The 60,654-nt window shown below is 41.6% G+C and overlaps 2 protein-coding genes across 5 annotated transcripts; both read left to right on the top strand.

The window, feature by feature from the left end:
* Positions 1 to 2,410: 2,410 nt before the first annotated feature.
* sall3b (spalt-like transcription factor 3b) lies at positions 2,411 to 11,499 on the top strand. Of its 2 annotated transcripts, none has more exons than XM_047606072.1 (4): positions 2,411 to 3,370; positions 6,488 to 9,415; positions 9,508 to 9,821; positions 10,516 to 11,499. In XM_047606072.1, the coding sequence occupies exons 1-4, from the start codon at positions 3,289 to 3,291 to the stop codon at positions 10,906 to 10,908; spliced, it is 3,717 nt and encodes a 1,238-aa protein (XP_047462028.1). In that variant the 5' UTR covers positions 2,411 to 3,288; the 3' UTR covers positions 10,909 to 11,499. The 2 variants fall into 2 exon arrangements, with proteins under 2 accessions (XP_047462028.1, XP_047462027.1); XM_047606071.1 differs by having other exon boundaries at positions 2,416 to 3,370; positions 9,502 to 9,821.
* A 645-nt stretch (positions 11,500 to 12,144) lies between these two features.
* On the top strand, positions 12,145 to 59,324 carry atp9b (ATPase phospholipid transporting 9B). 3 transcript variants are annotated; one of them, XM_047605450.1, is made up of 31 exons: positions 12,176 to 12,261; positions 12,712 to 12,782; positions 17,232 to 17,405; positions 19,585 to 19,735; positions 20,718 to 20,831; positions 22,203 to 22,311; positions 23,006 to 23,064; positions 24,102 to 24,153; positions 25,561 to 25,655; positions 28,543 to 28,623; positions 30,172 to 30,247; positions 32,214 to 32,290; positions 36,689 to 36,849; positions 36,942 to 37,084; positions 38,920 to 39,032; positions 43,278 to 43,532; positions 47,863 to 48,024; positions 48,119 to 48,211; positions 50,303 to 50,386; positions 51,473 to 51,643; positions 51,728 to 51,826; positions 51,933 to 52,022; positions 52,233 to 52,377; positions 52,843 to 52,907; positions 54,392 to 54,547; positions 55,092 to 55,156; positions 55,258 to 55,366; positions 55,464 to 55,521; positions 56,844 to 57,047; positions 57,451 to 57,483; positions 57,749 to 59,324. In XM_047605450.1, exons 2-31 carry the CDS (start codon positions 12,775 to 12,777, stop codon positions 57,883 to 57,885), a joined length of 3,339 nt encoding a protein of 1,112 aa, XP_047461406.1. In that variant the 5' UTR covers positions 12,176 to 12,261; positions 12,712 to 12,774; the 3' UTR covers positions 57,886 to 59,324. The 3 variants fall into 3 exon arrangements, with proteins under 3 accessions (XP_047461404.1, XP_047461405.1, XP_047461406.1); XM_047605448.1 differs by lacking the exon at positions 12,712 to 12,782 and having other exon boundaries at positions 12,145 to 12,261; XM_047605449.1 differs by lacking the exons at positions 12,712 to 12,782; positions 57,451 to 57,483 and having other exon boundaries at positions 12,145 to 12,261.
* Positions 59,325 to 60,654: the final 1,330 nt, after the last annotated feature.

Here is a 60,654-nt window from a genome sequence, read left to right on the forward strand (position 1 = left end):
ATTTTCTCCTCCATTATAGTTGTATGGTTAGTAAGTTTGTATACAATTAGCTTGTTTGAATTAGCTGGTAGTCAGGTGGAGTTGGGCCCTGCCAAGATGGTGACAGCCAGAGACACCACACTGAGCTTCAAAAAGTTTAACACCTGTGCTTGTACTTATTAATCCGTGCAGATACTGCTTGAAAGGTTTTTCCTGTCACTCAGTAACTACCTCAGTATGAATGGCACAGTCTCAAAGTCTTGTCGCGTCTTGCACCCTGATACACCTCTGCAGACTGTTACATTTTTCTCGGGGCTGATCAGTGTCTTCTTTGAGCGCTGGGTCAGGGGCCATTACCTTGTCATATCTCCATCTGAGGCTCTGTGCACGATGCGCTCTCACATTCCTCAGCTGGCTCGGGCTGATGGGGCGCCGCCGTATCGCCCCCCGCCCCCCCCCCTCCGTTCAGCTGCCACTAAATCAATCCCTACTGTAATCTTCATATTGGCACAAAGTGGTGGCGGGGAATCTTCTCAACTCCGCAGACTCAATTTTCAGTTTTATGTGGACAGTACATCATCCTCTTGCCCAGAAATGATGCTTCACTTTAAACATTACAAATTAAAGCTTTAACTTTCAGGAAGTTAGTAGAAAACTGGATATTACAACGTGTCCGAGCTGGATTTTCACCAGTTTTGCATGCACAGGCTTTAAATTTATACATTAAAAAGAGGTAACAGGTTTTTAAACACATCTGAAAATTCAGATTTTTATAGATTTAAGAGGGTTTAAGGGGAGTTTGCATTGTTTAGTCAACCTCCTGGATAAATGGAAAGAGAAACCTTTTACCGCTGAGGTCACTGGGGTCTTTTCATCTTTAGTTTGGAAGATATGAGAGATTTAACTGTGCAGGAACAAATTTGCCAGGATGATTGTTACAGACTGGGGTCACCTTTTGTAATTTAAGCATCCAATATACTGTATTAGGCTAAAAAGTTGGTTTCAAACTGAATTAAATGCCAAAGAGTAAACATTAGGTTTAATGTGCGATTTAAGAACAACACGCAGAAGTGAACTGTCCCAAAATTTAGGGGCTGCAACTATAGCAACACACTCTCTCCTGTGCTTCAGCCTTGATCTTGGAACAACCAGGATTTGAATGACCAGCGGACCTGAGTGACCTTAATGGGACTTGTGCTTGTGTACGAGATCAAGGAGATAAGCTGGGGCCTGTTTCATTCAGCGGTTTGAATGCAGACACTAAAATTTAAAAGCAATCCCAAAAGATCCTGGGAGCCAGCTTAGGTAGAAATGGCCTCTTCCAGTTTGCGTGTTCTTATTAAAAAAACGACACATGAAGACATTTGATCCCGTGATGTGTAAGTATTTCTCACATATTTGTACATCAGACTTTTGAGGGATTTATCATGTAATTTTTCCAAAATCTCATTTCAATCATACGTATGCAGTCTCCTGTAATTTTGTTTATATTGGAATCTAATCCGATAACTCAACTTCTCCTCCAAAGGGGTTGAACTCTGCGTCTCTTGCTGCAGCTCCTGTGTGTCTTCTATTCAGACTCCCCCTTAATACAAAACTAAACAACGCAAATTGATGTATTTATGTCCCTAACAGATAATAAACAATAATTAGAATCAAGTGGGGCATCAGGGCCGAGGGGGGGACTCTGCGCTGGTGGAGGCCGAGTGAGAATCTGGAAGCGATCACGGTCAAGTAGTAGCTAGTTTGATTCTGTGTGCTGACGCTGGTTACAAAGAATCAATATCGAATCAAGGAGGGTTGAGTTTCCAGATAAGCGCTCTCAGCCACTCTGGCTATTCATCATAAGTCTGTAGAAACCTGATAGGTCAGAAGAAATTATATTCCGGCAAGAAGGGGCCTCCTTATCTCTCCATAGCAGGGGAATAGGAGACATGCCGATCAATACCAGGCTGTTGTGTAGTACTTGCAATTATCAACAGCTGATTCTGTCCTCCCCCAGCTGCATCTTTTAATACCACATAATTACAAGTTTTGGGACAATGCCTGGTGAAAGGGGATTACAGCTTTGGTGAAGTATGCTTCATTCTTCCCTCAGCTTTGAAATAGCTACAGGAAGGGGAGGTTCAAGCAACGGTGTCAAAAAACAGGTTTTGTTGTGCACTTTACACTCGGATATTTGGCTCTGTTTCCACATTTTTATTTTATTTATTGGTTTTAGTGCAGAGTTTTATGTCAAAACTATGTGAATATCATGTCACCAAACCATAAAAAAACATAAAGAAAACTTAAGTTCCGGTGAATCTAGTTTTGTCTTTAAACTGAATAAATAATCGCGACTCAGTGGACAATTTCTTCACCAGCATTGAGATATTTTTCACTCTATTATGGCGCCAAATTGTGGGAGGTCGTAACAAATGAAGCAAGGGCTCCAACACCTCCTGTGGTATCCTGGCAGTAGCCTATCGCAGCCGGCTGAAGGGCATCTAATGATGGACCGGAGGCGGAGGCAACAAGGAGAGCGCCGGTGCTTCGGACAAACCAGAGGAGTCTCACTTCCGACAGCCACCAGCCTCAGATGGGATCTAAGCGCGAGTGAGCGAGATTATTTTACGCGCAAAGTTTGACTTTACGCACGCGTGTAACGTGATCTGTTAGGGAATTACCTCTCCTAACGTGTCGACTTTGGGCTTTACGCAGTTTTAAGAGACGTTCAAGGTTGTTGTTTTTTTTTGTTTGTTTTTTTTTTTGTCCTGTGGAAGCTCCGTGTTTTGCGCTGCCGTCTGAAGTGTGTGCGAGATCCAACCGGACATCCACCACAGCCTGAGGAACAAATTCAAACTGAAGCGTCTTCGAGACATCCAGGAGTCCAGAGAGGAAATACATACACTACACGAAGATGCAGCATTTGGCCTCGTAGTTAAAACCTAAGACTGCTCCAAAAACGCACGAGACTCTCTGAGGAGTTCAGCTCGGACTAAACCATGTTGGCGCTGCTCGGAGTTGTGCGTAAAAGCAGCCGCGCACCGGGCAGGAAGTGAACTAATTATTATTAAACACCATCCCTCATTTCCATATCTAGCGTGAGTTGGCTGGACCGCAGCCAATCACCCATCGAAAGGCAGCTAGAGTCGCAAAAGCATTATCCTTCCTCCATCATAATTACACTGACATGCGCAATCTGCACACGGACATCAACACCAGCCACCGATCGCTTATTTCACCGACCCCGCTCCCTCCGAGGGGTCCCATTCGCTGCTCGTAGATGGTTCGGGAAAAGGCAGCGGGGAGACGCGCAAACGGTTCAACATGTCCCGCCGCAAGCAAGCCAAGCCGCAGCACCTCAAGTCGGACGAAGAGGCGACGCAGAGCGGACTCCTGTGCAGAAACGGTAGGTGTCCGGGAGGCAGCTTCACACAACTTTAACTGGGTTTAGTCCAGCTGCCACTGACGGAACAAACGAGAACCGTAGCGAAGGGGACAATTTAATTTAACCAGGTTTTATTGCAGAGAAGTAATTGAAGTTGCTTAGACAGAAATCTGTTTGAGAATTTAGTTTTCAAATCTGCAAAAGGAAACTGAGAATTAGTATAAAAAAGTCTAAAAGGGTTCAAGATCTGACAACGAGGAGGCAAATTTTAATTATTTTTTAATGTTTTTATTGAGAAGCTACACGTACTACAAAACGATTGCACATTTTTATAAATTACTCTTACTATTAGAGATTAATTAATATGATTTGCTTCTAAATGGGCCTGCAACAAACCAAATACTCTGCAGTAGCCTTTTACTTCACATTTCATTTCAGCTTATTTTATAGTATTTATTAGTTTTGTCTCAAGGCCTCTCATCCTACTATTCCACTTTTAATGCCACACTTTTATCTTGTTAAGCATCATTTCAAAATAAGATATTTGTAATTTTGTCGTGACAGTTCTGTCTGTTAATGTTAAGCTTGATTAACGCGCCGTAGACATTCAGTAAATTTTAATAAGCATAAATCTGATATTTCTTAATGTTTTGCCTGGAGTGGGTGAAATAATTAATACACCATTATCAGCATGTGATTTGTAACCAGATCCCAGCTGTTAAATCATATTTCTTGCCTATACGTTGCGACACACCAGCAGCTTTAATATTTTCATATTTAATTAAGCCACTTTCTTAAGCCTGCATGTTATTTGAACCTCCTAATCAACACGTCAGCTGAGCACTAACTCACGTCGGCACGTATGTTTTCAAACCTTTCAAGCTGCTTTATCAGATTAAAATGTTTATTCCAAATTGAAACGGAGGCTGAAGTTTGTGCACAATCTCAAATGTGAACCTGTAAAATACCGTTATAACGTCACTCTTTTTTATTGCACCGTCCCCTGTTTGTGCTCAAATATTCAGCTGGAATTTTAACCGTTATTCTAGCTTCGTGTTTCCCCATAAATTTAAACGTGTCTCTATTATTATTATTATGATTATTATCTGTGGCTGTGAAAAGGTGTCGAGTGTGGAAGAGGCCCTCCTGAATCGGGGCCCTCCCACCGCCCTGCAGCCACTCTGAGACGCGCTTTGATCGAGGCTGCTGACTTAACCTTTGTCAGGCTCACCCTGCGAGGGCCAAGTGGTCCGTGTCTGCATCATAATACAATTAGTACATCTGAACCGGTGACCTCTGAAGCCCGGGGGTCGCACGCAGAGAGGCGTCAGCGCTGAGTCCCGCTCGTTCCCCCCCCACCCCTCCCGACTTTTTCTTCTCCCTCCTCTCGTCGTCCAGACCCCCACAAGAAAACAGACGTAAATGTGTTTTCTGTTCCCGACATCGTGCACTGAGTGAGGGTGACATTTTTAAATAAATCCCTGTCGGTGTTATTGTATTTGGAAATATACTTAAAGGTTTAAATCAAATCTGATCTCCTCTTTGTTATGACTGGAAGTAAATCTTTTGAAGCGCGGACAAAATCCCGAGCTAAAACAGGGGAAAGTGTTTTCACTCCCGTGTTTGCTGAATCGCCCTGGTGATCTTCAGACCACCCACCCGGTGAGCCAAGCGCTCTGATTATTTACCTCTGACCAGTTTGACTTTCAAATAGATTTCACTGCTCGACTTCTGGCTGCGGCTTCACTCGGTTTTCGAAGTGGTTCAGATTCGGGTTTTTACTGCCTCACATGTGCGACAGTTGTTGGTTGACTAATTTCCTCGTTAACACAGACGTTGCGCCGGGTGTTTGCGCGAGGATTTGTTGTGTCGTGTGAATTGTAAATATACCAGACGTCTGCGTTTAGCCTGAGCTGCACGCTGAGGCTAATTCTTCAAGGTGGTGATAATTGGAGAGTTGGAAACATATGGAGGCACGTACGCACACACACACACACACACGTCCACTTTAATTCACTTTAAATCTACATTTACTGTGTGTGAGGACTAAATCCATGACTAATGTGGCGGAAATTAAATGTTTGCAAAAATGCTGAATTAAAGAAAATCTAATTCAAAATCCTCATCTTTCTATTTTTGGTCCGTTTTTATTTTATTTTTTTTAAATTGTTATTCTTGAACTGGTTTGGGGGGAAAAACCCTACATGTGTGTGGCATTAGTTTACTAGTGATTTCCCCCTCAAAAAATCTGTCCATCTGGTCTTACTGTCTGTTTCCTAATGGGGCAAAACCTGCACATATGCAAGAGTGATGATAAAGTGAGTCACAAGCAATTTCAAATATCCACTAGCGAAACAGGACAAAAAGAGACTGAGATGTTTGTTACGTTTATTTTCTTATTACGCGACGTGTAATTACTGGTGAAGCTGTCGACGACTCTTTAATAAAGCTGTGATGTTGTGGATTACGGTTTATAATTATCAGTAACACATCACAATTGTTGCTGGTGCAGAATCTTGGTAATCTGCGCTGTAATAATAATAATAATAATACACTAAAATGTAATATGTGTGTTTCAAACTGATGCGGACAGACACACTGAATTATATAAATGCTCAGGAGATCAATATACTCTATGGAGTTTCATTATCTCTCTGATTCAGATCAGAGGTCAAATGATTTTATTGAGCTGAATTGATTTTTTTCCCCTCTGTAAGATTATTAACGTCTAAAATCAGGGAGCACGAGATAAAAACCCTTGTTGACACTTTTTTCTTTAGCTATTTTTAATTAAGACCTGTTGAGTTCCTCTTAAAAATGAAAACAGCTGCTGTGTGGCTGGGAAAATGAGTTTAATCCTTTGACTGAAACAATTATTGTTTTAATGTCACACACCTACATGTGCTGTGTTTTCTATGTGATTGTGTTAAAACTCTATAAGTTCGGTCCGTTTATTGTGTTTGGACACCGTGGCTTTTAAAGTCCAGTGGGTTTGAACAATGCTTGTCCACACATGGGATTCTCAGCTGAGCGTTCACACAGCGTAATGAAGGAAAACCCGTCCTTCTGGTGAGACGCGGGGACGTCACGTGATCCATTTCACTTTCTGACTTCTTGTGTGTTTTCTTCCCTCCTCAGGCCTCGTTAAGGTGGAAAGAGAGGAGGCCGACGGAGGCTGCCACGGCAGCGAGGAAACTCGCATCTGCGACAAGTGCTGCGCTCAGTTCTTCTCTTGGGCCGAGCTGAACGAGCATCAGAAAGTCTGCACCGAGGACCCCTTGGTGCTGATAGTTAAGGACAACGAGCGGCTGCCCGCCCCCGAGGAGTCTCCCGTCGAGGCCTCTCCGGTTCCCAGCGTGGCCTCCAGCGACCTGTCCGCAGCCGAGTCCACGGACGCTGGCTTCGAGCTGGCGGAGGCTCTGGTTAACGACACTGACAGTCTGGATAATTTAGAGGAGGCGGGGGAGAGGGATGAAGTCATGGAGCTCGAGACTTGCCCACAGGACAATACCAGCCCTCAGCTTGTGGATTCAGCTGAGTCCTCCCAGATGTCAGCAGCTGACAGCTACAGCATGCCGAGCACGAACGTGACGCTGGAGATCCTCCACAGCACCAGGGTGGCCGTGGCGCAGTTCTCCCAGGGGATCGGCAGCGGCCCGGGAGGGAAGGCGGCTACCGCGGCCATCCCCGTCATCCTGGAGCACCTGCTGGCTCTGCAGCAACAACAGGTCCACCAGCTGCAGCTCATCGAGCAGATCTGCAACCAGGTCGCCGTCATGAACAGGCAACCAACGCAGGCGGCGTTAAACCCAGCCTCCAGGCCCCTACCTCTGGCCCCCAACCCTTTCCCCTCTCAAGGCGTCGTCCCTCCTCCCATCCTGCCTCTGTCGGGGACGATGCCCTCGGCCGTCAACGGACAGGCCGCGGTTTCGTTGTCGTCTGTGCTTGAAAAGTCGCAGAGCATCCCCCCACAAACTATATGCGGTCAGCCCACGTTAAGAGACGTCACATGCACCTCGGCCTCCCCAGAAATCTCCACCCACTCCCTGTCCAGCAGCGGCAGCAGCATCTCCACGTTGCTGCCTCCTTACACAGGCTCACATACCAGCAGCATTAGCAGCGCTCAGACGCTGAGCTCCTCCAGCCCGCTCTCCCTGGCGCAGGGCGGCCTCCTCAGCTCTTCCTCCAGCCTGCCGTTCCTACCTCAGAGCCCCCCCAGCAGCGTCATTTTCCCCAATCCCTTGGCTAGCATCGCCGCCACAGCTAATGCACTTGACCCCCTCGCAGCCTTGATGAAGCACAGGAAGGGGAAGATGCCCAACGTGTCCTTGTTCGAGACCAAGCCCAGCCCGGAGGAGCCCTTCTTCAAGCATAAATGCAGGTTCTGTGCCAAAGTGTTTGGCAGCGACAGCGCTCTGCAGATCCACCTGCGCTCCCATACAGGAGAGCGGCCCTTCAAATGCAACATCTGCGGCAATCGCTTTTCCACAAAAGGGAACTTAAAGGTGCACTTTCAGAGGCATAAAGAGAAGTATCCTCACGTTCAGATGAACCCCTTCCCCGTGCCAGAATATCTAGACAATATGCCAACAAGTTCTGGGATTCCCTACGGTATGTCTATCCCCCCAGAAAAACCTGTCTCCTCATGGCTGGATAACAAGCCCGTTGTAGCGACTCTGCCAGCCACTCTGGGTCTTCCGCTTTCCTCCACTATTACCAGTATCGGAGGCTCAAATGACCCTGTAAGTGTAACACCATCTGTTAAATCTCCCTATCAGCCAGCTCCTGGTGAATGTGTATCTGTGTCACCTAACCACAGAGGCAGTGAGGCTCATTTCTCTCCTGTTTCAGAGTCTCCACAGCCTAACCGTCACACAGAAGGGCCCAATGTGTTGAAAACAGAGGGGGTCCACCTGCCCCAAAGCTGCACCTTGAGGCTGAGGGCCAACCCGGTCACCGAAGCGACCAGCACCACGGCCTCGTCCGTGGCCACCACACCTGAACCCGTCGCCTCCGCATCTCCCGCCTCCAACTCCCCTCCCCACTCATTAATCTTGGAGGAGACTAGATTCCCGCCAGGCGGCTTCCTGGACTCTATGCACACGTCGGAAACCTCAAAGCTCCAGCAGCTGGTGGAGAACATTGACAAAAAGATCACGGACCCGAACCAGTGCGTGCTCTGCCACCGCGTCCTCAGCTGCCAGAGCGCGCTGAAGATGCACTACCGCATCCACACGGGCGAGAGGCCCTTCAAATGCAAAGTGTGCGGCAGGGCCTTCACCACCAAAGGGAACCTGAAGACCCACGTGGGCGTTCACAGGGAAAACCCCCCGGTCCTGGTGCAGCACTCCTGCCCCATTTGCCAGAAGAAGTTCACCAACGCCGTCGTCCTCCAGCAGCACATCCGCATGCACATGGTCGGCCAGATTTCAGACTCGACCCTGGTGGACGGGCTGAAGGAGGTGGACGGTGACCTGTCCCTCAGCGAGAACAACTTCGACAGCCTCAGCAGCAACGGCAACGACCTCGCTGACGACATGTCCATGGAGGACGACAACGAGGAAGAGGAAGAGGAGGTAGTAGAGAATATGGAGGAGGGTGTGAATTCATCTAAACCTTACATCTCTGATTGTCACTCGCCCCCTAAGCCGCTCGCTATCGTTTCAAGTATAGCAGCTCTGGAGAACCAAACCAGGATGCTTGACTCGACTGTGAGCCTACACCACTCCTTTGGCATAAATATAAAAACGACCCAAACAAACGGCTGTAAAGACAGCAGCCACGTCAACACCGAATCAGAGAAAAAGCTGGAGAATCACAGCCCACACGCGTCCGAATCCTCCTGCTCGCCTTGCGTGTCGGCGTCTCCCTTTCAAAGCAACTCTGAGGGCGTGACGATCAAATCACCGGCAGCGGGCAACAGCAGGCCGGAGTCCCAGGAACCGTTGGCAGCTTCGGTGAAGAGAGAGGAATCTGAGTCTCCTACCTCTGCATCACAGCCCGGCAAGCTCACCGTGAAAGAGGAGACTCCTTACAGCATGTCGTTCGAGCTGAGCCGAGACAGAGGTAAAGACGAAACGTGTCCTTTTAACGAACGAGCTGAAAACTGTCAGTAGATGGCGTTTGACGTGTTTGTCCACCTTTTGTTCCAGCTGCAGGTCAAAGCGTGCACGGCCTGTGCTCTTCGTCGGGCTCGGTAAAGGCCGAGGTGAACGGCCACTCTCACCCAAACAACCCCCTGTTCAGCGTCCACATCGGCCCAGCCTGCCCGTCCGTCTGCAGCCCGGGGGTGACCTCCCTGCTCGGCCCCGCGCCGCCGCGCCGGACGCCCAAGCAGCACAACTGCAACGTCTGCGGGAAGAACTTCTCGTCGGCCAGCGCCCTTCAGATCCACGAGCGCACGCACACCGGAGAGAAGCCGTTCGTCTGCTCCATCTGCGGCAGAGCCTTCACTACGAAGGGCAACCTGAAGGTAGACGGAGGAACTATTTTTTCCCGTTGTGCTGCCTGGATTCGAGTGGTTTGTTGATGTGTTTAATGGTGAAAATGGGCCTTTTCTGAAGTGTTGGCTACAGATAAACAGTATCTACACTGCAAGTAAATTAGGTTTAGCACGATTCTTAGGAGTGGTTTGCAGTGATTTATTGCAAGACCGTGTGTTTCTATCTCACAATAAAGTTGTAACACTTAAAGAAAAGGGAGAAAATAGGAAAATAAAACACTGGCAGCATTAAGGTGAAACCTTCAACATTCTACCTGCCTTGTTCATAATTTGGTGCAACAACATCCTCACTAATACAAACTCGCTCAATCCCTAAAAGTGATGGTTTTATCGCCTATGTAAGTTTTCTTTTGTAAATAAGTAAACAGCTGTAACTAGAAATATTAAAAGAAAAGTCCATCACAGTTTCCTGGAGGCCGCCATGACACTTTCAAATGCTTGTTTTGTCCAATTTAATGCCCCAAAATGCAAAACTATCAAGTTGACTATCACATAAGACAAATAAAATTCCCATTTGTCACATTAGAGAATTGAGAAAACTAGATATTAATAATAAATCATGAAATTATTATGTTAAAAAGGTATATTTGAAACGTCATTAAGGTTTCGTGTGGATGAAGTGAGCTCATACATCGTATCTAAAGTCTCAAAACGTCATTTTCAGGTTCATATGGGAACCCACATGTGGAACAACACACCGGCGCGGAGAGGCCGGCGGCTCTCTGTGGAGAACCCCATGGCCCTCCTGGGCGGAGAGGCCATGAAGTTCGGAGAGATGTTTCAGAAGGACCTGGCGGCTCGGGCCATGAATGTAGACGCCGGATTTTGGAACCGTTACGCGACAGCTATCACCAACAGCCTGGCCATGAAGAACAACGAGATCTCAGTGATTCAGAACAGAGGCATCTCTCAGCTCCACCCTCTGACTGCAGGCATGGACAGAGTGAGCGGCGCAGCAGGTCCTATAACCGGCCTCACCAAGGCGGGCATGGACCTGGGGGGCAACAGACACTTTTCTATGCTGATCGACGACAGCAAAGAAATCGGAATCAATTGAGAAAAAAAGATGAATGTTGGAAATCTTATGCAAATTATTATGGACATTAAAATATTTGTAAAACATCTTGTTTGTTCTTATGTACGATATATAGACTTTTTATCGATCGACAGAGAATAGTGAGGTGTTCACATTCTGCTACTTTACTTTGCAGTCATTTGTGAATGTTTCTTTTTTTTCTATCCAGTAAAGACGTTGTTCAACCTCGTACCTGAGAATTCCTTCGGTGCTTCGATGTGTGGTTGCTCAGAGTGAGGGACCATGTGTTCAAATCAATAATGCAAAGAGTCTGCTCTCTCCTCCGGACAGCTGCCCACTGCTGCTAGCTGGCGCAAAGCACAGAACATGCTCATAAATACCCACAGTTATGAACCGCAGAGCTCTGTTGTCAGTGTTATGGTGAGAAACTGTCGTGAAACAACGGTTGGACCGAATAAAAGCCACAACACAACCAGTCTGTATGTTCAGTTCTATACCTCATAATGTTATTTTACAGAAATTACAGGAAAAAAGTTCTACATGAACTGTTTTTTTTTTTCTTTCTTCCATTTAGTTTAATTTAAATAAACACCTACAGCACTCCTTACCTTTCTTGGATGTTTTGCAGGAAGTTATTTCTGTACCTTCTTTATGTTTCATGCTTTCGTCGTCCACCTGCAGTAAAATAGTATATTTAGCTTAATTCCCGTTAATTGGTCATTTTAGGCGCACACCTATATATAAAAAATAAATAAATCACAAAGCTGACTCGTGGAATAATATCTGTTAGTGATTAAAAATTTGGTTAGACAAAAGCCACTTTTAAGCATCACAATTAACCAATTAAATTATATGCGAAAATGTGGTAAATAGTTATATTCTTTTAAATACGATTTTTGTTAATATAAATCTTACAAAATATTTGTACGATTTTATATTCATTATTATTACTAATTATTTCAAAGCACATTCACCACAATGAACCTGGTCAAAACTGCTGCGTTCGCGTCACCAGGAAAGCGCAAACTCCGTATTTATACACATTACTTTAGGCGAGATGAACAATTCTTTATTTATTTTGCTGGTTTTACAAAACAGCTGCGCAAAAAACAATGATGTTATTTAAATGACAAATATCCATTACATGTTAATTAATCTTAAATTACGCTTAATAGTAGGCTAATTCTTCTTTCGCAGTGAGTTTCATAGTTACAGTATTTCTACACAGCAAGTGAATGCGACGGAAGCCCTTTACGTTAGTGTGTGACGTCAGGTTGCGTACTGCCCAGCCAAGATGGCTGACAGCATCCCGTTAAATCCGGTGCGGAAGAACTCGAAGAGGAACCCGTATTACAACTCAGCCAGGGTTTCAAGGTACGGAGGGGCTAACGGGGTCGGTTCCGCGGCCGTGTACTTAAGAAGCGGCCTTCTGTCTGAAATATTTAGCGCATGGCTGCCTCGCTTGCTCCTTGGCTCTGTTTACGGGTCGTGATTGTTAGCTTGTATTGCTAGCCCTGGTGCTTTTGACAGCTCCTTCGCATTTTTTTTTGTTTTGCCTTGACAGCTGCTTTGCTTCCTCGCGTCACCGTTAAAAAAAAGAAGCTGAAAATCTGCTTATTATTTACCCTGTATCTACAAATCCCGTACACCCACTTCTACAAGCTCTTAGTGTACTTTTGCGGCAGATATCTGCTTGGTAGTCCCCTCCTGGACCTAATTTAAAGTCACATGATGGTTTTCTCTGCCTTTAACCAAGTTCGTCACATGTTTTTTGGAGAGTGGCAGCATACTGTAGCCGTAATTCACCAGCTTGTTTATTTTCAGACTGGTCGAAGATGAGCTAACAATGTCCTCAGGTGGGGATTGGACTGGAAGCGAAATAGGCACATGACCAGGTACTTGCAGTCCAAGCAGCAGCAGACTGTTATTGTCCATAGAAACCATACAGTTCATTGGGTATACTAGTAAAAAAATCAGTGCTTTCTAATGTAACAGTGACTGCACTTAATCTCCCTTCATGTCTGGTATAATGTTCAGTTTATGTTGAGGTTAATTTAGGGTTAAAAACAACACATAATTGTGCAGTTTTTCTCATACTTGGGCTACTAAGTAAGACAACATGTCCCTTTTATGTCTAGAGAATGGTTATAGACACCTAGAAATGTATAAGTATTAGGTATTTGATTAAAAACAAATACATTCTAATAAAACAAACCTGCTCTAACTATGCCTTTATGAGTGTTTATTAAGTTAAGTTTAGGTTGAAACGGCGTCAGAAAGGAAGCGATACAAGATAAATTTAGAGGATGTGGTTTTGCTGTCATTTAGCCTATTAACTAGCTAGTGTTGTCAGAATAATAATAGAAACTGCTACACTTACTCTGAAAACCACAAGCTTCAGTGCATGACTGCTATATATTATAATGCATTCGAATTCCCTCGTGTTAGTACAGTTAGTACAGACTTACTACAAATGGCTTTGCACATAATCAGCATGTTTACCTGCTTCACCACTTTTTTTTCTCCACCACTTTTATGGGAAACCCTTCTACCATTCTGAGTATCCTTTCGTGCTTTGAGCAATAACATCTAAGTGGAACTTTATTGAGCTCTATGAGAAGTGATCTGATCTCATTCAGGGTTCCTGAAGCTTTTAGATAAAGCTTTTTAACTGATACCGAGAGTAACTGCTGGCAACAATGCCGGCGCTGCAGCGGAGAGTCGGAAAACCTTTTTACAAAACCAGCCCACGTTCCTGTAGGATGGAGAGAGTTGAATCATTATGTAATCAGATGGGGGTGTTTCATGGCGACAAACACTGCGGATGATAATAATATACGCGGTAGTTTGTTGGCACATGTTAACATTGCGGTGCAAACCACACATCTTTAGCAGGCTTCATCGAGTTGTTGAGTTCTAATACCAAATGAAACAAGTTAAATTTGATTAAATATTTATGATCTGATTTGAGAACGTGGTCAAACTGAAGCTTCGTGTTGCCAGAATCATGATAAAGATGAATTAACACCTCGCTACAACTGAAAACTGAACATTACAGATATCATAGTTGGCGGGTTTATTGTTGCAGGGGCGTTGAAGTAGACAACATTAGTTCTGGCATCTGAGAGTAGATGTAAAAAGTTTAACTTTTAAATTAAATCTGGCTTTAGGATCACTTTTTCTTTGCTTTTTCCATAATCTTATTTTACTTTGATAAACGTTATTGTCCCTGAGCTGCTAACACTGTTGCAGTGCATCGTGTTGGTGGAGATGAACCGGACATTTTTAAACATTTTTACTCCTTTAGGTTGACTTTGTAAAATCAGACCTGCATGGTGAGAGCTGGTACAGTAAATTTATTAACATTTCATGTGTTAGTATTCTTTATGCATGAATGCACTGTACGGGTTGTTCTGGTTTCATCAGTATGTGTTGTGTTTTTACAAAGTAAACAACATTATCAATTGCAAATGGAAACTCAAAGGAATAATTACATTTTCATCCTCTGGGTCGTCTCTAGACGAAGGCTTATTCCGCCACAAGAGATGTATTTATATGGAGAAACAATTGTTAATCTAATTCGTAATATAGTCATCTCCCTTTTTCTGAGAAGCTCTTATCTGCAACAGTATCTGCATGTTTTGCATTAGTATGATGACTTGCTCTTGGAGGGTGTTATCAGTGTGGATGCTCGGTCTTAAGCTCATAATCCCACCGATGCTCGTTTTATGCTTGTTCACAAGTCCTTGGTGTAGTAGGTACCAGATAGTCAGTCTTGTACAGTGGAGTGACCTTTGAGGCTGCTCGTTCTGTTGTCAACTGGACACGTAGTCTTTCAGTGTTGTTCACTGAATAACATTAAAACCACCAAGCTGTGAAGTGAATAACGTTGATGATATCAGAGTGATGTTTATTTTCTTGCATCCATGACACATCAGTAGGCAAAATAAGCTTGGTGCTGCCTATCCTAGGGCAAAAATGTATCTCATGGTATTTTTCAAAAATCTGGCAGTATCAAGGTATTTTATTTTCATGCAAAATAAGTAAAAAAGTAAATAGTGTAGAATAATCCCACACTAGTAGTAAACCAGGTCTGCATGGCCCCGGGTTAGCGCTGCCTGATGTGGAAATCCAGGGACATTAACAGCTCTGAGATAAAAATAAATGAATAAATAAAAATTAAATGTTTTCAAGATAACAGGGACAATTTTGGTTTCATTTTCATTTATTTAAACTGCTATGTCTGTAATGTCAGTAGCAGTGCGACCGGCTACCGTAATAATTGTAGTCGGCGTGCAGCATTTTTTTATTTATTTATTTTTTACTCATTCATAAAAAGCTAAAATTGGAGACATTTTCGGGAAGCAACCTCGTTCAGCCTCATTCTACTGCTTCATTTTTCAGACCTTTCTTCATTCACCACACCTCACAGTGACGCAGTCGCACCACGTGTGTTTAGAAGCGCTACACTGAAAATGGTCCGGTCTGAAACAGAATACACCGGCTGCCCTCTAGTCTGGTTCAGCCTGGTTGAAGCAGTGTACCCGGGTGTGGCTGCAGAAACTCTTGGAGCCATAGATAAGAGCTGGACGTTGGTGAGGAGACCAGTTAGGGATCGACCACCTGAGCAGCACAGCTGTACATTGTTGCAGAACAAGCATCTTAGTACCACGTGTTACCCAGATAAATGACACAAAGGCGTCAGACCACCGTCTTCTGCAGCTACACAGCCCCATTCAAAACATACGTCTATCTTCAACAGTTTGAGATACAGCAGCTCCTATTATGGATCTTCTCTTGCCACGTGCATCAATGAACTCATCTCCAGTTAGACTCTGTTCCTTCCTTGTGCCTCTTTTGATAGATACTGACCACTGCAGCTGTCACAGTTTATCCCTAGTCAGAATCAAGGGAATTGGTTTCCTACATATCCCAGAACCTGACATCATAACCATCAGTGGTCATAATGTTATGGTGCCTTTTTGTCTCATTCAGCAGTTAGTCTTATATCTGTCACTTTGTAGCTTTGTGTTTCTTCATATATTTTAAATCTGTGATAGGAACGTGGCGTCGTGATCAAGCAAAAATAATATTCAAGGTTTAAACTTGGTTGCTGTTTTTTGTTTTTTTCTTTGTGATGTTGACATTGATGACAAACACTCGCTGCATTCGAGCAGAAACAGCAAATGGCCTTGACTTCGTGGTAACCAAGGGAGCAGCTCTTCTTGTAGTGAACCTGATATCCTCTCCGGTACACAGTGTTCAGTGTGATCTCCAGCAGGTCACGTCTGCTCATCACATTCAGATGGGTTTCAGTGGAGGACACTTGATTTTTTTTTAGTTTTTTACATAGTGTTTACTTCAGTGTCAAACGTATTAGACACACAACGCTGTTTATTGTTTTGTTTGTGGGGGTTTGGTTGAGCACGTAGCCTGGGTTTACAGCGGCCTTTTTCTGTTTCCGTGTGTCCAGACTTTCTCAGTTCGTCAGAGTGGCCTCATGAATAAGACAATATGTGTTCTCTCAAGAGTGTTTCCACTCTGCTTTATTATGTGAATGGGAAACGTACTGGGCAGTCAATGATAGAGGAACGGAGCCAACTCCTCTAACAAGCTTTTTATCTTGGCCTGAGGCACATCTGGTGCTCTGAAAAGTTAGATTAGGAGTAGAAGCAGGATTTAATGTAATATGAGAGTCTGAATATAAGTGTTAGGGGTGGAGCTGAACCCGAATATGGTATTCGTAAAGGCACAAATAACGTGTTTCATACAAATGCTTAGGTCGAACAAATAGTTTTAAAATCATTTGTATTCGAGAACAAGACAAAATCCTGTCAAAAACCTGCTTTTTGCTCCTGTGACGTTCAGGAGTCAGGGTGAAAACTCTCGACTCCGTAACAGAGGAGGATCTGACTGGACGAACACGACTTAACTGCATCTATACTTTTTTCGAATAGACAAACCCTTAACTGGGTTGCAGAGGCAGCATATAACTTTTAGTTTGACCGGGAGATTATTTTATTCTGTTATTATATACATATGCAGTCAGGTTCTCTCACGTTAGCATTCATCTGTTAGCTCGGTGTACATCAACCAGTATTGTATATACATCCATAATTATTATAATGGCTATTTAAAGAATACATATTTTTACACATACATTTCCTAAATTAGAAATGTAAGTCAAAAAGCTGGATTTTTACACCTATTTTAAATTTTATCCGAATACAAATACTGGATGGTTTGCACACCACTAATAAAAAATGCACCTTAAAACAAAATGTTGTGCTGCAGACCACGGTGTACAACTACTACAAGTCTGTTTGTCTTTATCTCACTTTCAGATACTCCGCAGAAGATGAGTCCTCTAACTTGGATGAGATGCCTCTGATGATGTCGGAGGAAGCCTTTGAGAACGATGAGAGCGACTACCAGACGCTGCCTCGGGCCAGAGTCAGCCAGAGACACAGAGGCCTCGGCTGGTTCCTCCTGGGAGGCTGGAAAGTACTCTGCGGCAAGTATGTCTCAGCGAGTAATGGCAGTGATCTCTTCCTGATGCCGTAAAATAAACGACGAATGGTTCACATGCTCTAAGTTGTGTAGCTGGATCTTTTTTTGTTCGTTCTCCTTGTTTTCCGGGAAGAAAAATTGGAATTGAGTTCTGCTTTTCTTTGCTTCCCCGTCCACATCATACTGTGCAGAATTCTTGTGTGTTTTGAAAATAACATTTTAACACACTGAGTTCATGAAGTTTTGTGGTATTCAACTGTGTTTATATTTTGGAGGCTGTGGATTGTAAAACTGATGAATTATGTTGTGTTGCACCGACGCATGCGCCTACTGAGCATTATAACATTCATGAAGGAGGATAAAGTGCAGGAGTGTTACATTTGTAATCAATTTTATTTTACTAGTGTACCCAATGAACTGGCGAGTGAGTGTTTTACTGTACTTGCGTATTATTTGTGCGTTGCTGCCTGTGTATAACCTGTCTCTTAACATGAATTTTAATTCAAATTTAACCAAAAACATTATGTTATAGTTAAAGAATGGTTGCCACGTCAGATATCTATTGATTGACTTATACATTGCCTTTAACCCTAAACATATTCTGCACTTAATTCACTATTAATATTTAGAAACACTGCGCTTCCATTTGCTCCTTTAACCACTCTGAGAGTTGTTTGGTTTTTCTGTAAATGCCTGTGTAGTGAATAATGTCAGTACCCGCGATGATCAGGTTGGATTTTGAATGCACTGGTAGTTGTGCATGAAGTGCAAAGAGAGGATAAGGGCGTGTTTTTGGTCGAGTTCCTCGATGCGCACCATCAGTCCAAAAAGATTTTCAGGTCAAACAGATCCTGTCGGTTTATCTGACTAATGATTAATTTGACAGGTTTTGTCCTCTAAAGACGCTCCTCTCTGGCCTAGAGGGGTGTTTGTTTGTGCCACAACAACAGACTGGAGCATTTCTAAACAAATGTTTGTGCAGTAATTCGGCGCCACAACAAGTAACATTCACCGGGGTATGAATTTAATGCCGTATTCAGTTTTTTTTTTTTTTTTTAGAGAGGGTTTTTGTTGTCAGCGGTGCATCTCCAAATGAAGCCGCGTATTGATCCCCCTCCCCATCCCCCCGCTAATGAACAAATCGGATTTTTCACAGCTGACCAGTTTGATGCTTTCCAGTAATTTTATGTGTGCATAGTGTGGGATTATAAAACACAAATAATTCACGCTGAATAAGCCCCGACTGTTCAAATGACTTATTATTTGAATAGCATTCATTTGCTCAAATAATCGCTCTTATGAATCTGGACTCAGAGTGCACAGAGACACAGAACACAGAGGCCAATACAAACACCACTTTGTATTTTTTTTTCCACCAAAGTTGATTTATTTAGTTTCATGTTTTGCCAACTTGCTTAAAAAGTGGAAAAGCCAAGTCGTTCAGCATGACGGTATACACTGACACTCTTTCCCCCCAGGTGCCAGTTTAGGTCACGCTCGCATCAAGCTGCTCTCATTGAAATTTACCCGCACGCTATCACCACTGTTTGCATTTGATATCAGATGTGGGAGATAAGCTCCCGCTGATACCAGGTTGATAGAAAGTCACATACTTTTCAAAAAGTCAACGGGAATCCATCTAATTTCAAAACTCCTCTTAAATATCACAGTAATAATACACAACAATAATATTGGTACGTTGGTTAGCAGCGGCAATACGCGGCTAAAAATTATAAAACAAATATTACTGCTCGTTTATATAAGTGGAAGTGTTGGACTTGCAAAGAATTAGCAAGAAATTAGCATTTAAAAGTGCGTAAAAGTACAGAAATGGTCAAAAAGTTGATACTTCCTGCGTGACAAGCTGTCACCAACAAAAAAAAAAGTAATACCTTCTAGATGCCATTTACTTCTTCTTCTGTTGAAGGAGGCTGTAATATACTAATACTTTTTCAGGCTACTTTTGTCGCCTAGTCAGTATATTTCTCTATTCAAGTAGAAATCCTATGGTTTAAATTAGTGTTTCTCAGAAATGGTCTCTAGAAAATGTGCAATTTGCGTATGAAATGTTGTTTTTTTTTCTCTTTGTGACCTCTTTAAGGCATTTCCAACCCCTAAGCCAGGAACCATTGTTGCTGCAGAAAGCAAACTAATCATAAAAATAACATTTAAATCTTCCTTTCCAAGCTGCTGCGACTGCCTCACTCACATATGCCGGAGGAAGAAGGAGCTGAAGGCCAGGACGGTTTGGCTCGGCTGCCCGGAGAAATGTGAAGAGAAGTACCCCAAAAACGCCATCAAAAACCAGAAGTACAATGTCGTCACCTTTGTGCCTGGGGTGAGTCACTTCAACGCCCTGTTCCACTTCACGTTTTATGCTCCAAGTGCCGTAGTCATGGCTTTTGTTGTTCCCCACTCTTTTTAAAAGCAGCACAGTTGCAGTTTATCCTGTTCCCCAACACATTAGCAGTATATAAAACGCAGCAGCGCTCAGCGGATCTAATTGTTAACTACTCCGTCTTTAAGTCAAGGGTTTACACTGTAGGGGACATTAAAGATCCATCAGAGTTACTTATTAAAAAGCAACTGGTTCCATGATTAAGAGCGCCGCCTTTGGCTCGGGCCATTAAATGTCAACCGTCTATTAGAGACGTAGATATTCCCGTCGATGCCGAACCAAACGGCTCTGTTTTTCCTCCCTCCTCTTTGAATTATTAAATACACACAAATTGAGTTTAGCAGTATGCATTTTTCCCTAAAGGTCGGCGGGGTTCATTAAGTGTAGAGCATCGTCCATTGATCCCATTGTCTCTGATAATCTGTGACTAGACACTAGACTCTCATTATTGCAAACATTATTCAAATCTTGACCTTACATGAGTAGAATACTAAGGCCTTCCCATTGATGGATGGCCTATTAGCAAAGTCGGTAAGTCACAGGTGCTGCACTGGTTTTCTTAATGGCAGAAAGTGTCTGACTTCGCAAGCTGTGGATTTTGTCTTTCTGTTTTCTTGCGTTGTTTGTCTACGTTGGGTTATTCTGCAGCACTAACCGACGGTGTACCAGGTTACCCCCGGGCCTCGTGACATCCGTACCCTTGAAACGCCATTTGAAACAAACAAAGTGTCAGAGTTTCCATTAGGTTAATGTAAACTTAACAGCATTAACGTGTATCTCGTTTCCCTGCTGGCACATGTACAGTCTGCCCATCCTGTCTGATTCGTCGAGGCCGACGCATCCTCCTTTGTCTTGTCTGCGGCGTGTCGTCATCTTTGCTGACATGTCCATTCAACGCTGTGTATCTTCTGTCCCCTCTCAGGTTCTCTACCAGCAGTTCAAGTTCTTCCTCAATCTCTACTTTCTGGTGGTGGCCTGTTCCCAGTTTGTGCCATCGCTGAAAATTGGATATTTGTACACGTACTGGGCGCCTCTGGTAAATGCAGTTCTGTTTTTAGTTGTGTGTTTTTTAGCTATTTTTACACTATTTTTCCCATGATTAAAGCCACTTACTAGTGAAGTGAGTAATATTAAAGAGCTCTTTGTGGTCTAATGTGAAATTTGGATCCTGGCATTTTTGTGGATTTTACTTTGATACATAGCACCAACTCGTTCCTTGTCTCCTGGTGCCATGTGTGCACCAGATAAGCGAAGCATGGACACCTGGTCATCCACATGCTGCAATTATCAGACCAAGCCACCTTCTTAAATTGCTCCATCGTCCAGTCCTGATGCTCACGTGTCCGTTATAGTCCATTTCTTTAACATACAAGGGTCAACATGGACTCTCTGATTGATCTACAGCTGCATGTTCAACACATAGTGTTCTGACTCCTAAATATCACAGCCACCATCAACTTTTTAAGAAATCAGAGTTACGGTAGCTTGTCTGTTAGACTGGACCCCATGGGTCAGAGAGAGTTCCCCCCATTCATCAATAAGATTTAATCCGCTCATGAGTCTTCCATCACCATCACTTTACAGCTGCAGTGAAAACCAGGTAGTCAGTGATAGTTGCTTCTAGAGGTGGACGAATATATCGGCCAATGCTCGGGTGCATTCGCCGAAACATATGCAGCCCATACATTGACCCTCCCCCACTAGCAGAGTACGTGCAGCTCGTAGTTGTTTATTTTGTATGCGTAACAACGTTAAACATTCTTAAATAAATGTTTATGTTTTTGGTTAAATTGAGACTTGTAACACGTGTTATCATTAAAATCAGTATCGGCTCCAAATATCGCTTGCATGTATTGGCCGTCAGTCAAGGCTGGTGTTAAAAAAAAAAGGTATCGGCCCTAAAAAATCCATATCGGTCAGTCTCTTGTCACTTCGCCTTTGTGTGGTCACAATGTTATGGCTGATGGGTGTATATAATATTTTTTTTGTTAATGTGTATACAAGAACAAAGGCACTTTGGGCACATTGGTGTCAGAATTAAACATGTTTGTGTACGTCATTAAATTAAGATTTGCATACAAGAATAAATCAAATAAAATTAAGAGGAAAAGAGAAGAAAAAAAAACGTGACATGTATTGTAGAATTTATTCATGTTTCCACTTTTTGAATATCTAATTTTCTCTACTTTTAAAAAGGACATGACCTCATTCATTCATCCATTGTGTGTTGAGCTGTTGTGGATTTCCAGTTTAGAAGGAGATGACGTTTAACTGTTTCGATCTTGTGCCCTATCAGTTATTAACCAACATTTAGTAATTAACATTTTTTCCTCCTAATGTTTGTTCTTTTTAAGCCTCGTTTACATTAATCGATTCTTGATAAACCCGACGTTTGAAACTCTCTCAGGGTTTCGTGTTGGCCGTTACGATGGTGCGTGAGGCCGTGGACGAAGTGCGACGCTACCAGCGCGACAAAGAGATGAACTCTCAACTCTACAGCAAGCTGACAGTGAGAGGTCGGTGAGAGGAAGCTCCCCCCCCCCCTCCGTCCTCCTCGTTCCTGTAATGTTTGCTGACATTATGATAATGGATATTACAGCGTATATAATCAAGCTCTCCCCGTGCAGTTTAGTAACAGCACTCCACTGGATCTACGCTTTCAACGGAAGCTGTAATTGCATCGATTTTTTCCTCCAGATTTCTGAACGGAGTATAATCTAAGATCTGTCCCTTCGTTGAATGGTTTTAAAATCCCCTTGTGTGATATCCATGACCGTCACCAGGATCGTAGCGTTTCACACCCTCTTCGCTCCCCTTATGCACGTGTGCGCACTTATACGTGTTGTCGTGAGCACAGTAAAAGAAAAAGGAAGGGTCGTGGCGGGATAATTGAGCGTGACCCTTTGTGCCATTGTTTTTGTCTGTGCCTCAGACCAGAGATGAAAACAGACGGGTATTACATTATCACACTGGAGGTAATCAATCTGTTAGAAGGTGAGGAGGGAAAGAGAAGAACAATTGCAAAAAGTGGGTTGTGGTTTTAAGAGTCGGTGTCGTTTTCAAGGCCCCAGAAATCAATGGCTGCATTTTATTACATAGCACTTTAAAGAGTTTCATTTTAATTTGGAGTTATTTTAGGCCTGCTGTGTGTTGTCTTTCACTTTTTTCTTCATCTTTTTCTATTGTTTCATTCATTTTTTTTTTCCTCAGGTAAAATTCAAGTGAAAAGTTCAGACATACAAGTTGGAGACCTGATCATTGTTGAGAAGGTAAATCTCTCCTCTCCTGTAGATGTCTGTGCACTCAAGGATGATTTCTTTTGTTTTAGCTGCTTATTTGACTCAAGGATACACATTTTATCATCTTACAAAAATGTTTTTTAACTTAAACTTATATTTTATATAGACTTTATTGATCCACAAGGGAAAGGGCTGCACATACAGGGACTCACTGGTGTCATTAGGCCTATTATTGGGGGGCCTGAAGCTGAAGCTCCCCTAAAATATTCTTAAGCCCCCTAAATAATTTGGTGTTTATTTGACCAAAAATTTGGTGTTGTTTTATCTATTTCTTTTACAACAAAGTGCCATCAAATTAAATGTAAACTGGCCACAATATGAGTTTAAATAAATAATTATATAAAATATGTGATAACTTAACTATGATCATAAATCAACCCATTTCCCTTCACGTCAAAGTGTCATTTAGAGTTTGCGTCCACATCACTGAACGCACACCTGGTCTCCCCAGTGGTTTTATAATAAATAAATTCTCAGTCTTTGTTTGCTGTGAATCTCCTGGGGGGCTAAGCCTCCGCTGTCCTTAAAACCTAGTGACGCCCCTGGTTGCACATACAAAAGAAAAACACGAGTAAAAAGAAAAAAACAAAAGAAATACATAAAAATGCAATATATAAGCAAAAATATGCACAATTTGCAGAAGTACGTATGTAATATATGTATAAATAGGAAGGATAAATGATGAGGTGCATTAATATGAATGGAAAATCCTGTGTGACTATACTTGATATAAATAGCCTTAGCACTTATTTCATTTAGTTGTTGCTATTTTCTTCTTATACCATTCGTTTGTTGCATTTGGATAAAGCTGAACAGATTAAATATTTGCTTCTGTGCAAAGAAACAAAACAAAACGGCTTCTCCTTTACTCTCTGGTCAAGGTATTGACCTTGTTTAATTATTCAGGAAGATTCCAGAGGCTTTCGTCTCTGTGCTCAATAACTCGCCACCGTTTGCATTTCTAAATGTTTTCTTCTTCTTCTTCTTCTTCTTTTTTTTGTGTGTAGAACCAGAGGATTCCTGCAGACATGATATTCCTGAGGACATCTGAGAAAACTGGTGAGCAGCTCAAACCGTTGGCCTCTGTATTAATGTGAATCAAGGAAACGCATCTTCAACATACAACGACTTACAGCTGAACTTCGAGTGGCCCGAGGGTCTCTAACAAAGTGGTCGTTTGTGTGGGAAATACGACTTTTTTTTTTCCCCTCCCCACACTTCCTGTCCTTTTGACATCATCCGATCGAGTCACCCTGTGATTCATATGATTTATCCTACATTGTTCAAGTGACTGATGATGCAAAGTCCAATTAATCAATGAGCCACGTCAGATCCTGGCTCTTTTCTGGGGGGCATCAGGAAGGAAATGTTCTGAGGACATCATTTCCATCAATCTTTCGTATGTCAATACGCTTGGCAGGGATTTGTTGACGTCTTTGTCTCAAACGCGCGCAAATGCATAAAACGCATCTTTCTCCTTGCGCGCGCAGGCTCGTATATTTTTCCCACTCGCATTCTCGTGCACCCACCCTGCTCTCGAGGAGCCGTGCTGCCGTTTCAGCAGGAGGGAAGCATGAATCATCCTCCTTGTGTTAATGTTTTCCATCATACTTAACCCTCCGGGGATGGTTTATAGTTGCCCTTTACCCTCCCTGTCAGATAGTTGCTCTCATCCATCAGTTTCATATGTAATATTATCTTCCGATCAATACGGGTCACCACTGCTCAAATTTTATCAGGCCCCGTGGTGTTGAAAGCAGCTACAGATGATTTGCGCTGTGCTACAGGCACTTTATTAATTCATTGCTGGCACTGGTTTAGTTGATTTATTATATTAAAACAATTACTTGATATGCAGAAAGCAAGATTTTGTTCTTTAATACACGTAAAACATGCGTTTTAGAGATTGATTGGTATTTCTAACCTCTTTATGTGCTCGATATGTCACATAAACTGACAGGATTTGCTTAAATCTTTATGTAAATATATGAAATTGTCCAAAAATGCACATATGTGCATGTTTGAAATACAGCCTAACCATTTCTGTTGACAAACTGATGGAGAGATTAACTAGGGACCCCCAACCTACTGTAAGTGTTCTATATTAAACTAGTGCTATTTATAAATATACATCATTATTATGATTTTGCATTCAGTATTAATCTATTTAAATAATGCACAGGTTCAAATATATTTTGTTTTTAGTTCAAACATGTGCAGAAGTAGGGTGGCTGTGCAACTGCCTCAAACATAAACCAAACTGACACAAATATACCTACATATAAGTATAGAACAGGCTTTCTTTAAATTTGTGAGGAAAAATTAAAAGAATGTATAAAAAATGTCTAATCAACCAAAGATTTTGCGATCCCTCTGTTGAAAACCTATGATCTACATAAAGAATTAGCCGTATAAAGCAGTAACACATGTAACACAACACGTGCATATTTTGTTTTTTCCCTCCAGGTGCGTGTTTCATCAGAACAGATCAGCTGGACGGAGAGACGGACTGGAAACTGAAAGTTGCCGTCGGCTGCACGCAACGACTACCGGCGGTGGGGGTATGGATGCATTTAGTCAATCTCTGGTAACACGACAAGCCGTCTGTGAATAAGTGAAGGAGTGTTGTGTGTTATCTCTTAAGAGCGTTGCTCATCAGATGTCCTTGCTGTGATGGAAACCTAATCACTGATGACAGACAGAAGGAACAATCTGAACCTGACGACAGCTTCCTTTAACTGGAGGCGATACTCAACACTTAAGATTTACGTTGACTTGCTTTCTTTTCTTTTTTCTTTTTTTTTTTTTTTGCTGCTGCTTAATGTGATCAGAGAATTAAAGTTTCAGCATGTCATTTGATGAATGAGCCGTGGAGCCTGTATTAGATTTCAAGAGAGCGGAAGGTTGTAAAAGTTGTCTTCGTTTTTCGGTTCGCAGCTTGTGACTTTTGAGTCAGGACGAAGCAGCTTGATCCTGTTTTGCAACAACCAATGATCTAGATTATTAGTTAGAGTCTGCTGATTGTGAATAGAAAAAAGCCAGGTCAGATGTATTGGATTTATTGGCTAACGATTGATTTTAATACACAAAACTGAAAGTCCTTTATTCACGTGTTTCTCATTGACTAAAACGTGCAGTTTACTCTTTGTTCAAATCCCCACCAATTCCAGTGGAAACAAAAACTTAGCTTGCCCCCCCTTTCACCAGGGTTATATCTGCACGATTCCTCCGAGTCTCCACGCCTTTGTCTCTAAAAAGCTGGAGCAACATTACTCTCCATCGGGGGTTCAGTAAAATAATCTTCCCTGCTCCTCTTTAACCGCTCTGCCCATGTTCTCACCAGGAGAACACTATCTGAGCACGACTGAGGGCCGTCCGGCCGCTGCAGAGGCTGCATGCATGCATGCCTGCCTGAATAATTTAATATTTACAATCAATTTTGTTCCACTGCAGGGGGAGACGGGTAAGGGGGTGGGGGTGGGTGCTTGACAGGCCATAGTCTGCTGGCTTATACGTTAGGATGACCGAGTGGAACATGACGGACGGTTCAGTGTTTATTATCACGGCTTCTTGAGGGTTGTGTTTTGTTTCTGTAAATCCTCCAAGTTTATATAAGTTGTGTTTTGTCAGTAGGCAGGATTTATTTTAAAGAACAGGTCTGTCGGTGCCCTATCTGTATTTATGTCAGCGAGTCTCAAGAAAAAGAGAAAAACCAACAATCGATCACCAGCGCTGCCTGTGCACCGTGAAGTTGCGTTCTTCTGTGCCCTAATGTGACGTCACTGTCAAAAACAGATATTGCTTAATTGAAATGGAACTTAAGACACAAAATGCTTCAATTGGCAACTCCAAACTTAAGCTAAAAGGAAACCACTTCTTGCCAACTTTTGACGCCTAGAAGCCGCTGAAGCTAACAGCTTAGCGAGCTAACAACTGGGTGAATTAATGTAGCAAATACAACAGTGTAAAGAAAAGATAAGGTGGTTGTTTAACATATAATAAAATAATGAGGAGAACGCTATAAAAAGTTGTAAATATCACAAGAGGGTAGGGCGCTGTTTATGGCTTCATTTGAAGGCAGCGTATGTCATGAACACAAAGCGAAAACAAGACTCTACGTTGTAACCTCACAGTTTCCTGTATTTACACAAAATATGCAGCGGTTAGAGCCGTAAGAGACACTGCTGCAACTGTTGCCATCTAGAGGCTATCAAGGCTAACAGCATAGCCAGCTGACAACTGGATAACTTGATTTTCGAAAAATAATGTTATTATCACAAAAAGTCATGGGGATAATGACGATTTAAGGAGGGAACTAGACAACTCCTGAACTTGGATCTTGATTTACAGTTTACGAGATTTTGAATACCACTAGAGGGCGCCACTCACATGAAGTTTGCTCATGAAGCCTAAATCTCTTCAACGTCAAAAGCATTTGTGTGCAGTAATCATGAGCTCATGAGGGCAACATGTGTGCCGCTGGCCTCAGAGGCTAAAAGTTTAGCGAGCTAACGACTGGGTAACGACTGGGTGACGTGTTCCATTCTCGTTAACGCTGTAAACACAAACCTATTTGAAGGCAACATCTAATAAGATAAGATAAGACAAACTTTATTGTCTGGCATGAGTGCTACAAATTCATCTTTGACAGGCTCATAAAAAAAAAAAAGAGTCTATTTCCGTTTGTTGAGGAAGTTTATTGCCGAAGGGTTGAAAGTTTATCCAATTCTAATTGTGCTTCAAGAAGGAAGTAGATGTCTTGAAGTCAACTGTCACAAACTAAGGTCACGTTCAAACGTACTAAAACAATCTTTTGTTTCCTTTCGAGATTTTCACCGTAAAGATCGATCCATTGCAAAACCGCATCTAGTTGTAGAAAGGCTGTAGTACATACCCAGGCCTGTGCGTGGCGCTGTTTCTGCTACAGAAAAAAGAAGAAGATTCAGAGCATGTGCATGAACCCTGCACGTCGTAATAAATTTTAACTCATCGTAGTGGCGAAACAACAGTAATCATTGGACCTAGCCTAAGATAGTTGGACTTAGGGCTGGGGGAAAAAATATCGATAAGGCAATATATCGCGATATTTTTTCTTCCGATACAATATCGATTTTTTTTTTTAAAAAAAAGTCACATTTTAGGCCAATTGTGAACGACTTCCACTTCTTTTTCTGTGCAAGTGCAATAAATTGGAAAATAATAATTTGGATTAATATTGTTTTTTGTTTTTTTTACTCAATTTGTCCAATAAATTATCACTGTCCTCTGATGTACAACTTGTATTTTAAGCCACATTTAAGATTTCTCAGTGTAGAATATTGCAAAACTTTAATATCACAATAATATTGTGTGGTAAAGCACTTGCCAACACCCTGGTTTCATTGTGAATTAACTGAGCAGTTCTGAAGAGATTGACTCCTCTCTGTCTGTCATGTCTTCTTGTCCTAGGACCTCTTCTCCATCAACGCCTACGTCTACGCCCAGAGGCCTCAGCTGGACATACACAGTTTCGAGGGGAATTTCACAAGGGTACTGTTGCTCGTTGACATATTTATAACCTGCAAACCAGATCTCAAACACATGCAGATTTCTCTATAGAAACCGGATTGACATGACGATGTGTATCACTGCGATGTGTTGACAAGCGACAACAATGAGGTCTTGTGTGTCCATCTGGGCCCGTTGTTATCTCCAGCAGGCATGCCTCTTACATCACAGGCAGGTTCTTGCAGCTCCAGCTCTATCCATCCTGCCTTGCTTGTTGCTCAGTGATTTCTTTTTTTTTTTTTTTTTTTTTTTATTAATAGCAGATTAGCGCAGCCCCCACAGAGAGGAGAGCTCCGGTACAAAGGAGAGCTTTGTGGTCCGTCTTCACTCTTGGCCACACACCAGGCTTAGTGAGCGAGCACTTCCTGCGCTCATTCATCCTCCGCGGCCTTCCTTTGCATAGCGTGTGCTTTTACTCTGGGCAGGATGGGAAAAAAAATGGGTTCCCACAGATCCGCAGCAAATGAACTTACCTATTTATGAGGGTTTCTTTTTTTTTTTTCTCCTTTCTCGAGACGGATATGGCGGCTTTGTTTCTGCGGTCTTTATTGAGACCCTCTGCAGTTATGAACACCGTTAGCGCGATGCCAAAGTCAGAGCGGTCAAGCGCTCCGCAACCTGCCATTCATTTTTCATGCACCTCTTCCCCAAGTTTGAGTGGATTGACAGGATGTGGGTGCTTAGGTATCATAATTATCATATCGGCCGGGCAACATGAGCCGAAACAGGAGCCTCGACGCTGCACTCCTGACTCCAGCCATTTTCAGCATTTGTCTTTATTTAAGAGAGGGGTGAAGTGGGCGCAGGGTGAAACAAGAGGCTCCCCGGGGGCTTATTTATCTCTACAATCTCATCTGCGTGCACTCTATACTGTTTTAAAAGGAGCTTCTATCGCCGCGCCGAATCTAGTGAAGGTATTGATAGAGGGACTACTGTATTGCTTCAGTCTGCACAACTGTGTGAGGCGCTCGGGGAAAATTAATGGCACAGCCGAGCCTCAGCTGAACTCGGTTCATGGTGTAAGCCATTTTTTTTTTTTTTTTTTTTGTTGTGCTTAAAAATAATTAATTAAATGGACATTATTTAACTCGGTTGTAAAAAAAAAAAAAAAAAAAAAAAAAAAGTTCAGAACCACCAAATAAATCAAAATACTGAGCTATAGTATCCAGTCTGTCATTAATAATGATAATTAAAGTGTGAACCCTTAAGATAAAAAGCTGATTTACATGTTCGGCCTTTACTAAGGCAAAATTCACCTTTCTCATCCTAGTTTTGTTTTCTTGTCACTCTAGAAGAACTAATTAGAAGTTAGTTAATGGCAGAATTGAGGTATTTTTTTCTTATTAGTATTAGAATATAATATTTTCTTTCCTCTGTGAAATGACAAATCAAACACACATTGTGACTTTAAAAGAAAACACATTAAATATGATTTTTTTAATATATATTTCTGTCCAACCAATATATTGGGAGAAGGTCATTTTGCAAAGTTAATATTAATTTTTTTTTGTCTGTTTTTCCTCCCTTTAGGAAGACACAGAGCCACAGATCCATGAGAGTCTGAGCATTGAAAACACTCTCTGGGCCAGTACAGTCGTTGCATCTGGTGAGTCGGTTTTCTGTCTTTAATCTTTGTAACGTCTGCGTCAGAGAGTGTCTTTCCATCCTTTACTTTGTATTTTGTGCATGTTTCATGTATGACCTAAAATAAACCTGAGAGTACAAGGACGTGTATGTATTTGATTATTGACACACCTGTAGTAGGGCTGGAGCCGAACAAATAACGTTGTTTTTATTGTTAGTTTTTTTTTTACAATTACTTATTTTAAAATTATTTGTATTCAAGAACAAGACATCCACGACATCCTATCAAAATGCTTCCTTTCCTCATGTGACCTCAGTGAATATTTGTGCAGGAGTCAGGGTGAAAAGTCTCGTAACAGAGGAGGATCTGACTGGACGAAACATGACTTGACTGCATCTCTAGTTTTGTTGATGTTTTTTTTTTTTTTTTTATACCTTAACTGGGTTGTGGTTTGACTGGGAGATTTTTCCGTTACGTTACATTCAGTATTGAAACGTGTGCAGTCAGGTTCTCTCATGTTAGCATTCGTCTGTTAGCATTCTGTTAGCTCGGTAACTCAGACTATTGTCTACTGGTGATGGTAAGTGGTCTTGTTTTAATATAGCACCTTTCTATCTTTTGGTCCTCAAACCTTCGCAGTCACAGAGGTTTATTGTCTTGCTCAGGGACACTTTCCCATGTGGCACATTCTGGGGATTGAACCTCTAACCTCTCCACCTACTGAGCCACAGTCGCCCTCTATTGTCTCCCACAAGCACCAAATCATCATCACAGTCATGTTCTGCCCCTTCACGTTAACCTACATCACCTCTGTTGGCTGCATTTAATGCAAAACATCAACCAATATTGCTTATTTTTACCGTATTTAACCTAAACACTGGACGCTTTGCACAGCGCTGAGCTATAGTTAATGGAAAAAACAAACACCTAACGATTTAAAGGATTCTGCTCCTCCTCACGTAGCGACCAATCCGTCGTGGCGTAAAAGCTCGCAGACAGAATGAGTTTGACTTGAAGCTGCCATGTTTGAAGAACTCTGAGTAAACCGCACAGTTGAGGTAATCCTCCCTCGCTCCAGCCGAGCCATTCCCCACAGAAACGCTCGTGTCAGTTGAGAGTGTTTGCGACGCTCCCACTGATGGCCACACCATTGATTTGCGGTGTTGCTCTCCCCTCTGGCCTGACCTTGACCAGAAGAACAAACACACACACACACAAAAGCCTGACTTAGACCGCTTACATCATCTCTGCTCGGGAATGTCATTGTTCCTCGCAGGCCTCATCTTGACAGACTCTTCATCCAGGCCTCTACGGCGGCGCTCGAACCGGCCTCGTCTTCGCTCTGTCACGGGCCCCAGTCCAGCTGTGACGGGAGAATTAGTCGCTCGCATATTCAAATTGAAGCCTCACACGCTGAGACACACACACACCATTTGTCACATTCGCTGGATATTTCCGAAGTTAAAAGTCAACGGGAGCAAGTCGTCACATTTCTCCCTGTAAAAGCCGCTTCCTTTTCCCCTCTTTTCTCTTCACCTTTCCCTTGTTTTGTTTTTCATCTTTAACTTCCCCCTTCCCACTTTTTTATAGTTGTGGGATTGCAGGGCCGTGTATTTAGTTTTATTGGTGCCTCCGCTCTCCCATTAAGCTCATCTAATATTAATGACTCATTAATCCTTTTGTAATAAGGCCAACGTAATGAATTGGCAAATAAAGATGGCAGAGTATCGATCAGCTTTTATGAGCTTCCATGGGGCGGCTGAAGGCCCTGAGAGTCGGAGCGTATTAAACTCCTGTCTGTTGGCTTGAGTGGCAATGAGACAAAACTGCCTCGGCTCAACCTTATTGTGTTTCCTCTCGAGCAGTTCATCTTACTTGACCAAGATGAGTGTGTGTGTGTGTGTGTGTGTGTGTTGCATGTGTGAGCCGGTGGGGGTGAGGCTCAGTTAATGAGCAGCATTACTTTCCTTGTCTCTATCTTTGGCAGGCACCGTGATAGGGGTGGTGATCTACACAGGCAAAGAGACCAGGAGCGTACTGAACACGTCCTACGCCAAGAACAAGGTGAATACTTTTAGTTTTGTTTTGGGGTTTTTTTGTTACTGCAAGAAAGAAGTCAAAAGAAAACAGAATTTATCGTCCATTAACCTCGTATTTAATATTGTTGAAAAGCCCACTATGGTGTATTAAAATGATCCATTTCCTTGGAAAAATACCAGAGGCAGGTGGTAATGAGTTACATTTACTTGAGTAACTTGCTTCAAAGAGTAGTTTTATAACATTTATTCTACACCATAGGTCTTCAACTGAGGGTCCACTACCCCTAGGGGGTCCTGCAGGGGGGTCTTTGGTTGATTGGACATTTATTTTATATATTTTTTTTTTAATTTCCCCCCACAAACTTCAATTTCTTTAAATACACATTAACATGAACATATTTTAGTAAATGGAAAAGGGATAATAATAATGATGTATATAAATAGCACTAGGCCAAATTTAATATAAAATACATATAGTAGGTGGGGGGTCCCTACTTAATCTCTCCATCAGTTTGGGGTTTATAGGCCTGAAAAACAGTGAAGACACCTGTCCTACACATTAGATGTACTTTATTTTTTTGCCAGAGAGGCACCAATCAGACCATTATCACATGACTCTGATTTTAACCAGTGAGACGTGACATCACAACGGCACAAACTTCAAAGCTTTATGTTGCCAAAAAGTGAGACTTGGAAAGATGTTTGTTTTACTATTTGTAAATGCTTTGCACATTGTTTTATATTTTTGTGTGTCTGACAAAGTAAATCAGGCTTTAATATCAGTCACCACCAGACTTTTTTGCTTCCGCTTGAGTGATATTACTCTGTGTATCCGTGTATGTTTTGGTTTTTGGATTTTCTGTTACGCAAAGGATATTAAAAAATAAAAAATGAGCGGTTTTTGATTTTAATTTTAAAATTTAAAGAAGGGGTCGAGAATCGTTTAAAGAGAGAAACAAAAAAGTGCCCGTTTTTTAAAAATATTTTGCAACCGGAATTTGCTGTTTTCAAAGTAAGAGCACGTATGAGGACGGTACTGTGTTTATGGCAAGATCGCCCAAAGATATGACTTCTATCTGTGGTTTCTCTAGCTAGTCCAGGCTTAAATATCTTTGGAAACTTCCTCTGATGTGATTTTTGACATGACAAAACAAGGCTTGTCATCTGCAGAAATCCCTGCACGCATATCAGAGTAATGTTAGCTTGTAGCTAAATATTCCCTGATTATGTTCAGTTATTTTTACTTTTTAGCTGAAACTAAAAATGCAGTCATGTCGTCTTCCCTGAGACTCTTTTATTGTTTCAAAAAAAAAAAAAAAACATACTGATCCACGTCCATTAACTCCTGTTACGCGGCGCCGTCCTCGTACGTGCTCTTACTTTGAAAACGAAAACTTTGGGTCGCACAATATGAAAAAGGCGCTTTTTTCTTTCTGTCTTCTAACAATTTTAGAAGAAAGAAGAAGAAAAAGAAAAAAGCCTTGAATTTAAATTTTTGAATTTTAAAATGAAAATCAAATAACCGCTTATTTGTTGTTTTTTTTTTAAATATTCTTTTCTGAACCAATGACAAAAACGCACACAGACATACTCTTTCTGGCTACATTACCCGTCTAAGCAACAAAAAGCAAAAATAAATACAGATTTCTGTTAAATTCTAACAAATATATAATTACAAATCACTTAAATTTAGTTTCCACATTGAAATTTGGTGAAAAAAAAATCCATTTATTTGTGTGACGTGACCCCCCCCCTCCATCAACATGAATATTTTATAAAAGCTTCAGAGGCTGAAACACCTCCACCACAACCTAACACCCGTCCCTGATCCCCTTCTCCGCTGATCACTAATCAATCACCGCGGCAAGGTGGTTTTTTAACCTTGACTTTCTAGATAAAGTTGGACCTGTCAATGCGAAAGGTCGCCACCAGTTGCTAATTAACCAAAGGGGAAATTAACTAACCGAGGCTTTAAATGACATTTTGAGCAGAAAGTTAATCCCGCAGAATCCCCATTGAGCGCTTTGTCCCCAGATCGAGGAGATTAATGAAAATTTGATGCTAAATATAAGATTTTACCTCGGTAGATGGTTGGGGCAGATAGTCACGGGTCGGCTGATAGAAGCAGGATCTCAGAGCGGATATTTCTGCTTCGCGACGACTTGACGCCTGAACGCAGCCTCCTTTTCCTGCCGCGCTCGTGGGTTTTTTGACACCGGCGTCTTTTATTAAGAACGCTGATGTGGCCGCTCGAAAAAAAAAGCGGCCGGGGGGGGCCGGTGTTTTGTGTAAAGCTCGACAGCTGAGAGGAATTCAATATTTCAAGGAGATGATGTCAGAAGTGCCAATATGGAGACTGGAGATTGGGGGGAGAAAGTCGATACAGTGCGGCGAAAGTCGCGGGAACGTTTTGGCCTCATATAATCTGTTGTGACACCGGCCGGGACAATGCCTGCACTTGATCAATCTGACGGGGCACGTCAGACATAGATTCACTCCTTTGTCGCAGTGTTGTTAGACGAGGCCGCCGTCTGAGTGAAGAGACCGAACAATGTCATCTGACGAGAGGCTGCTGTTCAGAAAAGACTGTTTCGAGTACACGTCCGAGTTCCTTTCACACTTTCACAGAAAGTTAAGTTTTTACTGATGTCTCAGTTTATTTTGTGGACTAGCTGCGTTTCCATGATAAAAATAAAAGTGGTATTTGTGACATTTCGGAAAGAAGTTTTAAAAATGAGCTGTAACTCTCATAAAGTCCCGTTATTCTCTCATGTTTTCGTCACTGGGGACGATGGACTTCAGATGAACTGGTCACATGACCCCATGCGTCATCTCCAGTGACGGGGTAAAGCAAAAAAAAGTGTTTCCATTGCACTTTTATAGCGATACGTCACCTAATTAGAGGATAAAAGTGTTATAACTTTAGATGTTTGAGAGGTTTTTTCGAAATGTATGAGTTTCCATTACACATTTTTTTATTTTTTTTAATTGTGATGTGTAGGTTTTTGCGTATTTCTAGGTGTAATGGAAACGCAACAACTGATTCGACCGAAGCCCTTATATCCTTTGGTTTTAACTCGATGAATATTCATGTCCCGGGACGACCATCCTTCATCAGATTTCACACACGGTCTAAAATACAAGCGCCACACAGGCAGATCGAATCATCCCCTTCGGTTTTAGTGGCTCCGAGATGAATGGGGTAAAATATGCACTTTTATTCATTGATAGCATCTTTAGGTTGAGGTAATTGAGTCCTTTTTTTTTTTTTTTCTCTCTCTATCTCTCCCCCCTCCCTCCTTGACTGAATGAATAATGACTTCATCCGATCCCCGGCAAAGCCTTGGAACATTTAGAGTAGCCATTGTTCAGGCAGAAGGGGATCCTTCGCTTTTCAGGCATGCACTGTGCTCTCTGTCTTAATTTTTCTTCATTTTAATCCACCCAAACCCGCTATTTTTCTCAATAGCTCAACCATGAACCATGTAGTGAGGCACTGGGTGGGGTGGGGAGATACCCGCCCGCCTGCCCGCCTGCCCGCCCACCCGCTCCCCTTACCCTTCCCTTGTCTGCGCTCCTCTACTGGGAGTTTAACAGCAACTGATAAATCAGTCACACTGGTCTCCCAGCTCCTCCAGTCCTCAGGGGAACGAGGTTTTGGTGGAGGGAGGAAGGTGGGGGGGGGTTCAGGCAGTGGAGGAATTCTGCTGCTTTTTATACGCGCTTGCACCCTCCCTCCTCCCCTCCTTTTCAGAGCAGTTCCTTTATTTGAGGGAGGAGAGATGTTATGTTCTGCTGTTTTTGTAAGCGTGGTGCGTCAGATGAAAGCCTTCTGTGTACGGGGGCTTTGCTGCGAGCACTGCCAGAAAGGGGAAGGGCGCTTCTTTATTTGACATCTTTTTCCCACATGCTCCATTGGCTGGGAGATACACTCGAAAAATAAAAGACAATTCTGCCCCCTCCCCTCCTTTTTTTTTTGTGTGTGTGTGCGTGTTTTTTCTCTTTCCTTTTCCAGGGAGCCGTCTCCAATATGGGAACTCTCTCTGTTTTCGAGGCCTTTTTGACCTTCTGCCGCGCTGAAGCACAATACTTGAACATGACAATGATGCAGCTCGTAGTTTGCCACCAAATTGTGCAACCAATAAACTTATTTGTGCCGTACACACGGTTTGCATGATAAAAGCCTGCAGCTAAGAATCTCTTTCATGGGCTTTGTTTTTGCCCCTCGTTTGCATATTGTAAGGTCTTGAGCAGATGGGAGAGTTACAAAGAGCCTCCTCTAGTATAAGTCGTCAGAAAGGAATAAGTTATTTACTCCTTAGAAACATGTCTCTTTGCCTTTAATTGATTTTATAATTCACTTTAAGTCTCTGTTTCTAACCGGCTTTTGTTTTTCTGACCTCTCACCTCTCGCCCCCCAAAGGTCGGCCTTCTCGACCTGGAGCTGAACCGCCTCACCAAAGCCCTGTTCCTGGCGCAGGTCATCCTCTCCATCGTCATGGTAGCGCTGCAAGGGTTTCTGGGTCCCTGGTTCCGCAACCTGTTCCGATTCGTCGTGCTTTTCTCCTACATCATCCCCATCAGGTGACGCTTTGAGATCTTTTTTGTTTCCGGATAAACGTGGTCGTATTATTGGTGTTGGTGGGTAACTAACAGCTGTTGTTTGCTATGTTCAGCCTGCGTGTAAACCTGGACATGGGGAAGTCGGCCTACGGATGGATGATCATGAAGGACGAAAACATCCCCGGCACCGTTGTGAGAACCAGCACCATCCCTGAAGAGCTGGGTCGGCTGGTGTATCTGCTGACGGACAAGACAGGTGGGACTCCGACGGAAACGCAACCTGGATTAGAGAGTTTGTGGAAGCATGGTCAAGCCATGAAAGATGTGTTTCTGAATTCACAATATTCTGTGTCGAGATACACCGATCAGCCATAACATTGTGACCACCTTCCTAATATTGTGTATGTCTCCTTTTTTGCCTCCAAAATTGGGATCTCGTGAATTTGGAGGCCAGGTCAACACATAAGTGTTCCTAAAGCGTTTTTGTTTTGCCATCAAGGAGTGTCATTTCCATGCTGCCATGGGGGGGGGGGGGGGGGGGGGGTCTGGTCTAGGTGGGTGCTACATGTCTAAGTAACATCCACACGAAGAAATACCAGGTCTGAAAGTTTCCCAGCAGAACATTAAATTGTCACAAGATGTTATTTACTTGTAAGTGGTCATAATGTTGTGGCTGATCAGATGAAGGTTTTATGCTCAGTTTCAATGTATTATGAAACAATAAGAGTAGAATAGAACAGGATGCCATTTATTGTCATTTTACAGTGTACAAGAGATTGAAGAGCTTCTTCTTTTCAAAATACTGCAAAAAAATGTATTTAATTTAAATTTACAAGCTAAAGTTAAAATACAAATACTAAAAAATATTGAAAATATTCAAACATGGAACAAAGACAGAATAGCAGCATCAGTGTAGTTGCAATAAACCCAAATAAATACTTTAAAACTACCATATTTTATCTGTAAATTTACCTGCCATCTTCTGTTATTTTACATATAAATAAAGCTACTTAAAAAAAAACTGATGCACAGATCTGAGGCCCCTAAAGAGCTGCAGTGAGGACAAAAGATTAAGCTTTCCTACAGTTTCTCTCATTTCACCTAGAAACAAATAGGTGCTCTTCACTAATGCTGGTCAGTGTTTTAGAGTGATAAACTCCCGCTGGGGTCCTAATATGCTTCTTTGTCTTACTCCGCTGATCTAGGTAGGAACAGATTAGCTTTGGAGCCAATTTATCCAGGTTGGTAGTTAAAGCGCACGGAGAGAGGAGAACAAACGATCAATCCATTAGAACTGGTTAACCCCGTGGCTCTAATGTTTTTGGAAGTTAGATGCTCTCTAATCAGCTTTACGCTCTATCAGCACACGCGTTGGCGACCGACATCCATTAAACAGGGCCATTGCCCCCATTTTGAAACTTTTAGTCTTTTTGTATGCATTGTTGTGTCTTGTCCGTTAGTCTGAGGGGACATGCAGTCCATATGGATAATGAGATTAGGTCAATGAGAAACCAGACACGTCACCCTGCGAATCCCATGATGCATTGGAGGCCGTCCTCTGAGGACAAACCCTGGACTTTCTGTGTTTATCAGCTTCCAGAGATCCTGAATCTTTCATTTTTCAGTGGTGTACTTAAAACATTTGATGTATTGTTCTCCCTGAACAGTCTGTTTTATAATGTCAGTTAAATTTGATTTGATTATTGAATGTGTGGGAGCAAAAAAAAACAAGAAAAATTGATTTAAATGAGGCCTTGCATTTAAACATTAATGCTTTTGTGCCAGGTTTGGATACAGACTGCACCTTAGAGATAGCACAATAACTCGGGCTGAGGTATCAGCTGATGTTTTTTCGTTTTGTCAAACGATAACAATAAGAAGCTGCAGTTCAGAAATGACCTGCAGGACACTGGAAATGTCCCTTGTAACAAAGACCCAGTTACTAGTGTTACTAAAAAAAACTAAATCTAAATCTAATAGGTACATTTTTTCATTGCATTAGTCTTTGTGAAGCAAGAGTGTATACGTGATGCATCACCTTAATGTTTTATGTGGTTTGTAACGTCTACAATGATCGTGTGAACTCTGCAGGCACTCTGACACAGAATGAAATGATATTCAAGCGGCTGCACCTGGGAACAGTTTCCTACGGCACGGACACCATGGATGAGATACAAAGCCACATAATCCAGTCATATGCACAGGTAAGAAGCCTTACATCTTCTTTACATAAAACAAATCCCAACCACAACTCTCAAAAAGGCTCAGACAATTCAAACTGACAACAATAAACTAATATTGTGCCTGCGTCCTGACCAAAACGTTGCACCTGAACACACCATGACGTCTGCAGCTGGTTTGTAAATGTGAAAGGAAATCACCCTTCGTACCAGCAGGGGGTAGTATTCTGTATTTGTCTTTTCAAAAGTGGAAACAGCAAGAGCTCTTATTTGCTAGGAGGCTAAAGCTTGGTACATACTCCGTATTTTTGCTCCTTGGGCTGCAAGAACAAGGAAACTTTGACTCCGAGGGAAGTCCTCATAGGCCCCACCCACTACAGCACAATTCACATGTGCTAAGCACTGACGAGAGTCACTTTTTTTTACTATTTTCGGATGTCAGCCAGTCCCTTTTGTTACGACTACGTCCGATGGATCACGCGCTTCATGCTAGCATTTCCACTTTTCCCCATCAGCCACTCCCACATCCAATTTCTGACCAATCACAGAATAGTTGCAACTTAACAGAAGAAAGTTAAGTTGATGTGTTGAGAACAAACTGTTTATATTTTGGACAAACCCGTCGTATTGGATTCTGAACCTCGAAAATGAAGCCCAAAGTGGGCGGAGCCTGCGGTCGCCATGTTGGATGAGCTTTACTCCGCCCACACTCAGATACTCCAATTATGGACATGGGGGTCGTGTCGGGCATTGAGACCCGCCCACCCAACTCTCCGCTACCTGTTAGCTCAGGCTACCACCTGTCACTCAAAGCACCATTAATTATGAATTAATTTTAAAACCTAATAAAAACTAAACTAATGAGTTCACCCCCTGTACAGGTGTCATGAATAGTGAGATAAACTATTGAGACCAAAACCATTTTTTGAATCAGGCTGTAAACATGTTTAATAATGCTGTAAAGTTGGGCTTTTTAACATGGGGCTCTATGGGGATTTGTTCCCTTTTGGAGCCTCTAGTGGCCACTCGATGAACTGCAGTTTTTTGCACTTCATCGCTCCGACCTGGAGGTTGTCGCTTGAAACCTTGAAAACTTCTCGCTTCACTCAGAGCACGCAACAGCCTTAAGAAAAGCTACAAACCGTGACACACAGCTGGCCTCTCCTGAATCAGCGCTGATCACTACACTTTAATCACCGTAGATGATCATGTCGTTGTGAAAATATTTGTCTAGTTGAATGTTTAGATTAGACGAAAATGAAAAATGAGAGGAGCCTTGTGTGTGGCCTAAGAGCTTTGTCGTTTTGTTTACTTTCGTCGCTTGCATTTATCTTCTCCTGCTACGTCAGTGATGTTTCTCGCCAGTTTGTCCCGCCACCAACTCAATGTGCTGAATCATTTAAAAAGCTGCTGACAGTTACCAACTACAGCCACAGATTCTGACCAAGGCCGTCTTTGTCACGGCCTTAACGCTTTATGAGGCATGAACCATATTTGGTAACTTAGATACACATAATAAAATGCGTCCCCGTGACTGTGAAGTGAAGTTTAGAAGCATGTGGTTTTCATTCAGTTAATCAGAGAAGATCAAGGAAACATTCTCAGGTCTAATGGGGTCTACAAGGTCCATCTCTGCATGAACTCTGACCATAACTGATTTATTAGGTACCAGAAGAAGAAGTGTCCTAATGTTGTCTAATGTTGACAAGTGTCTGAATCAGGACTTATGTTGTAATGGTTTAAGTTAGGGGTGGGAAAAAATATCGTTGTGGCAATATATCGCGATACTTTTTCTTCTGAAACAGTATTGATATGAATGTTGATTTTAAAAGAAAAGGAAAAAGTCAAAGTGTTTTGGGCCGATTATGAAGGATTTCCGCAACTCCTTACCTCCTTAATATGTTTTTTTGACTCAGTTTGAATGAATGAATTATCACTGATGTACGTATATATGTGTATTTTAAGATGCATTTAAAATTTCTCAGTGAATTATGTAGAATATATCGCAATATTATGATATCGCAATAATGTATCGTATCGTGACTAAAGTATCGTGATACGTATCGTGAACTCATTGCCTATACCCACCCCTAGTTTAAATACACGTTTACATTTGTTTACTGCTTAAGGGCAAGGAACCATATACGGTAAATTCATTAATCTTGATTTTCTACTCGAGAATTGAAATAGTTAAACAGTTTTCTAGGGTTGGAATTTCAATGAGTGCGTTTTAAAGAGTTAAAAGCCTTTTAAACTCTTTTACTCCTTGTAGTTTCAAGTTTTCCTCATAATGCAGCGTCATAAATACTTATATGTATATTATACTTGTGTATAATGTCTTAATATACGTATTAACACCAACATCTTGTGGAAAATAAAGCGTAGGGCTTATTGTGAGTGGTTCTTCCTGATTTCAAGTGTCTCTCACTTACATTAAGAAATGCAACGCACCGAAACACAAACATGCACCATATTTCACTCGGCCCGTTTCCTGCCTCCTTCTCTTTCTCTCTGTAGAACGGTTTAATCAATTTTTATATTTAGCTAAGGATACATTTTTCCAGGAAGGAAGCCCATATTGTTCATTCATCATGCGTCGTCCCTGAGAGACTCCCCGTACTGTAAGCAAGTGTTTTCCTCGCTGGGTGGCTCAGATCTGGCTGCGCTCTTGACAGAATGATATTGTTCGCTCTCAGCCAGCTCCAAACAGCTGGTTCGAGGCTGAAGCCATCTGCCCCACACCCTTATGTGTAATCTCAGCTAATGAAAAATGACTGGCCTTTTCAGCACTGAGCAGCAGAAGCAGAGCAGAGCAGAGCGGCGACGTCTCTTTTGCTGCTCTTTAGCAACGTTTTACTGTCAAAGTTAAACGTCAGTTTGATTACTAACAGAGCATGACTGAAATAGTGTTGTTTTAATCTAAACACTGTATCTGCATGCAAACCTTTTTGTGTAACAGTAGTAATAAAGGCTACTTAAAGGGATGCTGGCGTTAACTGAGCGTGTTATGTCTTCAGGAGCGTCCGTCTTGTCAGACAAACTGACCTCATAATCTTTCTATCGATCTTTCCGTCGCTCTAGATAAAGGTTGTCATCTTTAGTCAGTACCCTGCCCCCCTCCACCCCCAACCCCACCCGTCGGCCCTCTGCCTGGAACGATTGGCGGTTAATAATAAGCTAAACTCTAATGCTCCAGTAGAGCACGACGGGCCCTGTCAAACACAGCTGGGGCTGTCGGCCTCCTCACCAGTCACCGCGCGGTTTAAACTGATGGTTTATGACGGGAGAGCGGCGCTCATAGGAGGATGTAACACGATGTACCACCTCGCCGCGTCACTTAGCCCGAAGAGGAATGTCAAAGCGAAACTAGCGGGCGATTAGATCGACTGTGTGCGGGGATCCTGTGGTCGGGATAAGATTAGGAATGTGCACTGATCAGGCGTCTTCCTACTGTTTTGTAGGTCGTTATTGTGCCTCCACAACAGTTGTGACTCATCCGAGAATGGACATGGGTCTTCTGAGGGTGTTTCTTGGGTCCTGTGGGTTGAGGGGAGGGGCCTCTGTGGATCATCCCACTGATACATGATCAGTTTGGGATCTAGAGAATTTGAAGGCCAGGTCAACACTTTGTGCTGTTCTTCATGTTTTTTTTTTGACTTGTGTTTTTGTGTGTTTGCATGAATGAAAACCAGGTCCAAAAGTTTCCCAGCAGAACACTGCATTGTCACGAGACGGTCAATTTATTGCTTATTGTTCAAATTCATCTCGATTATAAAAGAATAAAACAAACACAAGAATAAAAAACAGAACGGTGTCAACGCTTAACACAAACTAACAAGCTCATCTTGTTCCCAAAATAAATTCTTTGTTCGAGAAGCAAAAATGCTGATATGATCCTGCCCCTTTTTCACAAATCACATCAAGCAAAAATGAACGTAACTTTTTTTTGTTTACGTTTGTGTCGCTGTGTGGTGTTACACCTGAGTTGTTGTCGTCATCGCAGAAAATGTGACGCAAGAAGAAAGCAAAAATATATCATTTTACTCAGGAAAATTAGATAAGTAACTTTGATTACTGGTTTGGAAATAGTAACACGTTAGATTATCACTACCGCTCAACCTTTAAAGTTATTTACCTCTTTTACAACATATGTGATAGTGGAATATAATCATCCTGCTCCTCTCCAGATCCTCCACATCCTCCACCCATTATAAATATATGTTGTTTTAAACTACTACACATCATTTATTTCTTGCTGCTGTTGTCCAGGGGATGTCCCAGCCACCCAGCGGTAGCGCCACCGGTGGGGCCACGCCATCGAGGAAGACCCAGGCGTCGGCCCCGAAAGTCCGTAAGAGCGTCAGCAGCCGCATCCACGAGGCCGTGAAGGCCATCGCCCTGTGCCACAACGTCACGCCGGTCTACGAGTCGCACGTGGGCATAAACGGGGAGACGGAGTCGGCAGAGGCCGACCAGGACTTCAGCGACGACAACCGCACGTACCAGGCCTCCAGCCCGGACGAGGTACGAAAGGAAAATGTTTAACTGAATGAAAATGAAAACCATCTCTCTGATTCATTTGAAGATTTATCAGCCAAGTTAAATAACTCTAGTTTGTCATAATAGTCATTTCATGAGCTGGAAGTTAGAGGACATGAACTTCTTATAGAGGTTTATAGGTATTTAATTGTCTGACGTTTTTGTTTGATACATGTAGGCCTCATTAGACCAGGTCCAGATCAAAAACCACTGTACCTAGACTTCTCAAATCTGGACTAGATTAATCTACAGAACCTGGAGACTCGTTAAAACACAGTCTCTAATTTATGAAACTTTTGTTCTATTTGTGAAAATGCAATAACTGCACATTTCACTGTTTTTTCAGCATCTAGCCCACATTAGACCGGATCCAGATCAAAAACCAGTTTTCCTAGACTTCTCAAATCTAGACTGGATTATCCCACAGAGTCTAAACATTCATTATAACACAGATTCCAAATTGTGAAACTTTTATTGTATTTGTGAAAATGCAATAAATGCACATTTCACCATCTTTTCTTTGAGCTTATACACCTCATTAGATGCGACTTTATTGAGTTTTCACTAATAGAATAAAAGTTTCACAAATACAATAGTGGGTGTCAGACAAAGTTAATGTCTCAAATGCTTTCACATTAAAAAGTGTCACAAAAAAACAACAATCAGTGGGAAAACTGTCGTAATCAGAAGCGAACTTCAGCGTCGTTTCTCTGTGTTGAATTTCTCAGTGTGAGGCTTTAAATACCTGCGCGTATACATGTATATATAAAAGTGATTAATTATCTGCAGACAAATCTAAGTAGAATGATGATTTAACGCCGTGGACCCAGGTATTTATTTAAGAATGGTTTTAATGTACATTGAAGAGAGTAAATCTTCCTCCAACACGACGTCCTCTTTGACTTCGTACTTTCAGGCCGGAGCATCGAAATGAAGATAAAGAAAAAAGTGTCGAAAGATAAATCTCACTTTTCCATTTTGCCTCTGTGTCCTCCCCCTGAGTTGATGTATATATTTATTTATATCCCTCCACCCTCCGCCCCAGCTCTCTCTCCTCTCTCCATTGTCTCACACCGCTCGGGGTTGATCAATATTTAATTTTCTCTCAGAGACGATGAGAGGTGGAGGTCTGTGATTGTTGGTGGAGATCTCCCTTCCCCCCTTTTATTTTTTTTATTTTTTTTTTACTCTATTCTTTGTTCCTCCTCTGTCCTTTTTTTTTTTTTATTTTCCTCTGCTCGATCTCATCGACTGCAGCTTCAGATCTCGGCCCGTCGTACTGTACCTCTGTGTTAGTGACAGTGTGTTTGGCCCCGGCTCTCGGCTCTCGGCTCCGGCTTCTCTAAAGTAACGGGGTCGTCATTAAGGAGATGAAGTGGACCGGCCGCCGGGGTCAGAACGCGGGTCATCAGAGTCCTCCTCCGACCTCCGACCCCAATAATATCAGACAAGAGCATCTGACTGTAGCTCTTAATGACTTCCATGTTCAGGAAAGTGGGCGCTCTATCATTTCCAATTACATATTAACAGGCACTCTCACAATACACAATATAGATAGATATATATATATAATAAAAAAGTATGATTTCTTGGGCTGATTGACGCCATTTCCACGTCAACAACTCACAAAGCTGTAATTGAACTTGGGTCTTGGGTTCATGTCCACTCTCCTTTCCCGGCTTTGGAGGCAAATTATGCCAAAAAATTAAATAAAATCAATAAACTTTATTAAAAAAAGACGTGTTCCAGGAGTTTGTGGGGTTGAAGGAATTCGCTCCAGCCGCTGCCACTTGAGGTTTATGGTCTAGATTCGTGTCAGCTGTGTGCGATGATTGCAGGGTTGGAGGTTTGATTCCCGACCCTCCACCACACGCTACAGTGGCCAAGAGACACTGAAAGCCAAAGCTTCAGTGGCAGCACGGCTGTGTAACCCTGTGTGAGAGGATGAATGAGACACAATAATGACTATAATACCACGTAGTTACATCGCTTCCATTTCAATTAACCAGAGCTAATTACAGAACATAAATAATAATATAACAAATGTAATTATAAAACTTTAATAATAGTGTAAGAAAAGAGTGTTCACTCACTTTCTTCTTCATTTATTTACCTATTATAGCCTTATTCTAATGTAACAGTCCTGCACTGAATCCTCCTTCATGAATGTTATAATATTCATTTTATGGTCAGAAAGGTGGTGATTCAACCATAATGATCATTTTTAAAGGAGTATATGGTTTGTGGTGCTGTTAAACTGGACTGAATTAAAACAAGTTTCTGTTATTTATTGTAGCAGCACTGACTCGATATAACAGGAACAATTGAAATATATGACAGCCTCCTAAATGAAAATACTAATTAATCAACAGCTCTGTTATTTAAACTAATTCTGATTAAGTCTGTGTCATCTAGGTCATGGTTATCTTAAGGCTAAAGGTTATCCAAAAAAAAAAAAAATTTAATTATAGACACGTTTCATCCAAGTTGCTCGTGAGAAGTTATGGGTTTAAAGTATTAAAGCCAATAATTGTCATGAACACGACGTTGGATTGTGGAAGTGGAAGTCACCCCTGAGTTATCAGCGTTCCAGTTACAGAAGTCAGTAAACTAGATGGCCGCATCCATTTTTGTGTAAGAAATTATTATTATTATTTAATTCTTGATATTAACTATTATTATTAGTGTAATGTTAAACTCAATTAGGCTATTGAAGTTAAACAAACTGTAAATCGAACAGATAATTTGAACCAACTCAATAGTTTTTTTACTGGAATTATTTACGGTGATGAAATCTACACGACCACACGAGGCAGAAATTTACCTCAGTGGTGTTTCACACTGTTTTGGTTTTTACCAAGCTGTTGTTTTTAGCTGTTGTTAGCGCGACATGGGCTCGTAGTTCCCATATAACACGTGAAAAACTTAAATACTGTCTGTACGACCGATTTAATGCAGCAAAAACTAATCAGAAGTGTTAATAAACGGAATATTACAGGAGTTTCTAATTACTGTTTACACATGGGGCGGCCATCTTGGAAACTCAGCTTAGGGGCAGTGAGGACTCCACGAGTTTCTGAATAGAAAATCCGACTTCGGGGACGTTCCAGTTGAAAATTACAACTTAAAACTCAGAAATGATGACTCCTGAGAACAAATTGAGTCTAATTCCGAATAACGTAACCTCAGTGAAGCTAAGATTTAATGCAGGACTGTATCTGTGTATTTCTTTCATTTTTCTCAAAATATTAACACTTTCCACACAGTTAAATGTGATGTCAGATGTTAGTTCTGTGCCACAACTTTTTAATCTATTTAAATAAATATATTTTGCAAAGTTTAGATTAGATTTAGTTTAGATTATTTCTCATGAATTAATTCTGCTTTGTGTTGAGTTTGTGTTCCTCGTTAAAATCTGTTGTTGCATTTTATCCTAAAAGGAATAAACGTTGACGCATGTGACCTCACATCCAAAGAACTGAACATTTAAAGGTCCATTTGCTGCCATATTGATTAACACGATCACTAAAACACTGTGAACACAGTTGAACCGATTGATGTCATTGTCGTAAAAAAAAAAAAAAAAAAAAAAACACCATTACATGTCGTAACATTTAATCCACATGCAGGTTTACTTTAAATGGTTTCTGTTGTGCGGATAAATTAGAAGGAAGAGTTAGGATCCTCAGCACATGTGGAGTGTGTGTAGCCCATGTGCAAACACACACACACACACACACACACACACAGCAGAATAATGACACACAGATGTGTGTTAAGTAAATATAGGCAGCCCTTTTTACGGAGCTCAAAGGGGGAGCGGGAGAAATGATGGGGTATTAACAGGAAGTTCCAATTTGTAGGTCAGAGTATAATAACAACCTTTGAGTGAGCAAATTGAAAATGAACCCATTGAGAATTGAGTCGTGTGCAGCTGAACGCTCACTCGGGGGGCCGCAGTTCCTGCTGAGGAGAAAAAGAGGAAAGAGAAACAGAAAAACACTTATCTGGAGCTGAATGAGTGGAGCTCAGCAGCTCTGGAGATACCCTCACTCTCTGTTGTCCTTCAGATGCCAGTGAAACTACATTTGATCCGCTTACAGTCTGCATCCTCACTATTCTTTTTTCTTTTATTTCACAGAAACTCATTTCCCCTTTTATTTAATTAATATAAAACATTCCCTCACGTTCACTGGAATTTAAACGTGGATCAGTCCAGTCCAGAGGCAACGCTCTTAACTTTGCCATTTCTAATGAAGCCGTTGTTATAATCGAAGGGTCGAGGGCGTCTTTCACGATTGTGCGCTTGTCTCAGGTGGCGCTGGTGAGGTGGACGGAGAGCGTCGGCCTGACCCTGGTGAACAGAGACCTGACCTCCCTGCAGCTGAAGACGCCTTCTGGACAGATCCTCTCCTTCTACATCCTCCAGATCTTCCCCTTCACCTCCGAGAGCAAACGGATGGGCATCATAGTCCGGGTGTGTTTTATTTCAATGACTGTAGAAACTAATTTTGCCTTTGTGTGTATTTTTTTTTTTTTAGAGGAGATGTTTAATTCTCTTTTTGATTTAGGAGGAAACGACAGGAGATATCACTTTCTACATGAAGGGCGCCGATGTTGCCATGGCGAGCATTGTCCAGTATAACGACTGGCTGGAAGAGGAGGTAAAGACGCTGTAAATCTCTGCACACTAAAAAAAAAACTGATTTACTCACAGCGTGCACTAAGGGTTGCATCTTTCAAAGGTGCAAAATAGCACCTTAGCATCCACTTAGCACGTTTGCCTCAAATAATATGCAGTATGGGGCGTTCACACGCAATTTAGTGCTGGGAGAAGAAAATGCAGTGAGGAATTCATGCATTCATTCATTGTGCAACCAAACGCTACCCCATGAAACACATTCGTTTTGTTTTTCTTCGGTAAATATCCAAATCCAGAGCTGCATATTAGAGAGAGTCTGTCCACCTCAAATCATGGGCGCCATGTTTGCTACATCGGAGGGAAGATTCTACAGGAGGAGGATGAGCTATGTTGAAATAATTGTCTTATTTTCACCATTAACAGGAGTTAAATGCTATTACCAACGTCTGTCAATATGTAAAAGTTCCTCATTTAAATATCCCAGTGTCTACTTACTTTAAATATCTTAAGTGAACCTGTAAAATGCTTTGTAGCCCAAACACCTCATCAGTCATGGAGCTGTGTTTACCTTCTCCTCAGCCTCCCGTCTTCATCCATCACTGTTAAACGTTTGTAATTACTCAGAAAAATTATAAATACTTTGAATTAGTGAAAATTAAACTAGTCTTGCTGTTATTTAGTATTATCATTATAACATTAGCACGCTAGTCCTAATAACTTAGTAGAACCGAGGTTAAGTTATATGTCAATTAAATTTGTCTTTCTACAAGGATATAAATTACATGAACACAGTTTAACAGTATATATGACGCTAGCTGCTATTTTTCTGAGCCTTTAGCCTAGATAACTAGCTAGCATAGCTAACATAAGGCTAGGCTAACTACAAACTTCATTCATTTGCAAAGTGACGTTTTTGAGATCAAGGTCACATTAAAGTTGGTTTATTTTTCCTGTATAAAACCTTAACGAACAAAGAGAGACATTGACATTTACCTCATATAATAGTGAGAAATCAGTGGACGTCCAGTTCTTCCTTTTAATCTTCTGCTCCATAACTTTCTCTGTGTCTTCCTGATCCTGTGCATATGAGCACTGTGGTATATTTTAACATTTAATCCAACTTCATTCTCTTGTTATTTCCACTTCTCTATGGGTGAATATTGGTCAGATGGATCTAACATGGCGCCCGTGAATCACGTGACCAGCTCAGAACCAATCAGCATAGAGGGATAATTCAGACGATCCATTCTCTAGTGGACCAGACTCCAATATACATATACATATACATATATATATATATATATATATATACATATATACATACATATGATATGATATAATCTTACCATGCTCCACATGTTCATTAACCGTCTTTTACACTGCATATTGTCACAAATGCTCTTATTGGTGGAGGATTTGCAGACATTGTGTCTTTTCTCCAAGAGAGAAATTGTGCAGCTTTGCAGCCAGTTACAAAAAAAAGTTAAAAAAACAAAACTGGAGACCCTGATTCTTTTTGATTAATCACGTGAACCAAGTGACAAATCACGGTCAAGTTCAAATTCTGTCAATCGGGGCGTTTCATCAGATCAACAGGCCATCTACACCGGTTTGGTGGCTGAAGGTCTCATGTGCATATGTTCATAATTATATTGGCATTATTGAGTCATTTAGCACCGGGGGCAGCTTTTGATTTAATTAGTGACCCAGATAAAGTTGAAGTAATTACAGTATGTCATATTCTTGAACAATGGTGCTAATGACGTCCCGTCGGCTGTTAATATCCCGCTGTCGGATCATCTGGCGCCGCGGTTACTCTGCTTGTCAATAACCAATCAACAGGACGGATTCAACCTATCGGTGTTTCATATCAAATATAAACCGCCATCCGCCCCTTTGTTTTACTGTGTCCTCTGAATTTAACCGGAGGCCATGTTATTCAATATTGATTACTTTTGGTGTTGCTAACAATATGCTATTATTCACAGCGCTGTGCGTGCCGCCCTGTTGGGGTGTTGTTCTACATGCATAAAAAACATTTATGCTAAATAAATTGAAACTTACAATTTAGGCTTAAAACAGAAGCTTTAAAGAGATGTTTGTTTTCTGTCAGTGTGGGAACATGGCCAGAGAGGGACTGAGGACGCTGGTGGTGGCTAAGAAGTCTCTGTCTGAGGAGCAGTATCAGGACTTTGAGGTATGGATGAAGTTTCCTTCCTATCACACTGTCTTTTCTGTTTAAAGCTGAAAATATCTACGCAGAAATGTTACCACAGGTTGCAGCGATGCAGCACAAATGTCCAATGAACAAGTCATTTTATGATCAAAAGCTAAAACTGGATTTATTTAGAATTGTAATAACCTGTTTGCACAGTACTAAGTACCAAACATTGCACTAGTTTATTAACATGTTCTGTGCTCAGTTAATCTGTATTTTGTATCACATAATTTACCACATGCCATTTCTTCTAGTATAAATTATATTATATTATAGTCCCTGTTTAATATCTACTTACAACTTATACACAAATCCATCTGTTTTATATGTTGACAGTACCTCAATCAGTCACATATGTGTATTTTACTCACTCACCCATATATATATATATGGGTCTCACCTGTGCATAGGTTTTAATAGGTAAATATTTCCCCATATGCTTTAAACCGTCCCTCTTAGATACCACACTATAGAGCGTATGCATTTACATCACTGGAAACTGGAAAAAACACTGAGAAATGTTGCAGTAAATACAGCGAGACTGGGAAGAAATGTGGATTATCAGATCAAATTAAGGTCAATGATCCATATGAACTACAAAATAACAAATGGTCCAAGTCCTGATATTAATATGAACCTGATTTCAACACCTCGACATCTTTACTCACAGTAAACTCTGACTTTTTGGTATTTTTATACAACACAGCTTCAATGGCTTTGTACTAGAGTTATATGGAAAAGTTTCAGTTAGTTTAAGAGACTTGCTGTGACATCACATGCATAACCTCTACTTATGCTACTTACTGCTTATCTGCATGTTGTTGCTCTGTACCTGCACATGTGTAAACACAATAAAGTTGAATCTAATCTAAAAGCAATTTAGAATGAATCAGCTTCAGTATTATGGACGTAGGCAGAAACGCTCAAAGAAGTTCTTTCAGTGCCCCAACTACAGATAACTCTTGACACACCACAGCAGAAGCATTTAAAGCTGCTGAAGACCAGAGGTTTAGGATCAGGCTCTGTAGATCTGATTCCTCTTCTCCTCCTCCCCGCTGTGTCCAGAATCGCTACAACCAGGCGAAGCTGAGCATCCACGACCGGGCCCTGAAGGTTGCAGCAGTGGTGGAGAGTCTTGAGCGGGAGATGGAGCTCCTGTGTCTGACTGGCGTGGAGGACCAGCTCCAGGCGGACGTCAGGCCCACGCTGGAGCTGCTCAGAAATGCTGGAATAAAGGTCAGTAAAAGATGTTGGGCTGACGGAAAGATTAATAGCAGAGGTATGAGCCGTGGTGACGGTTCAGTCTGTTTCTGAACTCAGATCTGGATGCTGACCGGGGACAAGCTCGAGACGGCTACGTGCATCGCCAAAAGCTCTCACTTGGTCGCCAGAAGCCAAGACATCCACGTCTTCAAACCGGTACTCGACTTTTATTTACCCTCCGTCCCAGTTTGTCAACGCGATGCGCCGCCGCTCGATGCCTAAACGTTCTCGTGGCTAATTGTGTTGTGTGGCTCTCGAGCAGGTCTCGAACCGAGGAGAGGCCCATCTGGAGCTCAACGCCTTCAGGAGGAAACATGACTGTGCTCTGGTCATCTCTGGAGACTCCTTAGAGGTACTACAACACAACGCAACATTTCCTTGCAACAGCAGATGATGCTGAGGATGCAGCCAAACGAGAATGATAAGAAGGGCGTCCTGGGCCAGAGCTAGTAGTTTGTTTGAGTTCAGCCCAGGTCTTGAGGACTCTAAGACTTTTCTGTAAATGTTTAATAAAAAATACTTTGTGCATGAGCTTTCTGTCCCTTCCTTTGCACGGCTGCAGGTGTGTTTGAAGTATTACGAGCACGAGTTTGTGGAGCTGGCGTGTCAGTGTCCGGCCGTCGTCTGCTGTCGCTGCTCGCCCACTCAGAAGGCCCAGATCGTCACACTCCTGCAGCAGCACACGGCCAACAGAACCTGCGCCATAGGTGAGCGGTGCCGTCAGGTGAAACGTCAACGGACCCATCAGCCCGTAGGACGCTTGGCTCCGGGCCACGGACAGTCTGGGAAAATATGCCGGTGTTGATTCAGCTCCGCCCCCTCAGGACGGGGGGGAAGGGGAGGGGGAGGAAAACATTAAGACAGTGGATAAAACTGTCTCTTGGACAGATTAATTAATTAACCGGTCCAGATTCATACTTTGTTTGACGTCTGGAAGAAGAGAAGTGCATCTGAGTAAACACATAATTTACCCGGCCGTCGCCCAGATATGACAGTTTAACTGCGCTAATTTTAACCAAGATGCAGGAAATGGGTTCACATTTAAATTGTGTTTGAGTGTTTACGGCACAGATATAGTTGCTGCATGTGTCCACAAGATGGCAGTCAAAGCTCAGACACTGTGAAACATGATGGAGCTTCTTTTTAAATGTGTTTGTTTTTTTTGGTTGCAGGTGATGGGGGAAATGATGTCAGTATGATCCAGGCTGCAGACTGTGGTATCGGGATTGAAGGAAAGGTAAAAGTCCACAGATACTTTTCCTTTAAAGAGCAAAATGCAGGATTAAACCCCCAAAAACTTAAAATTCAATCAGTTGAATTAATGCCTAGTTTTTAGTGAGGAATGACTCGTTTCACTTTGTGATTTTAACAAGGTTGATTTTTTTCACCAATATGATAAATATTCTTAAAACATCTTAACAAGAGGACTACAGCTGGTTAACACTGGCACGTTTACTGTTAAGTTGATTAATGTGCAGTGTCCTTTTTAAAACAATAAATACAATGAAAAATGGAAAAAATTAAAAAACTTTTAACATCTTTAATAAATTGTATATTTAATTCCCTTTTGTCTGTGCTCAAATCTTTCACTGGAGACGTCTTTAAACATGGCACTTAATAATAATAATAATAATAATAATAATCTTTATTTTACTGGTACGTAAAAAAATATATAAATCAAAAGCAAGACAAAGACAAACTCAAGTGCAATTTCATGACCAAACTAAGCTCCCTATAACATGTGCAAACATGAGTAAAGCATGAGTGTCTCCTTTATTTTTATTTTGACCATAAAATGACTAGTCAAGTCTTACTTGCTTCCTCTTAGTCAGTGTTTCCTCTCAACGCCTCGTCCAGTCAGCTCTGGCTTCAGTGGTGTGAGCAGACACTACTTTACTAGTTTCAACATTAGTTTAAGCCCCTGGGTGCAGGATGTGTCGCTAAATAAAAATTAAAATTACCATTTAGTATGTTTATCATATATTATAGTTTTTGGAAAATGTATTGCAAGATGCATAATATAAATACTTCAGTTCAAGTTTATTGATGTAACAGGTTTGCAGAGACACAAAAAAAAACAACATAAAAACAGTACAAGTAATATAGACAGTAGCTACTGAACAACATGCTAACACACATAAGTCAGTGACGCTGCCAAGTGGCTCTGAGTAAATAAAAGTAAAATATGCTGAGTAAGGTACAATAAGCTTAAATAAATACTATACAGCAGTGGTTCTCAACCTGCATGTTTTCGATCTAGAAAATATCTAAAATTAGCTTAGCTTAATTTCAAATGCTAACCTGAACTTGCACATTAATGAGTTTCCCACTACACCTTCCTGCAGGTGTTTCACAATAAGAGCATTATTAAGAAAAGACTGGTTTACGCCCACTGAAAGAGAAACAAGTCCTGTTACCCTCTGTAGTTTAAGTAGATAAAGGTCTCAGTCACATTTTAGTAAAATAATTCTATTTATATATGTTATATATGTTATTTTTTTTAAGGATTTTATTTTCACGGCCCCTTGCAATTACACCACTCACCACTAGGGGGTCTGCGGTTGAGAATCGCTGCTGTAGAAGTGACTCAAGACATGGAAGTCTCTCAGGAAGTGTCAGTCACAGCATGAATATAAAACAAACATTAAACCAGACTCCGTGGGTTCTTTAAACGCATTCATTCATCATCTTCACTCCCGTGTGTCGTCCTGTGTTGTTCAGGAGGGGAAGCAGGCGTCTCTGGCTGCAGACTTCTCCATCACTCAGTTTAAGCACATCGGCCGCCTGCTCATGGTTCACGGCAGGAACAGCTACAAGCGCTCGGCGGCGCTCGGGCAGTTTGTCATGCACAGAGGCATGATCATCTCCACCATGCAGGTAGGACGCTGGTTGAATCCTCAGGCCTGAGCTGTTGTTTGCGTTTTTAATTTCTCCATTTATCTTTGTTTGGGATGAGTAGGACCTAAGAACTACAAAAACTAAGCATCGTCTTTGAACCGGAAGTAGTTTTTGGAATTATTTCACTCATTATAGTAGAAAAGTACCAATATGTGACAAAATATGTTACTTTTCATGTCTGAACATAGCTGTACAAAAGCAGAATTGCAAATAAGCAAGTCTTGAATTGAGCTCATGTTAATTAGCGAAGTTATAGCTCGTTAATATTGATAGAATTTCACTGTAATATTAAACTAGAAAAATTAATAAAAGTTTAAAAGTTAAAAGTTTAAATGGAGCAGAATAATCTGCCACAAACTTAAAACTTTACGTCCCCATATGAGGACGCAGGGTCTCAGGAGGTTAAAACACTGACTGGAGCGAGCTCGCATGTCAATCTGTAACACACATTTAAGTGAATTTCTAAATATGTGGTAAAAAATTAAGACAATTTTGTAACGTTCTAACCGTTCCTCATCCTCAGGCCGTCTTCTCCTCCATATTCTTCTTTGCCTCTGTGCCCTTGTACCAGGGCTTCCTCATGGTCGGGTACGTCCCTCTTCTAATAACACGTATATGAGGATGTATTTATATTTAATATTTAACTCCCTGTCTAATTATTTTGTTGTTGTTGTTGTTGTTGTGTGCAGGTATGCCACCATATACACCATGTTCCCTGTGTTCTCCTTGGTTCTGGACCAGGACGTGAAGCCGGACATGGCGCTGCTCTACCCAGAGCTTTACAAAGACCTCACCAAGGTGATTATTTTATTTATTTATTTATTTGTTTAGATTTAAACTTTCAGCCGGTCCGTGTGACCCCGCTCCACTCATCAGTGCCGTTTTATTATTTCAGGGTCGCTCGTTATCTTTCAAGACTTTCCTAATCTGGGTTTTGGTCAGCGTCTATCAAGGTAAGTCGACTCCTACGGAAAGTTTGGAAGTTTTTACAGCAGCAGCGACTGTATCTGTGCTATAAAGGACCAGTCTGGCATGGTAGACTGTCAAAGCAGCTCTTCAAACAGCATTTCATCATGTGTGCTGCGTCTAATACCAGCCCCCCCTCCTCTTCAAACTCCCAGACAGCCCGTTTCTCAGTATCTTAGGTTTCCAACCGCCATCCGCTTTTACATGCGGCCTTTTGTCCGTCCAGTAAATCGATATTTCTGTAATCGCTAAGCCATGCAGCGTGTGAGAAAGATCTATGTTCCTGCTCGAGCGTGACTTCCTGACAGCTCGAGGTTTTTAATTAAAGGCCAAAAACCAGCTTTCTGGGAGAAAAAAAAAAAAAAAATGAGAGGACAACAGCGCTGGAGGGAAATATATTAGGCAGCCATTCACCTTAATTTATTACAGCTGCTGGAATGCACTGTATGAAGTCTGTGGAGGGGGGAGAAAAAAAAAAAAGCAATTATGTGATCAGTTATAGGCTATTAAGCTCAATTTGTGCAGCGTTATAATGAAGCAAGAAGGCTATCAGGATACAGTGGGCGCCCGGCGACGAGCGTCTGGAGACGTTTCTCCTCGGCGACGCACACTGGGACGCTTTGTGCATCTTTTACCCTCAGAAATAACGTCAGTGAAGCTTATCTCCAGACGCATTAATCCTCAGCTCCCACACCGCTGTTTGGAATATGTGGAACTGATCTGGGGTAAAATAAAATGCTAAACGGTTCATTAGGTACACTGGTGAAAAACAAGCGCTTTTTTATTGTGTTCTGATGATAAATATACGTAAATATACAGTGAGATTTTACATCAGATATACACAGAACCCACTTTTTCTATTATTATGGTCTTTAAACTGAACAACATTCACAACTAGAACACATAAATGCAACAGGACTAGTGATGTTGACTTCCACCGATTTCCTTTCTGATCCGATACTTAACAAAAAGCAGTTAGTTTAAACATCTTTTTGTGAATTTAGAGACAGAAGAACTTGATTTTAACTCTAAGTTTACTCATTTAACTGTGATGCACCTACTTCAAAAATATAATATATAATATAATATAAACATATTAGTTCCCCTAAGTTGATATCGTCTTACTCTGGGTGAGAACATTACTTGAGTGGCACAACAATATCCTTAAATTTTAAAGTAATTAATTTAATAAAGACTGGGTTTGTTGAGTTTGTTATATAAGTGTTGCCCCACACCCTAGATATAGTTACAATTAGGTGTTTAAAATTAAAGCCTCATCCGGTCTGTTTCTCTCCTCTGGCGCCACCAGGTGGCATCCTCATGTACGGCGGCCTGGTGCTGTTTGAGTCGGAGTTCGTGCACGTCGTGGCCATCTCCTTCACGGCGCTCGTCCTCACCGAGCTCCTGATGGTGGCGCTGACCATCCGCACCTGGCACTGGCTCATGGTGGTGGCCGAGTTCTTCAGCCTGGGCTGCTACCTCGCCTCGCTGGCCTTCCTCAACGAGTACTTCGGTGGGTTTTTCAGGGGAAAGGTCTCGGCTCTTACAAAATCTCTGAATCAGTTTTGTTTCCCCCCCAAGTAGCTTAATTGGCTGGAGACAATGTTTGATACAAAAACTGACTTGATTTTACTATTTTATCTGATAAATATTTTCTAAATATATTAAATTAATGATGAAACCAAGGAAATTAGTTGTTATATTTAAAGAGGGGAACTCTTTCTTCTTTCCTGCTTTCTGTTTAGTGTTGTTCTGTAGTTCAACCGTCAGCTGTGTGCTCCTCCTCTTCTTCTTCTTCTTCTTCTTCTTCTTCTTCTTCTTCCTCCTCCTCTCTTTCTGTCCTGTGTGCTAACCTTTGTGTACTGCAATCACTGTATCTGCTGCACTTCTTTTTTGCTTCTGTGTGTTGGCGCCAGGCATAGGCAGGGTGTCGTTCGGAGCTTTCCTTGGTAGGTCCGCAGCCTGTGGATTCGTCTCGTTCACCTCCTCACGTGTTTCTAATGTGCCGTCCTTTCATTTCGTCACGTCATTTTTTTATTTTTACGTCACGTGCACTGCAAGTCTTTATTATCTTATGAGTTAGTGTCATGCCTGTTTTTTTTGTTTTTTTGTTTGTTTGTTGGTGCTGTGATGACAATGCATCTGATTTGGACTGATCCTGATCTAATCGGCGTGTGACCTGAGCTGTGGTGTTTTTATGTTTCCTCCCTCCAGACTTGTCCTTCATCACGACCTGGCCTTTCCTGTGGAAGGTGTCGGCCATCACCCTGGTCAGCTGTCTTCCTCTCTACATAATCAAATACCTGAAGCGCAAGTTTTCTCCTCCGAGCTACTCCAAGCTCTCCTCGTGAGCCGGACTCTGGATTACTTCCGTTAGGCCTGTGCTTCATGGATTTTCTTTTCTATTTTCTTTTTGTTGTTGTTGTTGTTTTTTTTTTTTTCTACTGCGGTGATGGACAGGTGACCAGAGAGCTGGTCAAGAAACCACTGGAACAATCAAAAAAACTGAGAGAAATTCATTTGGTCTTTGGGTTTTTATCACTTGGAACTACTTGAAAAGACGGAGCACATAATAAAAGACGATGTTACTGCACTTCGAAGACATTCAACCCTCTTTTGTAACAAAAAAAAAAAAAAGCGAGGGGGCCAATTTGCCTTCTTTCTTTTTCTTTCTTTTCTTTTCTGTCTTTCTTTTTTTTCTTTTTTTAAAACCGAATCAGTCATTTTTATAAAGTTCAAACGCGTTTATTTTATACGTGCTGTTCTTTTTAAAGTGTTATTTTTTATTAAAGGTGCGCTGGGCATCGTCTCTGAACAGTAGCTGTAGGGGATCAAAATGTCGAGTGTTACTGTAAATAAAAAAAATAATAATCTGCCGCTGTCAGTGGAAAACCTCACTTCTTGTATAAATGTGCATTAACCAAAAATACGACGACATTCAAAAAAGAAACACGCTGGACAGATACCTCCTGGATTTTTTTTTTTTTTTTTTTTTATAGATCAGCCGTAGTGTAAAAACCAGCACTCCTCAGCAACATTAGATGTCGCCGTCCTGTCACCTCGAGCTGCGCTGCGTCCTTTGACGTTTCAGATGTCTGTCCTGGCCTCCAGCTGTCCTCCAGTCCCGCGTGCGAGGACGTGGCGGCTCGCTTCGTGCCTCATTACCATGTTTGTTATTGTGCTAGAGCTGCATCTGTCTCACAGCGTTGGATGTAAAGCCACCAGTCAGAGGGGGTTTCATTCGAGCTGCTTCTGAAGTTGCTGCTTTTCTTGTAAAAAAAAAAAAAAAAAAAAAAAAAGGAAAAAAGAAAGAAAACTTGTGAAAGAGGAATTAAGGAGGAATGAGTTTTATCATTCACTCTGTGTAATGTTGGTGTAAAGCATGTGTTGGAATCAAAAGAAAAAATGATTAAGCATTTGTTCTGTTTATTAGTTTGATTTTTTTTTTTGTCTGAATGTAACTGATTCAGGTCTTTTCTTTGATGTTTTGCTAAAATTGTGTCAACTGCACTGTCATCTGTAGCTACACTGAATGAAAAAAATGAAAAGGAAATAGGGGGAAAGATCGGGCTGTGACACTTTAATGCAAGTTGCATTTTTTTTTTCTTTCTCCGATTTACATTCTTACAGAGAGATATTCCAGATTTCTGTTTTTTCTGTTCAGACCTGTGTTGGCTTTTCTTTTTTCTTTTTTGTGTGATTCCCATGTCATTCACTGCGCTTTCTAACATTATGTCTGTTATTTATAAAATTGTTAAATGACTAATAAAAAGAAACAATCGATGCTGAAGAGCTTCCCTCTCATCGTGTAGTTTGTGGCGCGGCCACTAGATGGCGACAGAGACTGGATAAGTGACCATGAGCCTGAGGCTCAAAGTCAAATTTAGACTTTGCCTCAATTTTATGAAAATAATTTGGCTCATTTTAAGTCAAATGTATTCAAATGCAACATCTTAAACCCACGCGATTACAGTTATCACATGTTATTTGCAAATGTATTTTTAAATCTGTATTATTCTGTTAGCTTTTTTTTTAGGAATGTGCTCATATGTGCCTTCTCTTCTCACCTCTTTATCATTGTTATTATTTTTTTTTCTGTTCACTGATCCTCAGTGATGGACAGGTGACCCATGTAAGAAACTAAAAACATTGGTTTCATATTTTTTGGGATTACTTGAGAAGACAATGCACATAATAATAATTAAAAAAACTGAAAAACTGACTCCAGTAACTCAAATTCAACATTTTAAATCCCGATAGTAACAGTTTTTCTATAGCATCATGCCTTAAAAGGACATTATTAAGCTTTACACATTTTTCAAGTTATTTTGAAATGTATTTAAATTGGTTTTTGATTTAAAATATTAGATTTTAATCTTTATTTGATCAGGAAAGTCTCACTGAGACTAAAAATATCCTTTTTCTTTTCAGCTCACGATAAACAACATAACAGACTTTTTTTTTTTTTTTCAAGGCATATCTTAAACCTTGATGTATGCACAAATTAAATTACCAAGCCCAACCCTCTGAGTGAGAGCGTTTTTAAATGGGAGCAGTGTAGGGGAAGACTTAATGTACACCGGCCACTGAGCAAACAGACAATGTGTTATCAATTTCTCCCCACAGATCAGGAAGTACTTTGTGAATGGAGGCTGACCCGGTGATGAATGTGATGGTCCGATGGCTTCAGCATGTTCTTTCATCCTCTCATTTTTTTTTTTTTTTGTTTTTTTTTAGCTGCACATCCACGAGGAGGAAAGAGGCTCGGAACCACCGGTTGGGTTTATCTGCGTCGATGGAAGATAATTGTGGTGCGTTTTCCAAAGTAGTTCATGATGAGGAGCTTTGATGGAGCGGATAATATTCACGTGATTAATGATTTATTTTACTAACCATTTTACTCATTCGTGGGTTCTTGATTAAACACATTCTCCTTTAGTAAGAGAAAATACACAATGATTAGAAATTGGAATTAGAAAAGTGCATTTTTTAATACATATACATCCTGCATAAAGTGCAGACTCTCAGCTTTAATTTGAGAGTGTTGACATCAAACTAAGAGGTCTAAATGTGCAGAAACTAAAGGCGTCTTCTGTCTTCTTCCAGGGGCTCAAGTTTAA

Source organism: Mugil cephalus, chromosome 14 (genome assembly GCF_022458985.1).
Source record: "Mugil cephalus isolate CIBA_MC_2020 chromosome 14, CIBA_Mcephalus_1.1, whole genome shotgun sequence".
Taxonomy (NCBI): Eukaryota; Metazoa; Chordata; class Actinopteri; order Mugiliformes; family Mugilidae; genus Mugil; species Mugil cephalus.

What these genes read in the sequence shown, in the direction of transcription:
- sall3b (XM_047606071.1), top strand. Translation starts at nt 3,289, where the DNA reads ATGTCCCGCCGCAAGCAAGCCAAGCCGCAGCACCTCAAGTCGGACGAA. An exon ending in CGGACTCCTGTGCAGAAACG is followed by an intron (nt 3,371 to 6,487) that starts GTAGGTGTCCGG and finishes TTCCCTCCTCAG; the next exon opens with GCCTCGTTAAGGTGGAAAGA. An exon ending in CTACGAAGGGCAACCTGAAG is followed by an intron (nt 9,822 to 10,515) that starts GTAGACGGAGGA and finishes CGTCATTTTCAG; the next exon opens with GTTCATATGGGAACCCACAT.
- atp9b (XM_047605448.1), top strand. Translation starts at nt 12,182, where the DNA reads ATGGCTGACAGCATCCCGTTAAATCCGGTGCGGAAGAACTCGAAGAGG. An exon ending in GGATGGGCATCATAGTCCGG is followed by an intron (nt 48,025 to 48,118) that starts GTGTGTTTTATT and finishes TTTTTGATTTAG; the next exon opens with GAGGAAACGACAGGAGATAT. An exon ending in CAACAGAACCTGCGCCATAG is followed by an intron (nt 52,378 to 52,842) that starts GTGAGCGGTGCC and finishes TTTTGGTTGCAG; the next exon opens with GTGATGGGGGAAATGATGTC.